General features: G+C 33.2%; 6 protein-coding genes across 12 annotated transcripts; 1 reads left to right on the top strand and 5 right to left on the bottom strand.

Annotated features, from left to right (window-relative positions):
• Positions 1–13653: 13653 nt before the first annotated feature.
• Positions 13654–18702, bottom strand: LOC107936183 (E3 ubiquitin-protein ligase DA2L). 2 transcript variants are annotated; one of them, XM_016868866.2, is made up of 9 exons: positions 18185–18702; positions 17392–17675; positions 17225–17276; positions 17101–17146; positions 16922–17003; positions 16674–16815; positions 16476–16566; positions 15051–15114; positions 13654–14462 (listed from the first exon to the last, which is right to left on the bottom strand). In XM_016868866.2, the coding sequence occupies exons 2-9, from the start codon at positions 17581–17583 to the stop codon at positions 13842–13844; spliced, it is 1290 nt and encodes a 429-aa protein (XP_016724355.1). In that variant the 5' UTR covers positions 17584–17675; positions 18185–18702; the 3' UTR covers positions 13654–13841. The 2 variants fall into 2 exon arrangements, with proteins under 2 accessions (XP_016724355.1, XP_016724354.1); XM_016868865.2 differs by having other exon boundaries at positions 17392–18702.
• Positions 18703–26875: 8173 nt separating this feature from the next.
• LOC107936162 (VQ motif-containing protein 1) lies at positions 26876–27205 on the bottom strand. Its single transcript, XM_016868836.1, has one exon. It carries the CDS (start codon positions 27203–27205, stop codon positions 26876–26878), a length of 330 nt encoding a protein of 109 aa, XP_016724325.1.
• A 5148-nt stretch (positions 27206–32353) lies between these two features.
• LOC107936161 (exopolygalacturonase) lies at positions 32354–40895 on the top strand. The gene is made up of 5 exons (XM_041087842.1): positions 32354–32575; positions 32661–32805; positions 39166–39296; positions 40064–40579; positions 40668–40895. Exons 1-5 carry the CDS (start codon positions 32354–32356, stop codon positions 40893–40895), a joined length of 1242 nt encoding a protein of 413 aa, XP_040943776.1.
• Positions 40896–42802: 1907 nt separating this feature from the next.
• Positions 42803–47237, bottom strand: LOC107936152 (polyadenylate-binding protein-interacting protein 9). 2 transcript variants are annotated; one of them, XM_016868821.2, is made up of 10 exons: positions 46535–47237; positions 45973–46083; positions 45844–45888; positions 45571–45643; positions 45361–45473; positions 45160–45219; positions 45017–45064; positions 44864–44932; positions 43189–43250; positions 42803–43103 (listed from the first exon to the last, which is right to left on the bottom strand). In XM_016868821.2, exons 1-10 carry the CDS (start codon positions 46802–46804, stop codon positions 43046–43048), a joined length of 909 nt encoding a protein of 302 aa, XP_016724310.2. In that variant the 5' UTR covers positions 46805–47237; the 3' UTR covers positions 42803–43045. The 2 variants fall into 2 exon arrangements, with proteins under 2 accessions (XP_016724310.2, XP_040942724.1); XM_041086790.1 differs by having other exon boundaries at positions 46586–47195.
• Positions 47238–48748: 1511 nt separating this feature from the next.
• Positions 48749–52771, bottom strand: LOC121213760 (uncharacterized). Of its 4 annotated transcripts, none has more exons than XR_005909169.1 (5): positions 52077–52771; positions 51645–51977; positions 50272–50308; positions 49022–49119; positions 48749–48920 (listed from the first exon to the last, which is right to left on the bottom strand). XR_005909169.1 is itself a non-coding variant. In XM_041086788.1 (5 exons), the coding sequence occupies exons 1-4, from the start codon at positions 52234–52236 to the stop codon at positions 49055–49057; spliced, it is 429 nt and encodes a 142-aa protein (XP_040942722.1). In that variant the 5' UTR covers positions 52237–52771; the 3' UTR covers positions 48749–48920; positions 49022–49054. The 4 variants fall into 4 exon arrangements, 2 of the variants coding, with proteins under 2 accessions (XP_040942722.1, XP_040942723.1); XR_005909168.1 differs by having other exon boundaries at positions 51834–51977; XM_041086788.1 differs by having other exon boundaries at positions 49022–49142; positions 51834–51977.
• Positions 52772–53494: 723 nt separating this feature from the next.
• On the bottom strand, positions 53495–56569 carry LOC107936153 (renalase). 2 transcript variants are annotated; one of them, XM_016868822.2, is made up of 4 exons: positions 56004–56566; positions 55154–55423; positions 54816–54942; positions 53495–54283 (listed from the first exon to the last, which is right to left on the bottom strand). In XM_016868822.2, exons 1-4 carry the CDS (start codon positions 56346–56348, stop codon positions 54261–54263), a joined length of 765 nt encoding a protein of 254 aa, XP_016724311.1. In that variant the 5' UTR covers positions 56349–56566; the 3' UTR covers positions 53495–54260. The 2 variants fall into 2 exon arrangements, with proteins under 2 accessions (XP_016724311.1, XP_040942721.1); XM_041086787.1 differs by lacking the exon at positions 53495–54283 and having other exon boundaries at positions 54684–54942; positions 56004–56569.
• Between the last annotated feature and the right edge of the window lie 15318 nt (positions 56570–71887).

Below are 71887 nucleotides of genomic sequence, written 5' to 3'. Positions count from 1 at the left end.
TAGAAAACTTCGAAAGCGAGCAAAATTCGATAGTGAAAGTGGCTTAGTGAGAACATCAGCAACTTGATCACACGCGGGAACCTTGCCAACTACAATAGTACCATCAGCGACCTTTTCCCAAACAAAAAATAAATCTAATTCAACGTGCTTAAACTTTGAATGTAGAACAGGATTAGCAGCAACCGCAACTTCACCAGAACTGTCACACCAAATATTGGGAACACTAGTAGATTGAACATGTAATTCTTAAAGTAAAGACAAAAGCCACGTAACCTCACTAGTAACTGCGGCAAGACTCCGGTATTCTGCCTCAGCAGTAGACCGAGCAACAACCTGTTGTTTCTTCGTACACCACGACATAGGAGTATGTCCGAAATAAACACAGTACCCAGTAGTAGATCTTGTAACAACCTGGTTTGACTCTAATCGGAATAGTGGTTTCGGGACCACAAATTTGAATTAGAAAAATATTTTAATATTATTTTGTGTGTTTATTTTGTATGCATTTAATTGTGTGAAATTTTCGTGTTTTAATTTTATCGTTTAAGTGTCCGATTTAATAAAAGGGCTTAATCGCGTAAAATGAAAATTTAGGGGTTAATTATTAAAACACCTAATTGTTGTTGTCTTTATAATTTAGATGTTTTATTATGCAATTAGCCCACTATGTAAGTTAGTGGGTGGCAAAGGACTAATGTAACCTTATTATATATGTTTTATATATATATTAGTAAAGGTTAATATAGTAAAATAATAATAAGGTTAATATATGTTTAATATAACAAATCAAAATGCCATGTTCTTCATCTTTTGGCCGAATTGGAGAGAAAATAAAAGGGGTTTAAAGCTTGTTTCATTCGGCACTTTCGAGCTTTGATTAAGGTAGGGATTTTGTTCGGTTTTTGATGATTTTTATGTTTTTGAGATTGTTGCTTCGATTACTATTTGACCCATGCTTGAATTTTTTATTTTGATGAATATTTTGAGCTATGCCATTGATGAATAATTGTGTTTTGTGATGTTTGATAATGAATAATGAAAGATATGTTTTAGATTAATGTATTTTGTATTGGAATTTTTGGTGAAATTGAGTAAATAGGGCTAAATTGCAAAAATAATACTTTTAGAGACTAAAATGTGAAATAAATAAAATGTGTGGACTTAGATGGACTATAGGAAGATTCGGCCTAGATATGGTATATACAAATTTTGTGTATTTTGTGTTTTATGCAAAAAGGATTAAATTACAAAAGTGTAAAATGTTAGGGGCAAAATGGTAATTTGCCCATTTATGTATTTTTGGACTAAATTGAAAGTTTTGTTGAATAAAAAGGTTAAATTTGATTATGTTTAGATCAAGAAACGAAGAAAATGAATTTGGATCGGGGGAAAACGAAAGTAATTGAATAGTCGATCGTGTTCGCTGATATCCGAGGCAAGTCTATTAGCTATTTAATTTTATTAAATCAACATATGAGTATGTATATCAATGGTATGTGTGTTGAGTTAAATTTAAAAGTAAAAAAAAAATTGGAATTGGAAGTATGAAATTATGTATACATATATATGTTAGATTCGAATGGCTATGAATACGCAAATATGCATATGAATGTCCATGTAATAAATTTAGGTATGAACATATATGTATAAATTATATTCGAATATACATGTATATATATATGTGTAAAATTTGTTGTATTGAATTTAGGTATGAAATTTCAAAGGTACGAGATATATTTGAACATTTGTATAAGTTGAAGTGAAAAAGTATGTGTACTTATGAATAATAATTATATTGAGTATAAGTATGAAATTATATTCAATTATATATATATATGTTAAATTCGAATATGTATGAGTATTTAGGTATATGTTCTTGTTTCGAAAATAAGTATAAAGTAATATATGGTTGTTAGATTCGAATATGCATATATGTACATGTATAAGATCTTGTATTGAAATGGTATATGAAACTATATAGGTATATAGGGAATTCAAATGTTTAAGGTACCTAGTATATTATAAGTTAAATTTTATGATATTAGAAGTGGAATCTATAGTATGAGGTTATATATACATAAATATGTTTCGGTTGAATCATTGAATTATTTAAGCTAGATTTGATGATTGAGATTTATATCTATCCATGTGTTTTAAAGATATAAATTATGAATATTGAGTTGAATTTTATGTGGATTTTATATACAAATAAGAGATACAACTTCTGTGAATTGAGATTCTTTTGTTAAAGCTCAGTATCAATTGGATTTATTGCCAGTGAAATTGTTCAGACTATACGTCTAGCAGGCTAAGTGCCGGTGAATTGAATCGGACTATACGTCCAGCAGGCTAAGTGCCGGTGAACTGAATCAGGCTACAAGCCTAGCAGGCTAAGTGCCGGTGAACTGAATCAGGCTATAGGCCTAGCAGGCTAAGTGCCGATGAACAGAATTGGACTATAAGCCTATCAGGTGACGTGCCAGTGAATCCGTTTAAATTAAGTGATTCTAAGCATTGGGTATAAATATATATATGATTTTAATTATATGAAATGGATAAATATATGAACATTGTTTCAAGATGTTTGATGAGTATATAATCGTTCGAATCTTTGTGATTTGTGAGTATGTATATATATATCGGTTGTCATGAAATCGTTTGATATTTAAGTGTGTTTATGTATGCATTCCGCATAGGTGGATATATATATGTATGCATTCGGCATAGGTGGGTATAAGTGAATATGTGCATTCGGCACTTATAGTTGATAAGTATAAAAATTTTGCTTTTGGTATATGTAATTGAACAATTATATATAAATGGATCCGAGGAAGTGCGAACAATAAGTACTCTAGAAATCAGTATATGCAGTTAATGATTATGTTAGTAACTTGATTATATGCATATGATGTATATACCTTTGTCCGTTTATGTATATTAGTTAAATATACATTCTTTTAGATTTAAACAAAATGACTGAATATAACAATGTTTGGTTAGTAATTATATTTGATATTTGTGATTTCAATAAATGTACTTAAAGAATTATGTGATTCTTTTATATGTATTTTTAGATATGCTATAGACTTACTAAGCTATAAAAGCTTACTTTGATTATTTTTGTCCATTTTTTTATAGATTTTGGAGACGCGTTACGAGCTCGGGGATCATCAGCATAGTCTATCACACTATCGACTTCTTTTGGTATTTTGTTAAATATTTGAACTTGATCTTATGGCATGTATAGGTTTGAGTACGATGTTGGTTTGATTTTGATTGTAAATTATAAATAGCTATGCGAAAATGATTTAATTTTCATGTTTGTGATTAGTTTGGTTTTTTAAAAAAATGCTTGTGTTTGTTCGGTAATGCCTCGTAACCCTAATTCAGCGACGGATACGGGTTAGGGGTGTTACAGATCTGCAGTCATCAAAATCTAATCCCCAGTTTGCATCAGCATACCCAACTAAGGACAAACTAGTGAACCGACGAAACACAATCCCAAGTTCAATCGTTCCACCTAGATATCTCAAAATGCGCTTCAGAACAATCATATGAATAGAAGTGAGACAGTGCATAAACTGACATATTCGATTTACAGCGTATGCAACATCAGGCCGCGTAAGAGTGACATACTGTAACGCTCCGGTAAGGCTCCTGTATTCAGTTGGATCCTCTAAACGCTCACCACCATCTCTAGTCATGATAGAGGAACTAATCATCGGTGTATGAACACTCTTTGCATTTTCCATCGTACACCGTATAAGAATATCACGTATATACTTCTTCTGACAGAGATGAGGACAGCCTGATGAAGAAGGAGTAACTTCTATCCCAAGAAAGTAATGAAGATCACACATGTCCTTAAGCGAGAACTCATTATTCAACAATTGAATAAACCACTCTATAATAGAAGGCATATCAATAGTAACAATGATATCATCAACGTACACAAGAACATACAACGTTGAATCTGGTATGACCCGAACAAATAAGGAAGCATCAGACTTCGATACCACAAACCCCACAGATACTAGAAATCTTTTCAGCTTCTCAAACCAGGCACGGGGAGCCTGATGAAGACCATTCAATGCTTTCTTCAGACGACACACCAGAGGCCTGCCATTTGGACCATACTGAATATAGCCGGGAGGTTGGTGCATGAAAACTTCAGTATCAAGATCTCCATTTAGAATTGCATTATTCACATCCACTTACCGAAGCGACCACCCCCTAGACACAACAATAGATAAAATAACTCTGATAGTAGTCGGTTTGACCACCGGGCTAAACGTTTCCTTAAAATCATAACCCAGAACCTGAGAGTAGCCTTTGGCAACTAATCGAGCCTTATGTCGAGCAATAGTACCATCAGAATTCCTCTTGATTCTGAACAACCATTTGCACCCAATGACCTTACGATTAGGTGGAGCGGGAACTAGGTCCCATGTGGAATTACGCATAAGAGCATCATACTTATCTTGTGCAGCAGTGCGCCACTCAACAGTAGCCAGAGCTTCTTCAATTGTAGAAGGTTCAACAGCTTCAACATTTAAAACCTTCGACTTGTAAACTCCCGCTTTAGCTCGAGCGACCATTGGGTGAGTATTACCCATAGGTGGCCTACTAATCTGACTGTCAAACGACGATGAAACACTATCAAACAATCTTGAGATAGAATGAGGATGGGCATTAGAACCACCTGGTGAAAAGGACTCATATACAGTTGGAAGATCATCCAACCCAGATCCAACAGCAGCCGAAGAAGCATGAGACTGAAATTGCACCAAGTCAACATCTGATGTAGGAGCATTAGGCTGAGACTGGAACCCTTGGAGAGATGGTGACACCATACAAGGCACAAAAGATGAAGAAGAAGAAGCGGGCCACACAATGGGAACAACAGTCGTACTAGTTGGACTGGTCGTCTTCATAGACTTATCGGAACTAGACGCAGCAAACAAAAACCTCTGCTCATCAAATACCACATGTCTTGAAATAATAACCTTACCATCTGGTAAAATACACTGATACCCCTTGTGACGAGGACTGTACCCCAAAAATGTAGACAACTGAGACCGAAAATCCAATTTATGACCTACAAATAGACGTTAAAAAGGATAACAGCAGCAGCCAAACACTCGAAGATGATCATAGGTTGGATCATTTCCATAAAGTGCCTTAAACGGAGAACTGCCCTGAAGAACGACAGTAGGAAGTCGATTTATAAGATGAACCACACAACAGAATGCATACCCCCAGTATTCCATAGGCAAATTTGCGTGAGCCAATAATGTAATACCCACTTCAACAATGTGACGATGTTTACGCTCAGCCACTCCATTTTGTTTAGAAGTATACGGACACGTTAGCTGATGTATAATTCCCTGGGACTCTAAAACAGCCCTAAAACCACGTTATTCTCCTCCCGAAACGCTCTGAAATTTCTTAATAGACTTGCCAAACTATGTCTTAATTAACTGTTGAAACTGAGTAAACAGTCTATTGCTTGAGCTTTTTGATGTAAAAGATAAACCCAGGTAAACCGAGTACACATGTCAATAAACGAAACGTAATATCTCTTATCATCACATGAAACAGAACCGGAACCCCAAAGATCAGAAACAATCAACTCAAAAGGACGATAACTAGTAGTCGAAGGTGAAAAAGGCAACTTATGTGACCTCCCTTTTTGATATGCAGTACATATTCCATCAATACTATTTTTACTTGAAACAATATTACATTTATTTAGAATAGTCTTGACCACAGAAGCTGACGGGTGGCCTAAACGATTATGCCATAAAGCAAATACAGAACAATTTAGAACTGTACGTGAAACTTGTGAATGAGCAACAAATGGAGCAACATTACACGGATTAGAAACCACTGGCACAGAAAACTGATATAACCCATCACGAATGCGGCCCGTCAGCAATATCCCCCGAGTCACGGCATCCTTAAGAACACAATGGGTAAGGTGAAACTCAAAAAACACACCATTATCACGAGCAAACTATGAGACGGATAAGAGGTTTTTTCGTACATTCGACACACATAAAACATTTGACAATCGTAACGACTTAAACTGAGTAGGTAAAATAGCAGTACCAATTGATGAAATTACCGCAGGAGTACCATCACCCATTAAAAGAGATGATGTACCTGAGTATGGCGTGACATCACGTAGAGCTGACACATTACGACAGACATGATGACTTGCACCTGAGTCAGGGTACCAAGACGTGGTGCCACCACGCACTAGAATGAACGAACCATCATCGCCATTACTAGATACAGATGGCTCAGAATAATCAGATGCATGTAAGTCCCCTAGCCGAAGAAGCCCAATACATGGTTCTGACCCAGTATAAACCCGAGCGCGCGGTTTGGTAAATCGTAGACCCCGATCAACACCAATCGGTTCAGGTGAACCGGGATCAACTTGATCAACTTGAACAAAGTTAGAAGATGGTACACCATTTGGTCCAGCATGTTGTTCAACATTCAGCCCATGTGATACACTCCGTCCATTCCCAGTAACAAATTCAAATGGCGCATTGCCATTAAAACTGGTCCCACCATTAGGGCCTATATGACGTAAATTAGGCTTGTACCCATTAGCATATGACCGGCCATATTCATGCTGAGCGTATGACATATGTGGCCCACGTGCCAATTGTTCATTTTGCATGCCACCACCCTAATTTTGACCACCAGCATACCTATTTTGACTTGCATAGTTCCCTTGGCCATAAATTGTTCTTTGACTTTTCTAAGAAGGAGCCACACACTGTTCTTCATCATGTTGCATAAACAACTCCGAATCAAACCTCTCAACACCAGACAGACCACCTTGGTAGGAGATTGGAGGCACCACAGACGAGATATTCGAGTCCCGATTCGAGTCACGATGATAGCGGTAGTAGCACTTCTGAGCTTCATGACCGAAGCGACTACAAATCTGGCATTGAACGCGAGATCTGAAAGCTCTACCACGGCCACGAACAGGTGCACGACCACCACGACTAGCCCCTTCAACAGACTGCGCATCTTCAACAAGGTTTGCATGCAAGTTTACTTCCTACAACACTTGAGCTTGACGATTTTCACAGTCAACTAAAGCATCAACAAGATGTTGTAACAACAGAATTCTAGTCGACAACAGAGCGGAAGAAATAACCGCCTCAAACTCCGACGGCAAACCTGCGAGCGTCACCTCAATCTTCTCTTCCTCAGAAATACGAGAACCAGAGACATCTAACATAGCACACAAATCTTTAATTTTAGCAACATAAGCTTTAATGGACAGATTACCTTTCTTCAAAAAATGAAGCTCATGCCGAATCCGTGACTGCTTGGCACCAGTATCAGCCACAAACAGATTAATCGCCGTGTTCCATATGTCACACACCGTGCACGCATCATCAAACGACGACTGATGAGAAACACTTACAGTAGACAAAAGCCATGAAGTTAGAAGCCGATCCTACTGTGTGAACACCTGAGCCGCCGGATTTGGAGCACAAGATCCATCGGGCATTGAAATAAATCGTGATGGTAGAGCAACAGTACCATCTAAGAATCCTGTAAGTCCATAGCCATCCACGATTAATTTTATCTGTTTACGCCATTAAATATAGGTGCCGTCATCGAGCTTAACCACCTCATGCCGAGGAAGAACAATGGTGACACGATCGCCGGCGAACACACCAGAACTAGACTCACCAGATGCGAAATCAGTAGAAGCCATGATAGACAAGGATCCAGAATCAAATGGTGAATGATACCATGAAAGAATTGAATAAAAGAGATAGAAAATATCTAACCAAACAGAGAATGAAAATAGAGAAATTATAGAATAAACTTCTTTTGTATACTAAATGTTTAATCTGTGAATTCACAATGTACAGTATTTATAGACTTGAGTAACCACTCTAAACTGAGCAACAGCATTACCAGATTCACAACTAACTAACAACTTTCTACACTCTAATAGGGTTTTGGGTCATTTTTGGGCCTCGGGCAAATTTGGGCTTATACACTTATATCTTTAATTTTATTTTTTACATATTCATCTCATTGATTAAAACTACATATAAATCATGTTAATGTAGGCTTGAATAATGAAAAGTTTGCTTGCTATAGGTTCAACCTCCATTTGAATTTTGATAGACTCAAAAAAATATATATATATTAGTCCATTTAGATAACACAGGCTAATTGAATGAAAGTGTAATTATTAAGGTATTAATTTTTTAGATGTGTTTGATTAATAGAATGTAATTACATCGTAATTCCTTATATCATGTTTGGTAGTATAATTTGTAATTACACAATTACATAATTTATAATTTAAAAAAATATTAATTACTATAAAAAGTTATTAGTATGATAACAATAATTTCTAAACAAGTAACAAATATTAAAATCAAATTATCATATGTATTATATTAGTCTGAAAAAGTAGTTGATAGTACGATTACATAAATAAGTATATTATTTTGATAATATATAGTTTGAACACATAAATAAGTTTTGTTCATACATAATCATAACTTTTTTTTATAAATAAATATATTATAATAATTTTATAACATGTAAATTATTTTTTAGAACATACATTTGGACCATAACTTTAGAAATTCTTGAAGATTTAAATAATATTTTTTTGTATAACTTTATAAAATACATAAATTATTTTTATAATATAATTATTTTTCAATAACCATCCCAAACACTAATATATTTTCATGATTATAATAATTCTTATAACTTTTATAAAATTAACTTTTTTTAATTGGATTTAGGTGTAATTAGATGCTTGTACTCTAATTCTCACCCTCCCTTTAAAAATTGAAAAGTGTAATCGTGGTGCTCCAATTATACCAAATTTAGTGAGATTTATCAATTACAATGGTTACTCAAATATGTTACCCTTATATAATTACAAAAAATAACACTCAAATTCAATTATTAGATAAGTTTACGAATATTACTTAAACAATAATATTCCGAGTCTAAATTGACTCAAATTGAAATCATTTTTTAGTCTAAACCTAACCTATAAGCAGGGTATATTATTAATCTCCTTCTCTCGACCATATGGAAACAATAAAGACAGAATTTTTAAGATCCGGCACTTAGACATGGTCTCTCTTTGAAAACCAACGTAATTAATTAGCAAGAGGGCTTATTGGTGGGAAAAAAATTATTTCTGTATAAGTTGAATTCCTAATATAATATCTTAATTAAGTTATTTCTGGTATTTATATTTTCTTTTTGTTTTTTAAATTTGACAATTAAGTTTATTTTGATTCTTAATTTATACTTGGAATATATAAAAGTTTGATAACATGACATTTTGATACTGTGCCAGATCATCACTTGAAAATAAAAAAATATATATGTTAATTTTTCAGTTATATAATCTTAGAGTGTTACGTACAATTTTCTAATAGCCGGAACAGTGGTTGAACCAATCAGACCACTAGCTATTGATTTAATCAATTTGATTAGTTCAACTACTAGACCAATAATAATTAATTAATTAAAAATTCATAACAATTAAAAAATATTAAAGTTGTTCAACTATTGGTTCTTGTCTCAGTTTTCGATTTTTACTGGTTTCGAGCAATTCCCAATTCAATCGGTTCAACCCTTTTGTTTGGACTAGTATACTGGTTGATTCTTGATCCAATTGGTCTGACCAACCAATCCAATCATGTTCTAAGAGCACCGACTACATTATCAAATCTTGATAAAATTCAAATTGATGAACCGAAAACCAAAATAAATGTAGTTATTTACTTCAAAAGCCAAAATTTTATATTATCTCCTATGAGTAATAATAAGAGAGAAGAGAAAAATGTAAAATAGAAGATGATATTTCTTTTCTTAGATATCATATGTACGGAAGTTTTATTTATAAGGCTTCTTAATATCTTCATAAAATGCATAATCAAAGCAGATAAAAATTTTCTAAAAAAGAACTACTTAATTTATTTTCTCTTTTTTCAGAAAAATCCCAATTTTTGGATATGGCTGCCCACAACTCAACATAAATGAGTTGTCAATTTTTGCTGTTGGTCCAGATGTAAAGATAGAATTGTAGGAAAATTAAAAAGAAAATAAGATAAAAATCTTTTAAGATAAACAAAGTGAAAATCATAAATTAAATAAACCAAATGAATAATTACACTTATTCTTAAAAAATTTATTTATTAAAAAATGTAACTTTTATAGTTAAAATTTTACAAGTATGACCAACTTCATAAATAAATAAATATATATATAACATTGTAATAAACAAAAAAAAATTGAAGTGGATCAACTACATATCCTAAATCCAACGTGGGATTGATTATACAGAACAAACTCTTTAAATACTTCATTTAAATTTAAAATAGTAATTGCAGATTGAGTCTTAGCTCAATTAGCATTGATACTGTTGTTAGTGGAAGATGTGAGTTCGAATGCGCTTCAACGCATTATCTTCTTATATAAGGGTTGCAGAGGGATTATGCCTAGTTCTAGGCATTAGATCACAAGACAAAACAAAAATTAAAACACAAAACAAAAATAACTTTAACTTAATATGTCAAAATCTATAAAAATTCTCACATTGATCAACCATATACTATCACTTGTTGAAGAAATAAATACAGTGGCAAAATAAGGAGATCTGTGCGGGCGAAAGGCCGAGGATCGTAGCCTGTCACATATCCCCATTAAGCACAAAACTGGTCTGCTCCCGCGGTACGGACATACAGCACAAATTGAATCTTTATAGAATTATTATTTTTCTATTTGACTTTGATTAGAACATGATTTTTAACCCTTAAATAGATATAGTCGAAACTCTTCTTGTATCATTCGTTTTTTAACATTAATGAATTTCTCATCCTCTACCTGTGATTTTTTCCCAAAAGGGTTTCCACGTAAAATCAGTATGTTTTTCTTATTGCTCTTCGATCAGTCGTTCTATTATCATTATCGACGTTTATTATAATAAATCTTAATTAAATTGGTATTATTATTATTGCAACGAGCTGAAGAATATAAATTGTTATTTTATTTTTCTCTTTCCTTCTTTTATATTCTTTTCTCTTCTTCTTTTCCTTTTCACCCACTCAACAAAAGAGGAAAAAGAAAAGTGAAGGATTCATGAGGGAGAGCACATCAACAATCCGCCCGTGTATCTTACTTTTGTATATATTTATAAATGTACACACACAGCTTTTCACCAAGTAATTGACTTATTTGTGATTTCAACTTTTCTGGTATAATATTAATTACACCTAACAATATAAAATATATGCATATATCAAAATTTATATAATATTAATAAAAAATATATAACCAATTATTATTCTGATTAATCTGTTGGGAAAGTATTTGGGAGAAAATTAACCATGATGAGTGTTTATTTATCTGAGACTTCCTCAAAGTGGCTCATCGACATATATATATAATGCACAATCTATTGATGTGACGTATGAAAGGTAATTAGATGCTATGCATGACGAAACGTTACATATGTGTGCTTGTCACTTGTATGGTCTTACCTTGTTCACCCATATCTTTTGGGGTATTTAAGACACGTGCAACCTTTAAGGAGGTAACATGTCGTCACACATAGCACTTAATTACCCCTAACACATCACATTAGTGGACCATGCTTTATATATATATTGATGAGCTACACTGAGAAGAACACATAGAAACAAACACTTATTATAAAATTGTTATTCTTAATTGTTAAACGTTTGACTTTAATTTAGATAAAAAATAATAATCTTAAATTAAACATCTTAACCAATTATTATTACAGAAAAAAAAGTTAAATCAGGCAGTAAGTATATTAAAAAAAATAAAATTTAAGAAAGGAAGTGATAGTTAAAGAGAGTCAAAATTATGATGAGATAATGGGTGGTCCAAAAAATAACATATTAGAGGTTTGAATATTTTCTTGTCTCATTAAATCTAAAATCCAATAATTATATGATTGTTGTAATATTCAAATTATAGATGGAATGTAGGTCGATGTGGTCCTTAATATATATATATATGAAAAGAAAAATAAGAGGCCAAGACATGACAAAGCATGTGAACTTAAATACAAGTAGATGAGGTTTCCTTATGTGAAGGAAAGAAAATGCATGTGAAATTTAATTGTTTTTTCATATTTTTTCAACTACTCTTTTGGGCAAAGGACCCCAAACCCATTCAATTTTTAATGTTCTGCCCCACAGTTGACCATTTTTATCTCATATTTATATACATCCAACTGTGAAGATGTTGTTTGTTATTTAATTATAAATATTAGACTTGTCGAGGAATCGTATAGTTTAAGCTATATTTCAATAAAGATTTTAAAGATTGAATTTTAAGCTATATTTCAATAAAGATTTTAAAGATTGAATTTGCTTTGATCAAATTATATTCAATAATTAAATATTTTAGTTTAGTTTAATTATAATTATATAAAATTTGTTATATCTTGCTATGATTGTCGGAATGATCAAATATTCGAGTGGTATGAATAAACTCTCTGAACGGACATTTCATAAGAGTTTCTCGACTTGCAACTTGCTTGACAAGTAGACCTAGCTATTAACGGACACATTACATCTCAATCACTATGTCACATTTGAGATAGCCTAGGGCACATCATAATGTTACTATACCTAAATCCATGCATCTAATAAAAAAACTTGACAAGTGATACCTCGAGATAGGAGATAACAAGTATATATGGCCGAGTACCTAAGGATGGGACCAAGGACTTTTTTTTTCATATATATGAAATAAAAAAGATTAATTAGCAAAATAAATGGGATTGTAGATTAATTAGTGAAATAGTTGAAGTCGGCACCTCTAGGTGCTGTCTTCTATATATCTATATTTGGGCTCAAATGAAAAATTATAATGGACCATTTGTGATATTATTCCTTTCTTTTAGTTGAGAGTAAGAGTTTCTATGCTTTGGACTAAAAGTGAAATAATATCACAAATAGTCCCTCACAAATTATCAAATTTCCAATATAAATTCTTTTAGAGAAGAATAAATTAATAAAATAAATGGCATATTTACTTGTTCTCACCAAATTGTTGGCTTGAAGTTGAAACAAACTAAAATTAATTATTATGAAAGTTTGATAAGATATGGGGACTATTTATGATATTTGCCCTTTTTTTCATTTGAGCTCAAAAGATATATATAGAAGATGGCGCCTGAAGGTGCCTACTTTAACCATTTCACTAATTAATCTACAACCCCATCTATTTTGCTAATTAATCTTTTTATTTCATATATATGGGGAAAATAGCCTGAGACCAAGAGACCTACACCATCTCTCGTCCCCGTCTACCTCAAGCCACATCTTCTCCTTCCCTCCTTCCTTCCTATTACTCCGACTGCTCTATTGGCAACTCTCCACCCTATCCTAAACAGAGTGAACCACTCATCTCTACCATCTATCCATTCTTGTATCAACAACTAATATAAAATCATTTAAATATATTTTGTCTTTGAAAAATGGGCCATCAAGCCCATTTTCAATCAAATTGGTAAAACTAGATTCATAATATGATTATGTTTCTAGGATATGAACATGCTAAAAAAAAAAAGGAAATCCAAAACATTATGAATTGGATAAACAAACAATCATTCATTTGCTACTATGATCTGTTTACTTTTTCCTAACATCTATATGTATGGAGTGAATTGTGTGAAGACGAGAAAGGATCATCGATACATTGACCTTTAAACTGGGTTGTTGAGGAGCTAAAAGTACAATTTGTCCCAGTTCGAGACTTGGGTAGCACCATGGCCAGCATCATCTGTTTGAGAAAGATGATCGCTCGTAGCTTGACCGTGGTCCAACGCTGCTTGTCATAGTTCTACCTTCAGCCAGAGATAGAGCCATAGCCAGCATCATCTGCTCCTCATAACTTTCGGGAACAATGGGTTCAGAGACATTATAAAAACCGTCCCTTATTTCATCTTCTTGCGGTGGTATCATAGAGATCCCAGAAGCGTCTCCCAGAACATCAGAGCTTGCATAGCTAGTCCCTGCTTTGGCTACTTCTGGTCCAAGATCTACGCCCCATTCCCCTTCATCTCTTGCTGGTGTCATCCCACCATCAGCTGACATGTCAACCGGACTTTGTGCAGAATGATAGTTCTCAGCAACTTGGTCCAACCTATTACAACAAAACATGCTGCTGCTGGGAAGCATATGGAATGCTGGCAAATTTACATTATAATTGGAAGAAGATTCTCCAGTCATCTGCTGCCACTCAGTTAGGCCAGCTACCGCACAAACATGACCAGCAGAAGCAGATGATGATGAACCAGCCACTGTTGTCATAGCAGGAGAGATATAACGATATCCTGAAACATGTTGGACTAAAGAAGCAGCATCTCTGCAGCTAGAATTTCTCTGTCCACAGTTCTCCTATACCAGTACGGTTCAAAGAATCAACAGTCAGATGGGACCAAATTTATGAAAATGAAATCAAGTCTGTACTATGGGCCGGTAAAATGGACATGCTATACAAAAAACAATGTTAAACATTTTTATGAGTTATTACAAGCTTTTTTCACTTTTTTTTTCCTGTTAACTCAAATTCACATGAATTTCTCACCATTGAATGCATGCTAGTACAATAGACACTTAGGTGCTATCAAAATAGCAAAGTTCTACCATCGTCTTAAACTGAAATCAGTGCCTAACTTAATAATTACAGACAATATATTATGGATGACAGAGATTTGTAACTTATTTAGGACTGCAAAATAAAATTACTGAAGAACAAAGACGGAACAGAAATCCAAAGAAGGCAATATATAAAAGCACATTTTCAATGCAGTCTTTCAACCTCCTCTTCCTGTAACAACTAAAAGCAACTTTCCATGAAAGAATAGCAATACACAAATGCACACTTTGTTTAAACTAACAAGTATGGGTTTTCTTACAGCCGCTAAATGCTTGAATTCTACAATTAGTTTCATAGATATAACTTACCAAGTTTAAAAAATATACCTGAATTGACTGCCAAATTGCTTCCGTGACCATTATGTCCTCAAGATCTATGTCAAACTCATCCCTGAAATTTTAGGATTTGATACAAGATAGTCATAAAAGACTCAATCAGATTCTTCCCGGAACATAAGTTCAACAAAGAACAAACTTTTTTAGGCCCGAGAGAGAGTGTGTGGTACTTGTGCATTGTTAAACAACATAATGTCTTATCGTTTTTGTTCAAAAGCAAATAAGACAAGTTTGCCACAAAGGAATGTACCCAGCATCATATCAGTTCTTAATACCTTTCACTTTTTGCCACAAACCTTTTATAGAAAACAGGATTGCAATAACAAACTATGAAACTACGAAAATATGAATTGTTGGCTTCATTCTTTTTACACCAACAGAAAATTTTGGTGCATTCAAAAAACAAATGAAGAGATTTACTGCTATGTACTGTAATTATTTTTGTAGATAATAGAACTTTCAGTTACCAACTAAGAAGGATTTACTTCTTTGCACCAGGTTCGAGTAACAAAGTTCAGTGCATCCATTGACTACTTTGCACTGTCTAAGATCGATGAGCAGATTTCCTCCACACAAAAGAAATAGGTACAACAGCAAAAATAAATACGTCATATTTTTCTCAGCACATAGAGTTAAGAGATATGGATCATATTGCGCCACTGTACTCTAATATGGACGAGACCCTCACTCAGTAATCTAAGTAAAATTAATTTCTTTTATAGTTTTCACCCATATCCTCTTTGAAATTCTTCTCATGACAATAATATCTTCCATTATCATCAATCACAAGTTCACATGAAGGCAATTCTAGGACTCCTCTTTATCTGTCAAAAGGTCATTTAATCTGTTCCCAACAGGTCTAACCCTCATCCTTTAAACACTCATCCATACTCTCTTCTTTCCTTGTATGCCACGCATATAATGTAATAATTTGATCTCAAAACCACTGGTGAATGGTGCGGATTTTTTTCATTTGACCTAAATTATGTTTTTAAACAAGTGACAGGATTGGTGAAGGACTGGAATCTACTAGAAATCATTGAAAGTTGAAACATAGGTTTCATTTCAACACTAAAGATTTGACCTCCAAATCCACTTTCAGATTAGCTTCTTCAGCTCTTTTTTTACCGTGGCCTTGCAACTCCAGAAAGAAAAACAGTAATAGCTGAGTAAGGATTACAATTTTACTCTTTGAAGAAATCTAGCAAAAACATACATTATACTCTCACCTGAATAAAACTTGAAAGAGAAACACTAAGAACAATCTTTCTACACGAGTTCCATAATTTGATTATAAAGTAAATAAACTAATGCAGACATGAATTAACAACTATACTCTACGCCCCCCCCCCCTTTTCTTTCATAAGCATGAATAGTGAATTCTATGTAAGGAAGCTACAAAAAAACTCTGCCTACCTGTTTGACCTAGGATTTGAAGGTTGTTTACTCATCAAGGCAGGTTGTGAATCTTGAAAAGAAACTACTTCCTCCGCACCAGAGGAACGAGCTGCAAATAAGAAGAAAAATAAAGGGAAAAAAAATCCAAGATAGTACAATGTTTGAAGGAATGAAGAATCAATATAACTGGAAAACAGAATCACAATATAACAATACCTGCAACCGAACTGTTTTGAACTTCTCCTGGTGCAACACCAGTTGAAGTACTCGATTCTCGTCTTTTCTGCATTCTTTCTTCTTCATCCTGAAGTTCCTGCTGCCTTATTCTAAGTTGTGCTTCTATGACACGTTGTTCTTCCTGCTCAATTCAAACAAAAAAAATAGATCTATTTTCTATCTAATGAAAACCATAGGAGGATTTTACACCTTTCTTTGTTTGTTTGGGAGAGAGAAGGTGGTCTTACAATTTGCTCCATCCCTTTTTCTTCTTTTGTTTTCACACCTCGATACTCCACAGCATAGTTTGGGGTTTTGCAGAATGGACACCTCAATAGTCAAAGAACGCAAACATCGGTATACAAGTACATAAACAACTAATCAAATTGACATGTTTTGTAGTCAATGTCATTAATGTGAAGGATACTGCGTAGGACGAGCCGAATTAGGATTCTTCATCTGCAGAAAACATTCTGCTTCAAATAAAATGTGTCAAAATTTCAATCAGCAGTATCACTAAGTATCAATCAGAAAAATCACCGATGGTTTACCTGTACAAATACTTTTCCTGCAACATCTTGATCTGTTGAGACTAGGATAATACTGAATGGAAAAAAAATCATATGCAGTCACTAATAAAGCAAAAGGATGAAAGATTATAAAATTTATGATATGAGAGGAAACATAACTACAGAAAGCCAATGACATAAATGCATACCAAAAAGCAAATTGGGCATTCTTCAAGATCAGAACAACACTCTTCATCCCCAGGATAACACGGAGCGAGCTTTGAATCAAGTATCAGCTTTCTCAGCTTCTTAATATCTACATCTATATCAATATCCAACCCTTGCGGCCGTGTATACCTCTCGTCCACCACTTGCCTCTTCCTTCCCAATTTATTGCCCATCAATAATATATATATAATTCGTGTTCCAAAAATTGTTCTCTTCCCTTCTTCTCCTTTTACTTATTATTATTAGATTTACTCTTAAAATTCTCCTGAACCAAAGCCAACCAAATAACAACACATTTTTGTTTTGATTATTTGGTACGCTCAAAATATCAAACACTTTATGAACAAATAATCAAAATTGATAACAGTTCACTACTTAATATTATGCCACAAAGGATCCTGCAAATGCAGCTAAATAATACTTAAAAATTAAACATAGAAACAAATTAATAATTTCTAAAAAAAATGATTCCAAAATGTGAATTCACTAAGGGAGAGAACCCTAATTATTGGATTACTAAAAGAAATTAACTTAACAAGTTCAGTTCTCACAAAATGAACTAGCCACAGCGTATTCATTTCAGAAACATTGACATACTCCCCAAAATAACAACAATAATAATAATAAGACTAAAACTTCAAAATAAACCCATTTCGGGAAACAGATAATTTCAATAAGGAAAAATTATACAAAGCAAACCAAAAAAATAAATAAATATCGAAGAAAAAAAGAGACAAACTTTACTAAATTAATCGAGAGATGAGCGAAACTGACCTTCAAATCCAGAAAATGGAGTCCGTGAATAGAAATTAGAGACTAAAAAAAAAGGAAAGAAAGAGAGAATAACGAGAGATTCTCCAATGCTAATGAAAAATTAAATCAGGAATTTTTCTCATACAAAAAGAGAAAGATTGTCATTTTCTTTCTCTATATATTCTTAGTGGTCTTTTTCATAATAATTTCTTTTTAACAATAAAAATATTAATTAATTGTTTAAAAAAAAAGGTATTGTTTTTGACGTGAAATTAAATTTAGAAGATAATGCAAAACGATGAAAAATAATTAATTAAAAGAAACAGAGAAGAAGAGTAACATGGGAAGAAAGGGATTATGAGGAAAGGGGGCGGAGTAATACAGAAGAACAAGAATCAATCTTATTCATATATCCTTATACTTCACCAACTATTCTTTTCTTGCGGGAGAGGTCCGCTCCTCAATTTCATTACATCAAACTTAATTTAATCCCTGTCATTCTTGTTGTAGTTATTAGAACAACAAAACTCGAGTATCTTATTTATAGATGTTTGAGTTAGACAAGATCATGAATTGGTGGGGTTCGATTTGGAGTTGACTCATGAATTGATACAGACTAATTAAATCAGGATAAAAATAGATCGATTGGTTGAATCAGTTTTTTATTTTTTATGAAACTTTAATGATTTATTTAATGGAATCCTACAAATTAACCAATTCAACCCTTTATCATATTTTAAAAACCTTCATATTAACCCTCCCTTTTAAGAATTTAAAGGATTATGGATAGTATTATTCGATGCTTAAGTTATCTTCCCAAGCTTAAGGGCTTCCCAAATTTTGGAATGGTTTGGGGCCTTAAGTAAAATATTATGTCTAAAAAATGAGTTTGGGTAAAATTAAGCTTGTTTAAAAAATTGTATTTTTAAATTTTGTATGTAATGATCAAATTAACAAAAATTGTAAATGTTGAGAGCTAAAAAAATTATTTTATATTTTTTATAAGTAATACCACATCAACGATTCTCGTCTTAGATTCTTAAATAAAAAATACAAGGAGTCAATGTCTCATAAGTAAACTGCAAAGGTTAATTATAAATTTTGAAAAAGTATCGAAAAACAATTGATGTTTGAGCCTAGTCCCAATTATGGATAAATAAAATTTAACATTGTATTTATATTTAATTATTATATATTTAATATTACCCCAATGTTGTCTCTCTTTTTCATTTTCCTTCTCATGCCAAAACCCTTAATCGCTCCCCTTTCCTTTTTTCTCTGCCCGCGACACCAACTTTCGAGCTGGCTAGTGGCTACTCCCTCCTTCCTTTCTCCTCCCTTTTTTTTCTCTCAGTCTCTTCCCTTTCCCTATCATTTTTCCCTCCTTCTACCATTGATACTGTCTCTTTCCCCTTGTCTCTCCACCTACACCATTCTGACGCCACTCATTGCCTTCATTGTTCCTGCCTTCCCCCCCCCCTCCCTTTTTTTGGTTGGCTTATGATATTTATGGTCTCCCCCATGATGGGGCTTGTGCTAAGCTTGTTATAACTCATGTACGAGTCTCTGATGACTCGTTTCTCTTTAGGTGTATTATTATCTTTTTCGACCTCTAGACCACCATGTAACCATTATTTTTATTGCATTGAAATCTTCATAAGAAATTATAAAAATAATATTTATCCCAAATCCATTACCTCATTATGATAAAAATGCCCTAAAGCCCATTACTCAAATATCAACACAAACCCATAGCCCATTATCCAGGTACTAAACCCATTACTCAAATACTAACTAAGAGCTTCTTTGGATAAACATTTATTATTATTGTAGTGAGTTTAACTTTCTTTTTATCTCACGTTACAGTATCATAACAGTATTTAATCTTATCGCTTTCGTATTTAAGTTTATTCTAATTTTGCTATTTTAATTTGACAATATTGTGCTCGCTTTCAACATTAGTATGATATTGTGATGTGATTTGCATTAATATAAAGTATAATAATAAACTTTTAAATAGAAAAATTCTGGGTGGACCATGAATTGCATTAGTATGATATTGTGATGTGGTTTGCTATTGACCAGACATCAAAAAAGGTATGCACACCTAAAAGAATCAATCAAATTTTGTAGAATAAGAACCAACAATTCCCAACTCATTAAACAAAGCAAAGAAAGAATCAAACCCAACAAAGGAGTGCCACAGCACCATGGGCTGTTTTTTGCTCCGCCCCACTTCGCCCCAATTAAATGGAAGCATTTAATTATAATTGTATCGGCCATAAACTTCAAAATATATGATATATCTGATTCTGAATCCATCTGATATATCATAATTTTTAATGTTTTTATATAATTTTTTTATCAAAACTAATCACAAAAAGGTAAGATAAAACTGTTGACGCCATTTTTTGGATGGAAAATGGGGTCGACTTGGGTTTTGAAAAATGAAACGGGAGTCGCCACCAATCTTTTTTTATGAGGTGTGATTGGATCACCTCGAAAAATGGTTGTTTTTAATAAACGGTTTGATTTTATTAAAACAATAAGTTTGGTCCACGAAATTCAAAAAAACGGGTTCGGGAGTCGGTTACGCACGAGGAAGGATTAGCACCCTCGATACGCCCAAAATTGGTACCTAGTTGATTACTTAATGTCTTAATGTCGAAATTTGGAAAATTTAAAGAAATGTAAAATACGATCCTTTGTTTTGAAATGACTTGTATAAAATAGGTTGCATATAAAAAAACTCCTACTATAAAAATTTAAAAAAAGATATTCAATCGTTCAAGTCAAATGAGGAAATCGCAACCTAATACGTTAGGGCACAATTTCTCAACATTATGAACATTGAATATTGCCTCGGTTATTTTTAAGAAAATCATCATCTCGAAAAAACAACATGTCACATCCAATGCGTTAGGACACAACATATTGAATTCCCGATAATGAGCTTTTATTCATGTTTTTCGATTAAAAGAACATTCTCGACAATTTAGACTCAACGAAAGAAATCGGAACCCAATACGTTAGGGCTCGATCCTTTCGAAAATCTCAAATGCCGAGTATCGTTCTTATTTTCAAAAATTTTCCCTTTTAAAAAATTTAGGTAAAATTGATGTAATGCTAAACTCGATATACGCGTAAATGTCACATTAGTAAACGAAAATAATGAATATGATGATATGAACAATCAACCATAAAAAAACAAACGGATTACACACAATAACATGTAAATAGACGAATAAGGCTAAAACATTTTTTAAAATAATAATGAACGTACAAACAAAATAGCAACAAATAAAAACAATAATAATGATAACATAAAAAAAACTAATATATGTATGTCAAAAGATATAAATGAATAATTAATAATAATAATAAATCGTTAAAAATGAACATGAAAGATATAAACAATTATATAATGATAACATATAATAAAACAAACATATTTTATATTTAGATAAAAAAATAACAATAACGCAAAGCTGATATAATAATATAATAATGAATAAATATAAAAGGGAAAATACAAGCATAGTAATAAGTAGATTAATTAATAGGAAAATAAAAATAACACAGAAAAGGGCTAATTCAGAATAAAACACAATTTAAAGGACAAAACTAGAATAAAATAAACAAAGAAGGACCAAAATAGAAAGGCGCGAAAAGGCGGAGGGCCAAACGGGTAATAAACCCGATTTTAGGCCACGCGTCCCTTCCTCAGGCGTCCAATCGAATTGAGGACTAAATTTAAAAAGGGGATAAATCCTTGGTCCGAATTAAAAGAGGAGAAAAAAACAAATGGTCCAAATTGAAACAGACAGAAAATGCGGAAGGGCCTGAAGCGCAAATAACCCCTTGATAGAAAACACGCGGATCCCCTGAGTTGGGTTGGGTCGACGCGCGGGCTATGGGGTAAAACGACGTCGTTTTGGGGCCAGATGAAGCCGGCCAAAACGGCGACGTTTCCAGGCGCTATAAAAACCAATTTTTTTTTCAGATTTCTCATTTTCTTCACTTTTCTTAAAAAAGAAACTCAAAAACTCTCTCAAGCCCTTTTGGGCAATCCGATTTCCGGCCTAAGGTCCAGCCGTCGGCCACCGCACCGGTGACCGGTCGCCGGCGATGGCGCCGCCGTTCGCGGTGGCCGAAAAATTCAAAATAGCCCACTTTGTCCCCTTTTTCGAGTAAGGCTCGTATTCGAGGCTAGAAAAGCCGAAATTCTAGAGAAAAGAGGCCGAAAATGGAAGAGACCTTTCGGTTCTTCCTCCTCTCCTCCGCCGAAATCAGGTAAAACTCTCCTCTTTATTTTTATTTTATATATTATTATGTATATTGATTAAATGAAAATGAGAAGAGAAAGAAACAATGTAGAAAACTGAAATAGAACAAAAATAAGAAAAAAGAAGTCGGAAAAATCAAAGTAAATCACCTTAAAAACTTTTTTATTTCTTCCAATTTGTTTTTCCCAAAAGCCCCTTACAATGTTGATATTCAGCTATTTATAGCCCATTACATCCATTTTTTTACAATTTTCCTACTGTTATTGTACTTGCTGTTGCGTGTGCTCTCCCTTGCAGGTGCCAGAGGAGTTGGTGGTGGTGGTTGCGGCAGTAGCAGGGGGCAGGTAATGATGTTGGTGGCTGCGGCGCTAGGCTAGGGTTTCAGTTCTGAAACCCTAGTTTGACTAATCCTCTTGGGTTAGATTTGAGGTTTGGGCTGGATATTGGGCTTGGGGTATTGGGTTAGGCTAATCGGGTTTAATTATTTTTGTTTTGTTTGTTGGGCCCGGGCAAATGGGCTTGTACAAAAACATTTTAAAGAAATTTAGACTATTACACCCCACCATTTATATAAAAAAATTGTAAAATAAAAATAAATAAGAGTTTAATTGCATTGGTAAAATTAAATTTTTAAAAATTATGATGATTTATATTTAAATTACATCATGTGTTGATTTAAATTTATTTTTATAGTCAATTGAGCCTTAGCTTGATTTTCATTGACATTGTTTTCAGTACAGGAGGATATAGGTTTGAGTGTACTAAAGCGTATGATAATAGCCCGCGCGGCAAAGACTCGATATCAAGTTACTGTTTAGCGTATACGTTGGTTAAGTCAAGTAAAACTGAGCAAGTAAAGTATTTGTTTTGACTGAATGACGTACTCTGTGGGATTCGTCGTCTGGCAAACTCTAAGTTTTGGCAAACTCTAGGGTTTGGCGAACTCTTCTGTCAAGTATTCGCCCACCCTAGATGTTTTGGGTGAACTCATTAAGTTCGCAATTTTAATAGATTTATTTCTATATTAGCGCATATTATGATGACTTTGTTAATCATGTTGGGGTTTAGTTGAGACCTAGTTAAAACTGAACTAGAATACTCTAGATGATTAGACTTAAAACTTGTTAAGTGCGTTTAATCACGGGAATCAAGGGTGTTAGTGGGATTATTTGAATTTCCCACTAAACCTTGTCTTCGTTGCATGAGTATATAAGGATATTGTCAGCTATCATGAGTCACCTTTACATCTTCTTCTTTCCAGTGTAGAAAATTCTATAAGTTTCTGAAAAACCTTAGTGTAGAAAGCTTCAGCGAAGAGGGTTCTCAATGTTTAGTGAGCACCTACGGTTGCACCAAATTACTAGTAATTTATAGTAAACCTTTAGGTTTTTATCAAAGAGGTTCATGTGTTTATAGTATTGCATGCATAGACCTTAAAATTGTTCGTGAGGAAGGAAACTTCCTAATTCTAGGTTGTTTGATACTAATCATTGCATGCATGTTAAATTCTGATAGTTTAATGGTTTGATAGGGATATTCATCTTTCTTTTAACTTAATAAGCTAATGAAGGTCCCAGCAATAAGGGTAAATAACCTGCTAAGTAGATCATTGTACTAGATTTTCTGGTGAGTTCCTTCTTACTTCTATGTGCTATATATTCCATTGTTGTATATATTGTGTAAGGTAAGTAATCTCTCTCAAGAACGTATAATTAGTGCCTATGTTGTTGGTAGTTATACAACGCCATCAGAGTGAGTATGTTCTATTTGCATTACAAAGTAAATACCCTTATTACTGCACAAGCCAGTACCATCGATATGTGATTTGTGAATTGAGATGTTGAAGAAGGGGGTTATGTTTGTGATGCCTCCGGTAGGGCAACAATATTGCAAATCGGACTGACAGATTATGAGAAAACATACTTGGTTGATCATAAATGACATGAGGAGTTAAGGGGGCGTATGTATGTGAATATGACTAGCTGATATGCTTCTAAATCTGAATTCTGGGTACAAGGCTAACATAAGGATGGGTTGAGTATTTGTTATGGTTAAGCTGGCGAATAGTGACCGCCCCTGTGTCGTGTTAAGTGGATATATCGAGTCTGTCTATATACTGTGAACGCCAGAGGTCATATTATGATTTAAACCCTTCTGAAAGGTTTGATATCATCTCGTGTATTGGTGTATAATTAAATTGATTGTTTTGTCCTTGTCTTATTGAGGATTACACCAATATCTTAAGTTTTTATAATTTTCAAATACTTTTGCTAAACTCGTATGATTTTAAGTTGTGGCATACCATACTCGGATCCAATTATCAGGTCTGGTAAGGTGTATTACATGCATTATCCTCCTATTTAAGGGTCGGGGAAGGGCTATGGGTAGTTTAAGGCATTGTAACAAAAAGAGCATATATGATAAGAACCTATAAGGAGATTAATGTTCAAAAAATTAGTTTTTATAAATTTTATATAAAAATGTAAGGAATAATATTTAGTATTTAGTGAAGTTTTTAGTTCTATAAATAGTGTTAGAGGTTGACAAGTGTGTTAGTATAGTGTAATATTGAAAAATATATTTTTTTAAAAATACATGACAATTTTTTAAAACTATTTATAGAATAAAAAAATTTTGTACATGGTGGATGTACCAAATTGTAAAAATTAAAAACACTATCAGCTTAATGTTTTATTAATCCATAAAAGAAGACAATTTGTTGGTCTACGACCCAAAAATGAAATCTACACATGAACTCAAATGCCCATATCTAAGCAAAATGCTTTACTCAGTGTCTATATACTAGCATTCCTGAACATTCGAACACCAAAAAGTTTCAGTTTCGATCCTCGTCATGCCGGAAAAACGATCGGTGAACGAGGAAAAAGACGGGAGCACCGGGGGAGGGGGGAGGTTGACGACCGACTGTCCAATGACTATACATCCCGCTGCGGCTTGGTCGGAAGAGGTTCCCGACGCCGATTTCAGAATCCAAACGGTGTGGTAAGGAAAAATCATTGTTAGGGGAGGCTATGAACAAGAACCGGCAACAATCCAAACGACTGGTTATTGTCTATATCAGAGCTATACAAGTATGAAATAAAGGCGAAAGCTATTAGACATTCAGACAAGCAACACGAGTGCTTAAACTAGCCCATGCACACACTTAATCACTGTCATGCTTCATGAATGTGCAAAGTACTATCGGAATTAAATTGTGTAATTTTATTATTTTAATAATATTTATCTTTATAATTTTTTTAAAAATTAAATTAATTTTTTATCATTTTTAATATTAAAATACACTTTTATCATTACTAATTAAAAATTGGGTTGGTCACTTTTGTTTACCTTAGGTTACATTTCAGTCACTTACGTTTGAAATGTTACATTTTAGTTACTTACGTTATCGTGTTGTAACATTTTAGTCATTGAGCCGTTAATTGTCGTTAATGGTGTAATGATAAGCTGACATGGCACGTTAAATCATCATTTCAAACAAAAACTTTAAGTTAAATTATACAATTGGTCCCCATAATTTTTCGTTTTGAGCAATTTAATTTTTTTATGTTCTTTTAATTTTCTTTCTTTTTTTTTCTTTTTTTCCATTCTCTTCTACTTCTCCCTTTGTTTTTCTACCTTCTTTATTTCTTTTAACATGCCAAGAAGTCGAATTGGTAGTGAAAAAGAAGCATGGTATGGGTTTATGGGTTTTGGTTATAGGCAAATGATGACAGTCAACTTCCTACTTTTTTTTCATTGTCAATTCGACTTCCTAATATGTTAAAAGAAATGGGAAATGTATGAAAACAGAGGGAGAAACAAAAGAGAATGAAAAAAAGAGAGGAAAGTTTAAAGAACATAAAAGAAAAAAAATTAAATTACTTAAAACGAAAAAATTATGGGGATCAATTGTATAATTTAGCCTAAAATTTTGTTTGAAATGATGATTTAACGTGCCACATCAGCTTACCGTTACACCATTAACGACGATTAATGGCTCAGTGACTAAAATGTTACAACATAATAACGTAAATGACTAAAACGTAACATTTCAAACATAAGTGACTAAAATATAACCTAAGATAAATAAAAGTGACCATTGATGTAGTTTACCCTTAAAAATTTTACCAAATTCGCGACTCCTTCATGTCATCTACTTGTTTATGTTTAATAATATATGCTCAAAGGAAAGAAAATAGAATAATACTTGGGATATATATAGCATAAAAAATAATGAATGAATAATACAAGGAATAACTAAATTAATCCATAATTAGAATGGCTTGCTGCTGTCCCTGCAATTATTAGTATAAAGGCACACCACTGCAGCAGCAGCAGCAGCAGCAGACATTCTAGCTATAGATCAAAATAATTTAGCCTTCCCTCCCACATGAAAACTATGGGTTATAAAATTCGTGCAACATCAGTCCATATTCCACCATAAATCATCTCCCGGAGGCATCTCTTTTAACAACCTTTCCAACTCCTTGAACGACAAATTTTTCATCAAAATCGAATCCCCCGGTCTAGAAGAAGTACTACTTCCGACCCCTGCAGCTGTCTGAACCCCGGCCTGTTCTTTCTTCTTTACTTGTTCCTCGTAAAACCGGCTTCTCAGCCTCGGCGGGTTGGTCGCAACCTTCGAATCTCTGCCGGTCAGCTCTTGTACAACTGACTTAAAGCTGGTGGCATCCGTCTGCACGTACTTGGTGTTGATGATCACAACTTTCATTGGCTGTCGACCATTCTCCATATCAAATGATAAAAAGGGTTTAAACAGGAAACGATAATATAGGATTGCTTTAAAGGGGTAGTGTTGGATCGCCGTGTGATTTTGGGGGTATATATAGAAGGTGATATTCAGAAGCAACTGAAACTTGTACGGACGTAGTAGTTCGAACTTGAAATACAATGGCTATTAAAAGGATTTCGAAGCTAAAGCACATTAAGAGAGATGAGACCATTTGACCGCTATGTCTCTAAAGCAGTCTAGAAGGACCAAAACTTAAATATAAATTAGACAAAAAGTAATTTTTGATTGGGTCAAACGTATTTATTAATAAGGTCTATTTGTGCTCCTAATCCTTATACTTTTAGTATATTTGAAATTTAATCCCAAGTAACTCAGTCTGTCTAGTCTTTTGTCTAATTGAGTTCTGTTGAATTGGTTATATGGCATTTTAAAAGTAAACAAATTACTCATGTGATAATTTTACACGCATAAAAAATCAAATAAATAAATAAAAATGTTGAATTTGGGATTATAAGTTTCTTCCATACTGTTTTAGTTTTTTTTTTTAAAGTGAGTAATTTTTCATTTAAAATGTCACATAATTCAATTTAGTGAAGGTTATTGGCAGGGGCTCCGGCCCCAAAATGGAAAATTTTTCATTTAGGCTCCTTTAAAATTTATAAATATTTAAGATAACATTGTACTTTACCTCCTAAAAATAATAAAAATTTAATTTAACCCTTTAAAAATTATAAATATATAGATATTAAAATGGTGAAATTATATTTTTATAATAGTAAAAATATATAATTTAATTACAACCCCTAAAAAAATTTCTGAATTCACTCCTGTTGAATAATTTTATTTATTGGATTTCAATTATGAGAGAAATTGAATTATTGGAATTAAAAAAAAAACTAAATTTTGGAATATGTAAAGAGAATGGGACCTAGAGCTATTAATAATGGGTATAAAAATTCAACGGCACATGACAGGAAATTGCACGTTCGAATGCATTGTATATGTACTATACGTATGGATATGAAAAGTCAGTCAAAGGCCACATGCAAACCATTGTGGACCTGTTTTGGCCCGTTGTTATTGTGCGATCGTATAGTGTATTTGGGTTAAAATACTATTTAGTACTTGAAATTGGTTTCAATATTTAATTTAGTACCTTTTTTTCTAATTAGATATCTGTGTTTTTTTTTCCAGTTAAGTACTTGAGTTTGGCTTCAATATTTAATTTGGTATCTAAACTACTTTTTACCCCAATTAAGTACTTATGTTTCTTTTACTAGAGCACAAGTGTCTTTAAGCCACATGATGTCATTTGGTCTTAATACCAATTTAAATATTTAAACTAAACTCAAGTACTTAAGCAGGAGCTAGAGGTGATCATGGGTTGGGCTACCTGGCCTGGCCCGACAGTTCGCCTGAAAAATGTGAGGGTTTGGGTAAAAATATAGGCTCGAATTATGAGTTTGGGCAAAAAAATTAGGCCCGTTTAGACAACGGGCCGGGCCTTGGGTAAAACTTTTTTGGCCCAGGCCCAGCCCAAATTATATATTAAATATATATTATTTTTAATCAAATATATATTTTTTATATATATTTAATATGGGCCGGGCTGGGCCAAGCTTGGACAAATTTATAAGCTCATATTTCGGACCGGGCCAGACTCGGGCCTAAAAAATAAGCCTAAAATTTTGTCTGGGTCTGGCCTGAACCTGGCCCGACCCATGATCACCTCTAGCAGGAGCGTAGCTAGGGGGCTGGCGGGGTCTCCTTTAAAATTTTGCCTGGTCTCCTTTAAAATTGTACTTTAGCCTCCTAAAAATGATAAAAATTTATGATGAAAATTTGATTTAATCATTTAAAAATTATAAAGATATATATTAAAATTGTAAAATTACATTTTTACTATCATAAAAATTTTCTGACTTTATTCCTGAAGAGAAGATACAAAAACTCGTAATTGACTATTGAAGCGAAATTAAAACGTGATGTATTAATCCGATATAATTTAACCTTCAATTCTGTGGTTGATGAAGGAAGAAAAAAATTGGACGTAGTAATGGTTGATCACGTCACGTAAATATGGTTGAAATTAACTGTTGCGAAAAAGATTAATCATTGTTGATTTTTCCTCAATAACGTCGTAATTTTTTTGTCGTGATTAATTTTGAGGTGACAAATTTTAATTTTTGTGATTATGATTGACAATTAACAGAGAAATGACGAGATTTAAAGACAAATGTAAACGTAAAAATAGAGTCTTTCACTGTCAAAATCGAGAAGAAATCCATGCTATTGGTTTAGGGGATGCATGTGAATACATCTTCCTCAAGGTCTTGAAAACCTAATTGTTGTTATCCAAAAATACTAAACAAAATCTTTAAATTTAATATCAAGTAACATGAAAGTGTGTATTATTATTATTATTATTATTATTATTATTATTATTATTATTGTGGTTGATATTCTAGTTATGTGTATAAGAATATATGGTCAAAATCTTGTACTTTTTGTTTTTCTTTCTTGAGAAATCAAAATTTTAGAAAAATAAAAGGGTCAAGAATCTTAAATATATATATTAAGTTAAGTGTGAGATGTTTGCACCCCATTATAAAGATTTCTTTGAACCTATATTTTTGGTATGGTCAATATTGGAAATGGAAATATAATAAATAAATTATGTCAGTCTGACTATAAATCTTGAAAGCTGCTTATGACATCATGGGTTACAAAACTTCGGATATGTAAAGGTCTTTTTTGGCTCTAATTAGCTTTTAAGGTTAAATTGTGTATATATCTGGGTTTTTTAAGTAATTAAATAAGGTTTTTTTTTAAGATTTAGAGAAATAAGCCGATTTTTTAGAAAGTGTGTGAAAGCATGTTCAGCTGAACGAACTTTTGCTGACAGTTAGGAAAAGCGCGCCTAGTTGGACACGTTTTCAGAAAATTCCAAAGAAATCGCATCCAGCTGGGCGCGCTTTCTCGCACATGTCAGCAAAAGCTCATCCAGCTGAATGAGCTTTCCTGATAATTATGCAAAAAGCTTGCCCAGCTGTACGAGCTTTTCTACTAACTATGCAGAAAGCGTGTCTAGCTGGATGCGTTTTTCATACTCTCTCCTCAAAAATCGATCTATTTCTTTAAATCTTAAAAAAAAAACCCTATTTGACCCTTTTAAAAAAAAGGCATATATGACTAATTTAGCCTGTTTTTAACTATAACTTTTATTTTTCCTTTAATTTTTATAAAATTACAAATTTATTCCATGTTGTCTTAAAGAATAAATTGCCAACAAGCCAGTGGCAATCATATGGTTTTAAATTTGGTGGCATTTCCTTGTAAATTTTATTATTTTAATTAAAAATATATAATTTTAACTAAAAAATATCAAGATATTTTGTTTACTAATTATTAATATGCAATTCACCTTTTTTTTATTGTTAAATTAATTTTGCTTATATCAACAGGGGCAAGGGCAGAAAATTTTTTTAAGGGGTCGAAATAAAATTTTAATTTTTAATAGTCTATGTCTTTATAATTTTTAAAGGATTAAATTAAATTTTCAAAATTTTAAAGAGCCAAAGCACATAATTTTACCTTTACTAATTTAAAATTTTAAAATTTTAACTAAAGAGTCAAAAATAATAATTTTCCATTTTATAAGGTACCAGGGCGCCTACTAACCCCCTTGGATTCGCCTTTGTATATCAACAACTCAACTTTCAAACCTAAAACATGAAAGTTTTTTGATAACCAATGAATATGGAATATGGCTTCACTCTCTCTCTCTTTCCATATAAGATTTTACTCAAATTCTTCAGGACACTAATCATTTAAGGCTAAAATACTAATAAATTTTCAAGAATATTCTAATAAAGGAAAAGCTTTACATGGAGTTGTTCACCTATAATAATAATAAAAAGGTTTAATGATAATTTTGGCCAATAATGTTTACATGTTTTGTCAAAATGGCCCTAAATATATTTTTGTGCCTTTTTTCCCATCAATTTTTATTTTTTTTTCAAATTGCTTTTTTTTAACAAAATTGATGAAAATAATAATGAGATGTAATCTATTACTTAGGTAACCCAATAAAATAGTTACATGTGAAAAATAATAAAATAAATAAATCATACATGAAATTAAAAAAATAAATCTTAATTTAAAAAAATAAATGTAATTATCTAAAAAAAAAGTTTCAAAATGAATGCACATATTTAGTATTTTTTTTATAAACCTCTTGGTAAACGAACATATGCATTCATTTTGAAATTATTTTTTAGGTAATTAGGTTAATTTAATTTAAGAGTTATTTTTATATTTATTTAATTTGGACTTTAATTTTTCAAAAGGATCTCTGGTTAGATATTTTCAAAGGTATTTGGTAAGTCATATATATGGTTGGTCCCAATTCTAGAGTGAATCATTTCAATTATTTTATTTAATAAAATTGTTCCTGGGATTAAAAACGATGTAGAGTCATTCAAAGGATAATTGATTTGGATTAAATTTTTAAAACTTGATTCCATGACTCAAGCTCTTAAATGTTTTTTTCTTGGGGAGGTTGAGCTTGTAATTAAAGGAAAACAAAAGATTTCCTTGAATCATTAATATTGTGCCAAGGTTGACCGCTGTTGGGACAACGACAACCCCTAACTTTTTGGCTTTTCGAAGGGGTCATCCATCATTTTTATCACACATATAATAATATATAACAACGATGAAGAAAAGAAAAAACATTTTGGTTGGAGGGGCTAAGATAAATTAAAATATAATTTGTTTGAGGGTTTAACCAAAAGAATCTATGATAAAGGCTAAATTGAATTGGTAAATTTTAAGCGGGCTAAAATTGCAATATAATCATTTTATCCAAGGGGCCAAGGTCCCTCCTTACCTCTTTTGGATTGTTTACATACGTTAACTTTTACATCAATTTTAGGGTGATTTAATAAATAGTACAAGTTTAAGGGCTAAAAGAAACAAAAAATTAAATTGATGACTAAAATAACTTTCTTTTTAAAGTTAGAGGATGAAATAAATGCCTAATAGTATTGAATACACACTAATAGAATTTTTTTTATTTTACAAATAAAATTAAAAATAATGTAACGTGTTTCATTTAGATATATATATAATTATCAATAGGAACCAATGTCAACAACCCCAATGCTAGACAGATGGATCCAGTTATGTACCGATGGTGCAGTTCAAGTAGACTCGAGAACTACTGCAGCTGAGGGCATATTAAGGCATGGGAATGGGGAATGGATTATAGGATACAACAGATTCTTGTGTGAATGCTTTCTTGACGGGTTGGCTCTCATCCAAGATAGGCAATATGCTGGAGTGATGATTCAAATGGACAATATAGAGGTGGTCAAGGCCATATAAGACCCTTCCTCGACGGTTTCGAACTCTACCTTAATTAGACAAATTCATCAACTATTGACGAATGTAGGACTTTAAGTTCTACAACACATTCTTCGAGAGATTAATAAAATTGCTGATTGCATTGCCAATGGTCTTTGATACAAGAAAAGGTTTGAAGGTGTTTATGGAAATCCCGAAGGAGGATCTAATAAGCTCTTCCAATGCTAAAGCAAGTGAAAATGTTGCTCAAGAAATTATTGTATAGTTAGTTTGTTTCAATATGTTGTCTTTTCAGAAAAAAAAAATGAAATGACAAGAAATGTGTGTAGGAAAATTAAATTAAAGTTTTTAAAGTGTTTTATTGGATTCATGCATGTGGCAATAATTCAAAATCAGAAAAGAATCATGCATATATTTTTAATCAACAATGAACGAATCATTTGGAAATAATAATAATAAAACATTGTTATTTAAGGTAATATTTGTACCAATTGACAAAAATCAATCAGTCATTGAGAAATGTTATGAATGCAAAGTTACCTTATCAATCACAATAACAATTATATAAAACAATCTTTGGCTATTATTTTTTATTACAAATATATAAAACTTAATATTGCACCAAGAATTTGCAAAAAAAAAGAAGAGGAAATTATGATGAGAATTAAGGTATAAAAAGTAACCATAAAAAGACGTTTCCAATCCCATTAATTAAGATAAAAATTTACTTCTCATATAAAAATTGGAAAGAAAATCACTGAAATTTTCAGCCAAAATCACTTAAAAAACCCTTAAAAATGAATTGGATCATAAACACAAGCAGCAATTTTGCTGGCAATGGCTCACCAAAATATTTTTCCATGTATTTTCTTTTCAATTTTATTTTGTGTCTCTTCTACCGTAGCTCAAGGTGCAAGAACTTTCAACGTAAAATATTACGGTGCCATTGCCGATGGCCGAACAGACAATCGAAAGGTATTAATACGGTAACAATACTAGTCTATTTCTAAAATGTACATTTTTAAACATTTTTTTTATCATTTGTATCTCTCTCAATTAATTTACATATAACTTTACACATTTTAGGCTTTTCTTCGAGCATGATGGACGCTTGCGATTCTAGATGGAGTTTACATGTTGGGATCAGTTGAATTTGCAGGTCCATGTAGAGGAGTTACAATGTTTTTTATGAAGGGAGATTTAAGGGCTCCAAGAGGAGCCTTTTTGAATGTTGAGACTGTTGAAAAGTCAAATTAAAAGGGGTGTTGAAAAGTCAAAAAAATGGGAGGTGCAAGTGGCACCGAAAGAAAAAAATGGTAGGCAAGTTGTTTAAAGTTGAATGGGATAATTGCAATTTTGGTCCCTAATTTTTTAGGCCATTTGCAATTTAGTCCCTGAACCTCAACTATAAATAGGCCTAACCATTTCTCATTTACACCATCCCAACCAATCTTTCTCTCTTAGTTTTCTTTCTTCTCCCATTTGAGAATTCTTAAGGAATTCTATTTGTTTGTAATATTTTGAAGATAGTAAAGTTATCATCTGGTGTTAGTGCCCGAAGACGTAGGTATAATTTACCGAACCTCGTTAAAACTCTTGTGTTCTTTCTTGTCCTATTTTTCTTTCAATATTTGAGGGTATAATAGTAGTATTTAATTGTGCTATTAAATTACTATAGAAGGGATATTCTGACTAAGGAAAGACTTGGTATTTAAGAGATCCATGTGATCCACCTCTCTTCCCTGGGAATTGAACTTTGTGTGATTTTTTAGTACAATAATTTACACGCTTCCGACCCTATTGGAACAACAAGTGGTATCAAGAGCCGAAGGTTAATTGTAGTATGCTCTGTGGTTGCAGTTTGAACTGATCTTCCACATCAGAAAAGATTTCCTTAGGTATATTGAAAGATTATGGAGAAAACGGTCGGTGTAGGAGCTTCAACATCGTCCATGTGGACAAGACCGACAATTGCAAATGCAAGACTGGCTGTGGAGATCTTTGATGGCACGGGCCATTTTGGTATGTGGCAAAGTGAGGTTCTAGATGCCCTTTTTCAGCAGGGTCTAGACATTGCCATTGATGAAGAGAAACCAGATGATGTACAGGAGAAAGATTGGAAGGCGATCAATCGGTTGGCATGTGGCACAATTCGATCATGCCTTTCTCGAGAACAGAGGTATGCTTTTTCAAAAGAGACTTCTGCAAATAAGTTGTGGGTGGCACTTGAAGAAAATTTTTTGAAGAAAAACAGTCAAAATAAGCTCCACTTGAAGAAAAGACTGTTTCGCTTCACTTACGTCCCAAGTACCACAATGAATGATCACATCACCAAATTTAATCAGTTAGTCACTGATTTGCTAAATATGGATGAGACATTCAAAGATGAAGATTTGGCTTTGATGCTGTTGGGGTCACTTCCTGAGGAGTTTGAGTTCCTAGAAACTACTCTACTTCATGGCAGGAGTGATATATCTCTGAGCGAAGTCTGTGCGGCCTTATACAGTTATGAACAGAGAAAGAAGGACAAACAGAAAAACTCAATCAGAGATACAGAAGCTTTAGTAGTCCGAGGTCGTTCATACACTCGGAAGAAAACTCAGAAGGGGAGATCAAAGTCAAAGTCCAGACTCGGGAAAGATGAATGTGCCTTTTGTCATGAGAAAGGCCACTGGAAGAAAAATTGTCCAAAGCTGAAGAATAAGGGAAAAGCTGCTGTAGATGCTTGTGTTGCAAAGCATGATACTAGTGACTCTGAACTATCACTGGTTGCATCATCATCGTCGTTCCATTCAGATGAGTGGATATTGGATTCGGGTTGTACCTTTCATATGTCCCCTAACCGGGAGTGGTTCTCTGATTTAGTAGAACTAAATGGAGTAGTTGTTTATATGGGCAATGACAATGCCTGTAAAACTGTTGGGATAGGTTCAATCCAATTAAAGAATCAAGATGGATCAACCAGAGTTCTGACTGATGTTCGGTACGTGCCCAGTTTGAAGAATGGATTCCAATGGTTCAGTTGTTACTATGAGAGATGGGATTTTGAAAGTGACATCTGGCGCACTTGTGATATTGAAGGGCATCAAGAAAAATAACTTGTATTACTACCAAGGTAGTACAGTTATTGGAGCAGTCGCTACAGCTTCCGGTAACAAAGAATTGGACTCAATGCAGTTGTGGCATATGAAGTTGGGACATGCCAGCGAAAAATCCTTGCAAATTCTGGCAAAGCAAGGATTGTTGAAAGGTACAAAGGCTTGCAAATTAAAATTTTACGAGCATTGTGTTCTGGGAAAGCAAAAGAGAGTGAAATTCGGTACTGCTATCCATAATACAAAAGGTATTTTGGAATATGTTCACTCAGATGTGTGGGGGCCTTCCAAGACACCTTCATTGGGAGGAAAACACTACTTTGTTACTTTTGTTGATGACTTTTCCAGAAGAGTTTGGGTGTATACCATGAGAACTAAGGATGAAAGTGCTTAGAGTTTTTCTTAAATGGAAAACTATGATCGAAAACCAGACTGGCAAGAAAATCAAGCGGCTTAGGACGGATAATGGAGGGGAATATAAAAGTGATCCGTTCTTCGATGTGTGCCAAGAGTATGGTATTGTTCGACACTTCACAGTTAGGGATACACCACAGTAGAATGGATTGGCAGAGCGTATGAATCGAACATTGCTGGAGAAAGTTCGATGTATGTTGTCCAATGCTGGGTTGGGCAAACAATTTTGGGCTGAGGCTGTGACATACGCTGGCCATCTTGTTAATTGTTTGCCATCATCTGCATTAGAAAGAAAAACTCCTATGGAGGTATGGTCTGGAAAACCGGCTACAGATTATGATTCCTTACATGTGTTTGGATCCACTACATATTACCATGTGAATGAGTCAAAGTTAGATCCGAGGGCAAAGAAAGCTCTCTTTATGGGAATCACTTCTGGAGTGAAGGGATTTCGACTTTGGTGCTTAAGCACAAAGAAAATGATCTGTAGCAGAGATGTTACCTTTGATGAATCTGCCACATTGAAAAAGGTAGCAGATAAAGATATTCAGACGAGCAATACTCCACAGCAGGTGGAGTGTACTTTAAAACAGGTGGAGTTTGAGCAGATGGGGATTTGCCCAGTTAATAAGTCTAATTCTCCAGCCACAATGGAGGAATTAGAGGTTGAAGAGGTTGAAGAGGTTCTGACCCAAGAACCACTAAGTACACCAGAACCAGTTGCAGTTGCAAGGCCACGGAGAGAAATTCGTAAACCTGCTCGATTTACTGATATGGTGGCCTACGCCCTTCCCGTTGTTGATGATATTCCTATCACTTATCAAGAAGCAATGCAAAGCTTAGAAAGTGATAAATGGAAAAGCGCCATGGATGAAGAAATGCAGTCTCTCCTGAAGAACAATACTTGGGAGTTGGCGCAATTACCGAAAGGTAAAAGGGAAATCGGATGCAAGTGGGTATTCGCAAAGAAAGATGGATCTCCTAGCAAGAAGGATATTCGCTACAAGGCAAGATTGGTAGCTAAAGGCTACGCTCAGAAGGAGGGAATTGACTACAATGATGTATTTTCCCCTGTTGTGAAGCATTCCTCCATTAGAATTTTGTTGGCCTTGGTAGCACAGTTGAATTTGGAACTAGCTCAACTTGATGTTAAGACGGCTTTCTTGCATGGTGAGTTAGAAGAGGAGATCTATATGACTCATCCCGAAGGATACACAGATACTGGTGGTAGAAATTGGGTTTGTAAGCTGAACAAATCGCTATATGGATTGAAGCAATCCCCGAGGCAGTGGTACAAGCGATTTGATAGCTTTATGAGAAGGCAGAAGTACACAAGAAGCAAATATGACAATTGTGTGTATTTGCAGAAGCTGCATGACGGATCTTTCATTTATCTACTCTTGTATGTTGATGATATGTTAATCGCTTCGAAGAGCCAAAAAGAGATAGATAAGCTGAAGGCTCAGTTGAATCAAGAGTTCGAGATGAAAGATCTAGGTGAGGCCAAGAAGATTCTCGGCATGGAGATAAGTAGAGATAGACAGAGAGGCAAGCTTTGTTTGAATCAGAAGCAATATCTGAAAAAGGTATTACAATGTTTTGGTGTAAATGAAAACACAAAACATGTAAGTACCCCACTTGTTTCTCATTTGAAACTTAGTGCTCAATTATCTCCGAAAACTGAAGAAGAAAGAGAATATATGGCAAAAGTCCCATATGCTAATGCAGTTGGGAGTTTGATGTATGCGATGGTGTGTACGCGGCCTGACATTTCACAAGTTGTTGGAGTTGTGAGCAGGTATATGCATGATCCTGGAAAAGGACATTGGCAAGCTGTGAAATGGATTCTACGGTATCTTCGAAAAACCGTAGATGTTGGTTTAATTTTTGAACAGGATGAAGCACTTGGTCAGTTTGTAGTTGGATATGTTGATTCTGACTTTGCTGGTGATTTAGATAAACGTCGTTCAACTACGGGGTATCTGTTTACTCTTGCGAAAGCCCCAGTGAGTTGGAAGTCTACCTTACAGTCTACAGTAGTTGTGTCTACTACAGAGGCAGAATATATGGCAGTTACAGAAGCTGTTAAGGAGGCTATTTGGCTTAATGGATTGTTGAAAGACTTAGGAGTTGTTCAAAGTCACATAAGTTTATATTGTGACAGTCAGAGCGCTATTCATTTAGCGAAAAATCAAGTCTATCATTCAAGAACCAAGCATATCGACGTAAGATATCACTTTGTGCGGGAAGTCTTTGAAAAAGGAAAAATTCTACTTCAGAAGATTCCGACAGTAGATAATCCCGCAGATATGATGACCAAGGTGGTAACAACAATCAAGTTTAATCATTGTTTGAACTTGATTAACATCCTGAGAATTTGACCACCTTCAGGTGTATGGCGCTCGAGAGCGCATTTGGAGGCACTACAAAAGATAACTTTATCGAATTTGGGGAGTTGAAGGAAGTGTGTGAAGATGTGATTATCCTAATCAAATCTTCAATGTGGAGATTGTTGAAAAGTCAAATTAAAAGGGGTGTTGAAAAGTCAAAAAAATGGGAGGTGCAAGTGGCACCGAAAGAAAAAAATGGTAGGCAAGTTGTTTAAAGTTGAATGGGATAATTGTAATTTTGGTCCCTAATTTTTTAGGCCATTTGCAATTTAGTCCCTGAACCTCAACTATAAATAGGCCTAACCATTTCTCATTTACACCATCCCAACCAATCTTTCTCTCTTAGTTTTCTTTCTTCTCCCATTTGAGAATTCTTAAGGAATTCTATTTGTTTGTAATATTTTGAAGATAGTAAAGTTATCATCTGGTGTTAGTGCCCGAGGACGTAGGTATAATTTACCGAACCTCGTTAAAACTCTTGTGTTCTTTCTTGTCCTATTTTTCTTTCAATATTTGAGGGTATAATAGTAGTATTTAATTGTGCTATTAAATTACTATAGAAGGGATATTCTGACTAAGGAAAGACTTGGTATTTAAGAGATCCATGTGATCCACCTCTCTTCCCTGGGAATTGAACTTTGTGTGATTTTTTAGTACAATAATTTACACGCTTCCGACCCTATTGGAACAACAGAGACATGGTTAGGGTTTCGATATGTTGATAATTTGATAATGAAAGGTGGTGGAACATTGGATGGTCAAGGACAATCTGCTTGGCCTTTCAATCAATGTCACAAGAACAATAATTGCCAGGCTCTCCCAATTGTAAGTATAATTTTTAATTTTTTTTTATTTGTGGGGTTTCTTTCTTGCTGATTTTCTTATTTTCACTGACTTCAATTGTTTTGGTTTTGATTCAAAAGTTTTGAAAAATTCCCCCATAATATTTTTGAAATTGTATGGCTTTATCAAAGTAATCATACATTTGGTATACCACAATATAATTTCAACCATAATGAAAACTTTTAATCTCTTTTAGAATTAAATTCCTTAAATATTTCTGTTATACTTGGATGGTATTAGAGGTGTCCGTAGCTTAGGCCTTAACAAAATTTTAGGCTTGTTTAATAGGTCCAGGCCTGACCCGACTTGAAAAATAGACCTAAAATAAGGAATGTTTTGATACTTACTCCAAGTTATTGATACCCTCGGGGAGGGTATCAATACTTAGGTAATTATTCTTTAATTTTCAAAACATTGAACCTTAAAACGGTATCGATATCAGGCATAATATCGATACTGTTGTGAAAGGCATCAATACTTTGTTAAGGGTATCGATACATTCGAGTCAAATTCGGGCCTGAGCTAAAAACCTTGTTTGAGGTTCGGTCTGTTTTCTAAATAGACCTTTCTTATCCTAAACCCATTTTTTTGCTTATATTTTTGGGTAACCCTTCCATTTTTATATTTGGGTGAACTGAGTGACTCGACCCATGGATAGATTTAAGTAGTATTGGCAATGAAAATGAATCCCTTAAATTGTTTTTGGGTTTTTTTTTTAAATCTAACAATCTTATATATTTCAATTTCAGTCTGTCAAATTTGATTTTGTGACAAATTCTAGGATTAAATCCATAAGATCAATCCACAGCAAGAATGCTCATTTCTCATTTTTCGGATGCACCAATATAAATATTTCAAATGTTGAATTATTAGCACCAGATTACAGCCCCAACACAGATGGAATCAAGATGGGGAGTTCATCCAACATTCGAATTTCCTACTCGAAAATAAGCACCGGAGATGACTGCATAGCCATCCTCTCCGATTCTTCCAACATCGATATCTCCAACGTTTACGGTGGCCCCGGACATGGTATTAGTATCGGAAGCCTAGGCAAGTACACAAATGAGAAGAACGTTAATGGCGTCTCCGTTAGGAAGTGTACATTGAATGGAACAGACAATGGTATTCGAATTAAATCATGGGAATCTCCCATTTCAATCACTGCTTCAAATTTCTTATTTCAAGACATTTTCATGTACAATGTTCGAAACCCGATCATTATTGACCAGACATATTGCCCTCATCCTCCATGCAATCGACAGGTAAATAAATATATATATACAATATATTGATCCAAATTTCATTAATATTGAATGAATTAACCTTGTTTTTTTTTAAAAAATCTTTCAGACAGCCTCTCATGTTCAAATTCGAGATGTTACGTATAGGAACATATTTGGAACTTCGAGTTCTGAGATTGCAGTTTCTATGCAATGTAGCAAAAAATTCCCATGCAAAAACATAGTGATGACAGACATCAAATTTGGTCATCATGGAATTAAAAAGTCTTTGAAATCTTATTGTTCATATGTTAATGGTCGATCCTTTGGACGACAATATCCTCCTCCTTGCTTTTAGTTTGATTCTTTACGATCTTTGATGCAAATTTTAATTTCTGGTCCTACTCTTTGCTGCAAAATTTTAGTAAATATGGCATCTACCTTGTTCCAACTTTTTTTATAATAAAAAAAAGTTTATTTGTGACTATCATTTGGGTTTTTTAGTTGAATTTTTTAACCATTAAATAGATTGTTATGAATTTATTAATATAATAAAATTTTATATATATTTCAACAAAAATTAAAGCAAATTATACTGATCCACGTCAATTTATAAAGTGGAAACCGCCTGAGTATGGTTGGATGAAGGTGAATGCAGATGGTACTAGGTGTTAGAATTCTGAGATTGTTGTTGCAGGTGGAGTCGAATGTGACCATGAATATTGGGTGTTGCTCAGGGACAATGACGGAGCTGTGGGGTATTTTGGATGGGCTCCAAATTGCATGAAGGAAGTGATCCTTAAGACAGATAGTAAAGAAACTATTCAAAAAATTCAAGTAACTGGAAAGAAGTAGGATTGCTTGGTAATGGTCTGCGCAATTAAGGACCTACTTCAGCAAGATTGGACGATACAATTAATACATGTGTTCAGAGAAGGCAATAAGATAACTAATGGTTTTGCAAAGATGACTTTCTCAAGATTATTAGGTAAAAGAATATTCAAATACCTACCGAATGAAATCCTTTAAGTACTACATGATGAATTTCATAATGTAATATAATTTATCATAGGCTTACTTTGGTTTAATCTTTGTTTGTACCAAAAAAAAGTTAAAAAAGAAGTTAAATTATATATGCAATAATTTTAAAATTATCATATTGGAAACAATCTAATTAATATGGTAAACCATTAATTTCATTTAATCAACTTACAATTTTGGTACAATCTTCTCTAATATTTTCTGTATATTCTAATTTGAGTATTACAAGTTTTTTTTTTTGGTAAAATAAAATAGATGAAATAATTTAACTACACGATAATTTTCTGAGCAGAGCTGACACTTGCTTAGATTATAAGAGAAAATGTTAACATCTCTCTATCGGAATCTTTATTAAAGACATTATTTTAACCACCATTGAAGTCTCCAACTATTTTATATTAATCTTAAAGCATAAAGAGATTTCAAAAGATATAACAAAATAAATGAGATATTATTACTATTTTTCATTTTCATTAACGCCTACCTTAAGCTAATCGCTTCATAATTTATGATATTTTCAAAGTGATCTTTAACTCGAATTCTCCTAAATCTCAAACATTTGTATTTTTGGAATTCATATGGCATACCTGATGAGTATATAGGATTACTAAATATACATTTTTTTTTAAATTTAGCATATTCATGTCAGTCACCACCCAACTCAATACGTTCGGCTTAATTTTGGTCAAGTTTGGATAAGAATTTTGCATTTCAATTCGATTCGGTTTTCAATTTAAATAATAATAAAATTATATAAAATATCAATTCAAAATATTCTCTAATATTTTATTAATTTTTAATAGTAAAACGAGCTTTTTAGACAAATGGGCTTGAGCTTAAAAAAAATTTTGAAACTAAATCTCAACCTGTAGCCATGAATACCTCTAGTCACCACCCTACCCACCATTGCAATCTGGGTACAAAATCTTTGGTTCCACAACCAGTTAGAGCATACTTAAAACAAATATCACCCAAATCCGAAAGATGATTCAGACAAAAAAAACCCCTAAAATATACTTAGGCAAAATTTAAAGTTTGATTTGAATTAAGCCTTGAACAAAAAATTTTGACCATGGCCTAACCGAACCCGATTATATATTTAAATATAATCATTTTTTAAAAGAGAATGGGCGAAAATATCTTATTTAGGTCCAACTAGAATTTATCTCGACCCAACCCAACCAATGAATAGAAAAACTAGCAGCAAACTAGCTCGAGATGACATTGTCAAAACAAAACGATGGAATAAGATTAAGTGAAAAAATCTCAAGGTCAAACTTCAAACCGAAGCATAATCACAATATATTCTGTCAAAAACAAAAATGCAACAGTCGCGAATGGAAAAAGATGGAAATGAAAAAACGGAGGGAAAGTTTTTTTTTACTATCCCTAAACACAACAAAGTTTCTCTCTATTGGGAAATCATCCAGTTCCATCCATGGATCTCAAAAAAACTTGGTTAATCGATTAAACCAATGTTGGACGGGCAACTCGCGGCCTCACGGGTGTCTTCGAAGGACTTACCCTAAAAATCAAGAGTATAAACATTGTAACATTAGCTTTATTAGTGACAAGAATGGAATTTAGAGTAACAAGTCTGGAGACATTACCTGAGAGGCTGGGTTCCTAGCACCATTCCACTACAATTCAGTGCGACTATGGCACTTTCCGCCTATTCGTAAGAGCGGAAAATTAATCAGTCTCGGATAAATCGCAAATCATAATGCCAAGAAATTATTAATTGGGAAACAAATATTAGAACCGGGTTCCAAGCACCATATATGTAAATATGGTGCCACAAATATACCATTCCATGCTGATTATTCTATCACACAGATGAATGATGGTTACATATCCATTGCAAAACCAAGGTGTGATATACAGATGAATGATAGTTTAGTCATGCAACATTTTGCTATAAAATCTATAAAGATGCTGCAATATTTTAATTAATTGCAATAGAAGTCATTCAACTCTTACGACAAGCAAAAAGGAAGAAAACGCTTATTGGAATATTATATATGTCAATCAAAGGTGTAGAGTTGTCCACAACTGCTTAGTAACTTCTATTAAGAATCTAACGACTAACATTCCAAAAACGACAAACGACATAAAACTGAAGGAAAATCAGGATAGAAACTTCTCTATTTAGATGATCCGGGGCAAAGCCAAAGAGTTCCAAGAAAAGAATTAATTGAATAAACCTAAAATTACATACATCAGAAGTGAGATGGAGAATACATGCGTAAAACCTAAATTATATATAAAGAATGCTCGGTACGTAACTACATCTTCACCACTCTAATTAGTCAATAATGGTGCAATGCGTGACATGAGTTGCTCAAAATCTACAAAAATCCTCTCTAGGAAAACAGAAGTTACTGGATTTAAACCCAAAGACAAATAAAATCATTGAAATGTCTATAGTCATATGATTCTATTCAATAAAGCAAAACAGAAACTATAAAAAATATAACTATTCCTGCTACTCTATCCAAGAATAATTTTCAATTGACTTGTTAGGAAAGACATGTCGACATGTAACAAAACTTCAAGCAAAGGCTACAGAATAACATGCTCAAACTCAGGATAATGTAGCACACTCTTTTTTGTTATTTGGTAAATAATAGATAACAGTTCCCGGAGATCAGCAACTAATTTCAGAGAATTTGATGGCTGAGGTCAAGATTATTGCTTCTTAAAGACACGGCCCAAAAACTAACACCACATTGGCAAAGTCATAGGCTAAAAATGTGAAATTTTTTGAAAAGGCCATGAAAGATCATATAGTCAATAGCCTCAACATAATTAACTGGCATAATTTCAGGTAATTTGGTAATGCTATTATTAAATGGCTGTAACAAATCTGGATATAGATAAAAGACTTGTTCCAAGAAGAACTCATGTTTATATAGAATTGATTTAATCTACTAATCATTTCTATTTTAATGTAAATATCTTGAAGATATGAAGGGAAGTTTTCACTCAAAGAGGCACACAAATAGCAGTAATATTTTGCACGAGTTCGCATAATATGGCGGCAGATGTTTTTATGTTTTAATAAGGGCGAGAAAGAGGAGTGAAGTTGAAAAAGGAAACTATGAAGCAAAGCAAAAATATATTCAAAGTTAAGAAAGAAGGCTGATTACATATTACTTCTTTTCAAGCATATAAGGAGAAACTAGCATGGCTACATTTGCGCAAATAGTTTGCAATGAGATGCAGATGACATATTAGAAATAAATTTAACAACATAGGATAGCCTTCAAAGTAACATGAACTTACCATGGCAAATTCAACAAAAGCAATTCGGGTTGAATGAACATTATCCCCCAAAAGCCTCAATCGAGTGACCTGAGAATTAAAAGAAAATTGGTGTCAACCTCCAGTAAAAAATAAAAAGAAAAGAGGCACGCATGGTGTCGATTCAATACTAACCTCACCACAGGCTGATTCGAAGAAATTCTTCACTTCAGCTTGAGAAACCTTCAATCAAAGTAAGAATGCTCCACGGGATTAGTTAAATATGTTACACAAATAATGTAAATGCTTGTGATAAAAGTCCAGAACACGGGGGTTACCTTCTTGTCAATATTTGTACAATAAACCGTCCTGGTACACATTTCCCTTTCATCTTCTGACTGCAATTGTAGTTAATCAACAGTGAGTCTAGAAAGCAAACTATAGATAATCTCCAATAGCTAACAGTGATATGTTATTGGATAAATGAAGCTGTACGCAAAACTGAGATGACTAAGAGCCAGAAAGTTATTCATCCATACCCTAGGTAGAAATGTGGGGTTCACGGGAAGGATGGCTGTTTTCGAAGGCAAGACCCTAACTGGATAAAACCCTAGCATTATCCCATTAAGGTTCAAAGCAGCTCGTGCACCTTCTGTGAAAACAAATTATATATAAAACATAACATGTAAATAAATGTACATTGATTTTTAAAACAAAAGGTTCATATTCAGTTGATAAAAGCTACTGACCTTCATCTGCGAATTCCACAAATGCAAACCGAAGAACTGAATGTGGATCACCACAAACTCGGCAATCAACAACCTTCAACAATAATTTCCAAACCACTTCAGAAACTTGGCATTTTATTTAGGCTATAAATGAAGAACCATGCCTAAATAAGATATAAAAAAATGGGAAACACGGAATCTTGCAAATATCACAGAGAGATCTCTATAGATCAAATCATCGAGATGATAAAGCAACATTATAACAAAAACTTTAAAGCCGGCATTTTAACTTACTTGTCCACAATTACTAAATAAGCCAGCAAGTTGCTCTTCAGTAACCTGAAAGAAATGAATTTCACAAGTGACTTCGCCAAATCATAATGAGACCGAAAAAAAAAAAAGAGAATCACCTTTAAAACTTACATTCTGATCAATATCAGAAACATATACTGTTTGCCTAATACTATCATCTCGTTGAGCTCGAAAAGCTTTACCATTAAGCCTTCTCCTACCTTGGTTGGAGTTATTTCTCCTCTGAAAAACACAACTATAACCATTTACCAAATGTAACCAAGGGAAACTAAAGAACAAATGCAATACAAGTACATGTCAATATTGAGTTTAACTTAATCCCCAGATATGACAAGCAGAGGAAGAAAAACTAACTCTAATTGTATAAATGTCAATCAAATTAAAAAATTAAACAATAATAAATGTTAACAAAACAAAACAGCATCAATCCAAAGGGGGAAAAATTAATCAAAAACCAGTTCAAAATGAAGAATTGGATAAGCAAAGACAGGAATCAGACAACAAGTTTAAACCAATTTGGATTAGCTATGCAATCAAAATCATATCAAACCCAAAACCCAGACAGAAAAAGATGAACATTACCAAAAAACAACAAATAAAAATGAGCGAACACCCATAATTCAGAACATAGAATTAAGCAAAAAATGCAATTCAATTGAAGGAAAAAGAATACCCTTCTGTTGGAGAAATTCTCATTTCCAACTGATTTGTTACCAACAGGCACCTGATTAAATTTGCCATCATTTTTGGTCTGATTTTGTTGATAAGAAGATGGGAAAAATTCTTTGGCCAAAGGATTCAACTTTGTGAACATATCAACCAGGTTTTGGACATTGAATTTCTTTGATTCTGATTTGGGTGTTTCCACCACCAAACCGTTCTTGTCATTAGCAGCTGCGGCTACTAGCGCTGCCTCACCTGACTTGTCAGCAACTGCAGCCATAGAATGAAAACCCCAACCCCACAAGGAAAAATAAAAAAGAAAACAATCAGAGGAAAATGGCAATTTGATTTTGTAAAGTTATTCCCTTTATATCTTCCTCCTTTCTTACTACAGAGCAAAAAGAAGTTGAGAGCTTTAGAGAATAACAATTAAGATGGTTGATGCCTAATAATAGATACCCATTGGACTAGAAATGTAAATAAAGGGAGAAAATGCATATTTTTTTTTCTTTTTTTGTGATCTAATTAAATTGATAAATATTTCAAATTAAAAAAAAATCGAGAGAGAAGGAAAAAAATTAGGGTTTTTGGTGGAAATGGTAGAAATGATATCCATGATCAAACAAAAACGGAAAACATAGAGGAAAGAACAGACCATTCTTTTTTTAATATTTTTGTTTAAAATATAATATTTTTCAGTTAGTTTGTATATTATCCTTATTCTTAGAACCAGATTGTTTTTTTATAAATATAATTAATTAATTTTAAAATAGATTTTAAAATTTGAAACTATGTAAAAAGTTAAAACAAATTTTTAATTTTTAATGTAATTAATTATCAACTTATTAACAAATTTTATGTCGGATTTTTTGTGTGATCATATTCAACTCCTACTTTTCTGGGTAGTTAAGATTACATATTTTTCATTTTTAAAAGTTTAATATTTTAAAATATTTTAACTTTGAAAATTTTTTCAAACAAAAATCTTTTATAATTTTTTTATTTATGTTAATTAATTAGCTTAGTTTTTACATTTGAATTAAATATTTAATATTTTTTCTCTCATGTATTTTTTTTAATTTAATTATTTGTAATTTTGTGATTATTTTTACTTAAACAAACCAAAAATGTAATTGTCAGTTCACATTTTAACTTTACCAACGTATGGTATTAAAGTCGAATAAGAACAACTCAAAAAATACTAGAGATTTTAACTTTGCCAATGTGCGATATTAAGCTCGAGGATTAACAACAATGAGAACAATAAAAATCTATTATTCAAGCATGCAATGTTATACAAATGAGTATTTTTGTTAATTAATTACCTTACTTGTAACTACCATGCATAATTGTTACATACTGAGACTTTAACTCTGTCAATATATTAGTGCAGCTTTAGACATATGACCTTAGACTCAAGTCTTATGTTAACATATGTTTAAGCTTTTTATCCTACTCGAAACCAAGATTGCTAGTAATAACAGACCCGTGCTAGAAGTGTTATTGCTCAAGTATGCATGTTGTACAAATAAGAGGGAGGTACCCCTTCGATCCTACAATTAGGGATTATTTACAACAGGCAACCTAGGCCATATCTATAGAATGATTACTACACCAAAACAGGCTTTTAGTGGCGTTTTTTTTTCTTTAGCGGCGCTTTTTAACGCCGCAAATACTGAAAGCGCCACAAAAATGCCGCTATTGATACCGTCGCTAACTTTTGCGGTGTTTTTAGAAACAAACGCCGCTATAGAACAAGACCTTTAGCGGCGCTTTTCACACAAACGCCGCTATAGAACAAGACCTTTAGCGGCGCTTTTCACACAAACGCCACTATAGAACAAGACCTTTAGCGGCGCTTCTCCCACAAATACCGCTATAGAACAAGACCTTTAGCGGCGCTTCTCCCACAAACGCCGCTATAGAACAAGACCTTTAGCGGCGCTTTTCACACAAACGCTACTAAAAACATATCTTTAAAAAAATAATTTTTTTAAATAATATTTATTTTTATGATAAATATTATATATGTTTTAAGAATAAATAAAAAATATTATTTAAATTAAATTTTCTACAAAATTTTAACTTTAAAATTAATGAATTTAAATTTAGAATTTAAAATATTAAATTAATAACACAATTAAAATACAAAAGTTAGAACTCTTAAGTAAAAATAAAAATTTAGAATCAAAACTAAAATAAATAATACATATGCAAGGTAATAAAACATAAAATGCATTTTCTTAATCAAGTAAATCTTGGTAATAAAAGATATAATACATTTACTTAATCAAGGAAATCTTGTACATCATTGAAGTCACACCATCAAATTTGTACCCATCAAACTTATATTCCTCCTGCCACCATCTTGCATTTGAAAGAAGATACCTCAGTACCTAAAGCAACAATTAAGAAATAATATTTACAACTGGAAGGGACGAAGCCAAAATCTTTAAACAAGCTATTCATTAAGAAATGTTTAGGTAGAAGTACATACTTCTCAGCTTCCATAATTAAAAAGATGAGAATCTCACACCGAGTGGTGACCCCTTAACCCCGTGTAGAAGTAATGACCATCAGACATGTTCAGCCCATCTAACACATTATTGGAAGCATGGTTGTATTCATAAAACATCATTCAGATACACAGGTAGATAAGAAAATAAAATTAGCAACTTAACTTAACTATAGAATAAAAATGAACGAGGATATAGCAAACAAATGTTTTCACAACAAGCTGGTCGTGAACAATCATACTAGAAATTTTATAGTATTCTAGTCATTTATATATTCTCAATCAATAACGACTTTGCTTCTCTCTTTTAGATTTATATTTTAGCAACCTTTTAAGAAGCAAAAATCAACTAGAGAAACGAAGGAGTAAAAGTGACAACCAATAAGAGCCTAAATTCTCATGGCCATATTTGCATCAAGTTATACTGGAAAAATGAGTATAAAGCCAAAGCAGGAAAAGAATAAGAGTTCAAGTTCTCATTTCCTGTACAAACAATCCAGGACATTTTGTTTGCACAAAACCCTAAACCATTTTGTTTGCATAGATTTATACTTCCTGATGCTTAGCATGTTTGATCTAATTCTAATCAGCTTATCATAAACAACTTTATAGAAATCAAAACAAGTGCAGTCTGATGTAAATATTTGGTGCTTCATTGATATTAACTTATTCAACTTTCACCAAACTGTGTTGGAAAGTTTAGAATATGGATTTTAATTGCACAATTGAAACTTGAAATTGTTAGTTACCTTTGGTGCTCATCTTATGAGTTAAATCCTATACTGACATAAACGTATAATTACAAATAGGCTGCTTTCAAAAGTATTTACAACTGAAGAGATTTTCTCCAAGAAAAAAAAAGGTTTAATCCAGTTTCAAATAATACAAAATTTTCATGAACATAATAATTCCGCAAAGAAAGGAGGAAGAGAAAAATAGTGAACGTGAAAGATGGATAGCCCGGAAAATACATGCCGAGGGTATAACCGTCTTTCAAGCACCCACACCATATTGAGATGGTAAAGGATGATAGCAAAAGAAACGATGCAATTTAAAAAGAAAAAAGAATCCGAAAAGATTAATCTGTCTTAATTAAAGGACAAAAATATACATGAAAATACTTTCCAGCAAGTTCATCAGTTGAACCAAACAAAACCTTCGCGTATTAATCAACTAAGCCAATAATAATAAGAAAATAGAAAATTTAACATGTAACTCTAATTTCAACATACCTTAAAATCTGAAACCCGAGATTCTTCCTTCTCTTGGCTGGAAAAAAATAATACAAATCAATATTAGATTATCTTCAATTAGGGAAAAAAGAAGTAGAGAAGAGAATTTGAAAGGAAATATTAGTCAAAAAAGACTGCATTAGTTGATAATACTAAGAGAATTGTAACAAAGAAAATAAAGATCAAAGGTGCTCGTGGGACAATTTTTCTTTGAATGACAGAATGCATGATCATTAAGTTTTAGCATGTTAGTCATATTCTATACAAGCATGTTAGTCTTATATTATATGCACATGCCATTATATTATTTATATTATTATAAATGTAATTAATTTAGGACTTGGCCCATTTCGATAATTTTAAAAATAATGGAGCTTTTATTGGTAATTTCCCCGTTAACAATTGAACTTACATTTTTATGGATTAAATTTCAAAATATGAAAAAATTTGAAATATATTTTAGTGTAAAAAAAATCTTTAAGTCATGATTTATCTCTTAGACTATATTGATTTTTTATTTTGATATTTAAATTTTTTTTTATCATTCTTTGATATTAAAGTATCATTTTCATTCTAAAATACTTAAAATAGGAAAAAAAATCAATAAAAATGTGACATGTTTTGCATTTTTATTAAATGCCAATAATTTGAAAGTAAAATGAGATGTAAGGGAAGGGATAAATAGTTTGTTTAGCCTTAAAAAAGTTGAAATGAGTAGAGATGATTTGAGAGCAAAAGTGGGATAAATTACTAAGATTATTGTTGTTGGAAAAAGTAAAAATAAAAATAGAAGCAAAGAACAAAGCTAAAAGCTTTGGGGGAGGAATGAATAATACAAATTAAAATTGCTCACACAGAGGGACAAAAAGGAAAACCCATCCACCGCGTGTACGAACACCTATCTACCCATCCCTTACCTTCCAATCTACCTTTTTCTTTTTTACTTTGATAAATGATTATATGACACATCATCAATTTATAATTAATGCATGATCATTAAGACAACCTCTGTTAACCACATACAGAACAGAAAGCAATGGTGTGAGCAATGAGCATATACGTGGAAATCAAAGTTTCTTCGCTGTCTTAGAGACACATAACAAGTTTCCCCCGTTTTCAAGACATCAACCAAGCAAAAGACAACTTGGGAAAGTATGGTAGCTATTGCAACACATTCTTGAATAAGAAAATGTTGTTGAACATAGCAAAAGATCTCAAGTTCCTCGAAAAACAGTTCCGACAAATCCCAAGATACTACAGATGTTATTTCAGATAACCAATGTTAAAGACATGGAACTCAAAGTCAAGATCATTCTCTTATTTGTCCAAGAAAACACATTCAAGCTAACAAAAACATCAGTTCCTATACTTACTGTTCTTTGAGTTTGTCTTACTCATATTTCCTTAGGTTTTTCTTGCGTTCTTCAATAGAAACCCTCTAGCGATCTAGTTCAATTATCTCATTGCTAACAGCTGTGTTCTTATATAATAAGATTTAACAAATCAATCAAACACCATAACACCAAAACATTAAATATATATATCAAAAGTCATATACTTATCTAAGCTCCTCTTCAAGTCCACGTTCTTTTTCAAGCTCTTCTTGGTATTCCTTCTGCAAATACTCTCCATTTCAGCACCATCAGCAACCTCCAATTTTGCCTGTTCTGTTTTCTTCTTGCAAGCTTCTATCTTTTCCTCATATTCTGCATTTTTTTTCAAAAAAGAATAAAAGATCTTGCTTTACTTTCTTAGTTCTCCTTTTAATTTATGGGGGAAAAAAATAAGTAGAAAAGGAAAGACACCTCGAAGCAATCGATGAACCTCGTTGGAATCAGCGTCGCAATGCGAGCGGAGATCGTTAAAGTGCTGAAAACACCGCGTCAAGTTGTTAATGTCCCTTTTGTCCTTCAATACCTCCACCAGGTCGTCACTGTAAGATATCAGCTTCTCCACATCGATCATTCTTGTGGATTCCCCCTTTTTTTTTCTAGGGTTTTGTCCCTTCTTCAAGATTAAGCACACAAAAAAAGAAAAATTAATGAAGAAGAGTGGATAAAAGCAGAGTTTTGCAAGCGTTTCACAAAAAGGAAAAGAAAAAAAGGAAAGTCCTTTGAAATTAGAAATCGAATCTAAGGAACAGTAAAAGAGCCAAACAGCTGAAGAAGAAGAGAGATTTAGAGAGAGTAGTTGAGAGAGAAAATTCGAAAAAGGTCTACGCTTAGGACAATCCAATCTAACATCAATGGCAGTTATGATAGCTTAACACTCGATGGAAATGATAGATCATTTAAGCTATGATATGCTTGCTTTCAAGTAAGAACAACAGCATCACTTCTGAGATATATGCAAAAAGAGGGAGAGAGGGGAAGATGATGATGAAGACGGTGGTGGCAGAGATAAACACTTAGAGTGCGTTTGGTTCGCTGTATTGGATTAGAGATGTATTGGATTAGAAGTGTATTGGATTAGAGGTGTATTGGATTAGAGGTGTAATAGCAAATCAACTGTTTGGTTGAATGTAATGGAATAGATGCGTAATAGTAATCTTGTGTTTGGTTGAATGGAATAGAGGTGTAATAGCATAGTGGAAAAAACTAAAATGACTAGAATACCCTTAGCATAAATTTATTTTGGTAAATGATTATTGTTATTGTTATTTAAATTTTAATAAGATTATTATTATCAATAATAAATATTTTAATCAATTTAAACATAATTATTATTAAACATATTTTAATTAAAATATATAATTTAATAAAATTCTTAATAAAAACATAATTTGATTTTGGAAATAAACAAAATACTCAATTTAATTTTATTATATTTTTTAAAATTTACTCACATTATAACATTAAGAACAACAAATGAGAGCGTATCCAGTAATTTTGGCAACAATCTCTTTAATTTTCGTAATGCTAAAATATTACCTTATTTTTTTTAAATTAAATCGATGAAAAGAAATTCATAGGTGCATTTTCATATAAATAATTGAATTATTCAAAATTACATGCATTTAGAGATAAATATTTTACCCAGCACTACGCTTGTTCGACTCGTAAAAGACAAAAATTAGGATTCAAAATTAAATTATAATTTTTATGATAATAAAAATTACTTAGGACATCATGTTCTCAAAAACTCAAACCTTTATCAACATAGAATTGAATCGAATATCATTTTCATCTTCCCAAGTTTCTATACATAAACTATGAACACGGAATTAAACAATACAAAAATGGTATTCTTCTTCCATTGACATTTGATATCAGCTTCAGAAAAGGCAAAAGACAAGAATAAAGAGATAAAACAAAAGATTAAATCAATCCTATATCCTTGACTGACATAATTTACCTTAAAAACTCTATACTTTAACAAATCCCACCTATATGATTTTTCTGTTTTCCTATACATAACTTAAAGCTTACTTGGAACCAAGTCATTGTATTGTATTTCATGTAATTTTTTGAAGCAGATCCTCATCTCCTCCATCTGCATTGAAGGAATAGATGTCGACCGGGGCCACCGTGCAACCCATGGCATTCTGCTTGGTTCTTTTATTACAAAAGGAGCCTCGGTGTTTGTCTAGATAGATTACAATCACGGTGATTGGAGCTTGGCGAACCTTGATATTCGATTTATAGCTGACGGATTGCATCAGAGCCATTGGTAAGGAATGTCAGCCGCCAAGAGCAAGAACATGTAGTTCAGTTCACTTGGTTCATATGGTCGTCCAGAAGGTCTAGATTCGAATCTCACTATTTGCAAAATCCTCCTAGGGCAAGAGAAAATCATACTGTGGGACTGTTGCAGGAATCTTTGAAGGTTGAAGATTGAGATTTTAAGTGGCAAGTTGAAATGCTGACATTTCATTGTGTTGTTTTAAGGATGACTCAACCCCTGCAAGTGCAAATTGTCCAATATCATGTCCTTCAATTGCCTCAAATTCCTTCTCTAAGCCAACAGCAAACTCTTCAGGACATGCTCCATCACTTTGTAAATAGTCTGCAATCTACATCATTAAATCCACAACATTTCTTCATTAATCTCTATGTCAAAAGCAAAGGATTCATGAAGGAAACCAAACAGCAAGGAAAATAAATAAATATATATAGACATACAAATAGATGTTACATTTATATATATGCACTTTTAAGCAAGATCTCGAGTACTGTCCTATAACCTAAATGGTTGGCTTATTTAGCTTTTAAGCCATCCTTTGTATGCATACACTTTTGTATTCCTACAAAAACAGCTTGTTTCTAACCTCCAAGCATACCTTGATTTGCCCCCAAACAAATACCGAAATATGTCATAACGTGAAATTGTTACCTATTATCTAGAACTTTATCTGCATGGTCAGCCCTATCTAGATCTTGACTGCAACAACAATAGTAAAATGACATTCACAGCTCATTCAGTGCATGCATAAAATTAAATCCTAACCCTATTACCATAAAATCATAAAATAACACTCCTAAGCAAATTTGAATTGAAAAAAAGGGACAGAAGAAAAAAACATAAGTATTGAGGCACAAAATTACCATTATGAGCAATAACAATTGCATCAAATTCCCCACGAGGTTTTCCATTCTCGCTCAAGTGCCACATCCCGTTAAATGGCTCGAGCTTACTTATCCAACAAGGTCTCACTACATTGACCATAGAAGTCTGCACCAAGCATCTAACTTACTCAGATATAACCACTGTTAAAATGTCAACCCAATTAAGCACTTGAGACAATAGGGTCCAATAATGAAAGGCACCACTCTAGACAATTAGTAATTTATTTGTTTCACAAAGTATAACCTTTCCATTCGACTAATAATAAAGCTTTAAAAAGATCAGAATAAGCAGCAAGAACGAAAATGAAGGTGATCACCTCAGAAAGCAAAGAGTCGGCTAAAGGGCGCATCCCATTGACACCTATAAACCTTGGTGGTGATGAAGGAAGAGGAACAAACCGGCCACCTAATTCAAGCTGACCAACTAAACCTTGCCATTCTCGAACCAAGCCTTTCTCCAACCAATAATCAACTAGCTTGGAAAACCGAGAATCACTGACAGTAAAAAACTGAGCAGCATGGTCAAATATAAGTTGTTGAGGATCAATGACTCTAGTTCCCATTCTTCCTCCCAAACCATGCATTCCCTTTTACGGCAAAAGACAACAAGAAACCACATCACTTGCAATTATCCAAACTACATTATGCAATGTTAATGCAAATGGTTGAACTTCTAAACTTGTCCTCCCATAACTAAACTATTGAGCATTAAAAAGAAGAACGATACCGGAAAATCACATGAAAGGGTTGAATTATATTAGCTTAGGCATGCCAAATTCACAATTTAATTTCATTGAAGACTGGAGTTTCTCTTAACAGAAGAAGAATATTTGAGTGCAATGAATACACAAACAAAAAGAGGCCTTCTCTTCTTCTGTCATATGACAAGAAATTTAGAGACAACTATTCATCACAGAGATTAATTGCGCAACTCCAAAGTTAAATTTATGCATGAGTTCTAAAACATACTAACAAAATGAATTTCTTTCTATAAATTAAATGCATTGTTTTTATTCAAAAAAAAATCCAATTGACATATACTCATGTAGGGAAAAGAAAAACATTATTACAAGAAAAGAAACATTTTTTAATTCATTGATCAAAACACCTTAAAGAACAACAATAACCCAAATTAAAGCAGCACGAAAGGTAACCAAAGGAACCAACCGTGTCAAAAACAGTGGACTTAACACCTCTTTTCTCCAAGCTCAAAGCACAAAGAAGACCAGCCATTCCTCCACCAATAATCCCCACGTGAGGGTCAGCTGAAACACCAGCAGTGAACTTGACCTGCTCCTGAGTGAAGGTTATCTTGAGAATTGACCTCCTAGAAGTCCCATATGGTGTTCTTTTCCTGTTCCTTGAAGTGGGTCTTTGTGGGTTTTTGGAGGGTTTTTTGGGTTCTTGTGAACTGCAAATTATAGTTAGAGGTTTTGGGGGTTTAAAGGATTTCTGGGTTTTGAAAGGAAACAGAAATGAAGAAGAAAAACTGGGCAGAGCCGAAGGTGCCATTGTTTCTTTTTCTTTTTGGAGGGAGCGACAACTAGCAACAATCTGGGCAAAGAAATAAGGAAGGAAATCGGATGAAGGAACAGAAGAGAAACAAGGGGATGGGGGAGGGCAAATCAGGGAGCTGATGCTCAATCAGTAGCTAATCTGGGCAAAGAGGGGGAATAGAAATCGGTGGTTTTCACCGATTAAGAAGGTAATGGATTAGATGCGTATTACCAATACATCAAACCAAACGACGTCTTAGAGAGGTATTAGGTGGGGCCCACCGATTAGGGGTGTATTGGCTAAGCCAATACACCCAACCAAACAAGCTGTTAGGTGTTTTGAGGGTACCAATTTTAGGGGGGAAAGTTTAGGGGTTCAGGGGGGATTTTGGAATAAAACGCGCCATTTTTAAAAGTAAAATTACTTTTTGTAAAATGCGGCTATTGCTTATCTTTGGCCGCGTTTATACAAAAATGCCGCAAAAAAATATTTTATTTTAAATAAAATGACGTTGTTTTTTTATGCTAAAAATTTTTTATTTTATTTTTTATAAAATAAAAAAACCAAGTATTCACAAAATAAATACTATATATTTTAATAAGAAAACAAATGATAAAATGGTTGTAATTAATTATTAAGTTAGAATTATCTAAATTAAATAATTACCTATATATCCATATCATTTTTATCTCATTTTTATTTTGTATTTTTTTTCTTATAATTTGGTCCTATCCAAATTAAATAATTACGTATGTATCCATATCAAATATATCAAATGGTTTAGATTAAATATTTTTAAATATAAAAGCATTAATTAATTGTATAAAATTGTATCATTTAACAAATCTCAAATAAACCTTAAACCCTAAATTAGCCATTCAATATACATAAAGTCTATCTATTATATATCTCTTAAATAATATAAACTATACTCATAATTTTAATATATTAAATTTATTATTTTCTCTTTTACAAATATATAAGAACATATTTAATATATAAATTAAAAAAACTAATTAATCTAAACCCTAAACCCTAACCTGGCCCTTGAATCCCTAAATCCTAAATCTCTAACTCTTAACCCTTAACCCTTAACTCCTGACCCTTAAACATTAAATCTCAACCCTTAAACCATAATCCCTAATCCCTAATCCCTAAATCCATATATAATTACTTGATCACGACGGGGGTAAGGCAAAACACGCAAAAAACTGAACTGGATAAAAAAACTGAATCGAGCACTAAAAATACTAAACCGGGATGGGATAATATGGGGATATCCTTGGATATAGCTTATATCGATTTTGAAGAACCAAATATTCACATGATTTTGAATAACCAAATTAATATTATCTCTTTTACAATTATATAAGAAATTAATTAATATATAAATTAGAAAACACTAGTTAATCTAAACCCTAAACCACAAACTTAAACCATAAAACCATAAAACCATAAACTCTTAACACATAACCTCTAAACCTTAAGCCTTTAAATCATAAACCATAAACCATAACCCCTAAACCCATAATTTATAAACCTTAAAATGGTAACACCTAAACCTTAAACTCTAAATCATATACCCTACACCAAAAACCCTATACTTTAACGATATACTCTAAAGATTATATAAGAAATTATTTAATATATAAATTAAAAAAATCAGTATTGTATCCAAAAAACTTTAAAATTATTTTAAATAATAGTATTTTAATTTTTCCATTTTTAACAAATATTTTAAATTATTTTAAATCCCTGAGCATTAGCGGCGCTTCTTAGAAAATGTCGCTAAAGCCCTGAGCATTCGCGGCGCTTTAACAAAAACGCCGCTAAAACCCTGAGCATTAGCGGCGCTTTCTCAAAAACGCCGCTAAAGCCCTGAGCATTAGCGGCGCTTTCTCAAAAACGCCGCTAAAGCCCTGAGCATTAGCGGCGCTTTCTCAAAAACGCCGCTAAAGCCCTGAGCATTAGCGGCGCTTTACCAAAAACGCCGTTAAAGCCCTGAGCATTAGCAGCGCTTTTACAAAAATGTCGCTAAAGCCCTGAGCATAAGCGGCGCTTTCCCAAAAATGCCGCTAAATCCCTGAGCATTAGTGGCGATTTCCCAAAAACGCCGCTAAAGTCCTGAGCATTAGCGTCGCTTTCTCAAAAACGCCGCTAAAACCCCCAAAGCTCAGAAAACGGCGTCGTTGGGCTTAGGTTTTTGCGGCGCTTTTTTGGAAAACGCTGCTAATGCTTGTTTTTAGCGGCGTTTTCCAAAAAGCGCTGCTAATACTCGATCTTTAGCGGCGTTTTCCAAAGAGCGCCGCTAATGCTCGATCTTTAGTGGCATTTTTTATCCAAACGCCGCTAAAAGCCTGTTTTGGTGTAGTGGATGTACAATTGTATACATGTCTATCATAACCTGGATTATTTTAGAGCTTTCGAAATGTTTTACTCGATTCCAATCCTTTCCTCAGGCTTCTGAATTTTTCTAAGACTTTTAGGCTCTTCCAACTCATTTTAGAATCACCAACCACATTTTGAGAACATTTGGACTCTTCTCTCTCGAGTAGGCCATGTTTTGGATTTGTTATGCCTGAGGGGGGCTCCCTAAGCACCTAATAGCTTCCATTTGCACTTGAGGAGGCCTCTATCTGCATTTGGAGGGGCTTTATTCTACACTGCTATCTGCCTTGCTTACGGGCTAACCGTGACCCAATTGCCATGTGTGGGTCTTTAGTCCCATCACTATACGAAATTGCCATGTGTGGGCTTAATTCAATGACTAGATTTTGTTTAACTTATTTCGATTATTCGTTCATCTATACGTTGCAATCATTTGACTCTGCTTTATTGTTGCCCGAGTATGTATTTACACCTTTGGTTATGCTTATAATTGTACTATAATTATACCCTACTTGTATTTACATTGTAGTTGTACCAGTAAATAATGGCTACAAAAAGCATTTCACCAAATACATACCTTTTCACATCAAAATGGTGCATTTAAAATTTTATTTTCGAAAAAAAATGGGTGTAATTGTTTTCTTTAATGTTATAAATTTAATAAATTAAAAAAAATAGGTTGTAATTATTGTGATGTATTTAGTGCTTGGTCTAATGTGGAGAAGAAATTATTTATTGCAATTTTGGTGTATTTGACAATTTGGTTACCTTAAAGTAATGGTGATGTTTGTCTTGAAATTCCAATGCTCCAATAAAGGTCTATTTTAATTTTTCTTTTTTTACAAAAACAATATTATCCCACTTTTTATTGTTGACAGTAAAGTGTAACTAAAAGGTGACGCATTTATCTTATTTATTTAAATTATCCCAATATTTAAAGATATATATATACATCACTAAATATATAATAAACCATTATTGATTAAAAAATGCTTAATATAATAATTTAAAATTAAAAAAATAATTCATTAATAATATTATCAAATTTGTACTATTTTACTGATATTATTATCCGTATACGATACTGGATCATTCATAGTATTACTATACCTTCCCTATTTATTGCGGGTTGGTTATTCGTTAGCACAGATTTAGTTTATGATATGTGTAATACCCAATTTTAGCCCGGGCTCGCATATGGAAACATAATTTTTGAGGATATGCAATCTTAGATATGATATGCAATCCTAGATATGATATGCAATCTTAGATATGATATATAATCTTAGATATGATATACAATCTTAGAATATATGATTTTGTAATCTTAGAGATTTAATTTGTAGATACCCTTTAATCTCAGTCGTTGATGTAATTGATCTGTACCGTTGGATTTGGGGAGGCTCAACTATAAATAGAGGCCTCTCCCTTCATTGTTGAAAAAAAAAGGAGGAAGAGGAATAAAAAAGAGAACGATTGGCAGTTTTTTTTAAAGGTGGCTTACTATTTTTTTTCTTCCGATTATTTTTTTTACTTATTTACGATTTTAAAAAGGGGGAGAAGGTGATACCACTGCGAATTTTATTTATTTATTTTATTTAGCCCCTCCGCCTTTTAATGTTTTTGTAATTAAGTTTTTTTTTATTTTTATTTTTCTTAATTTACCCTTTTATTTATTTTTATTTCAATTGGGTCTAAGTTGAACGGCGTCGTTTTAGAGGAGAAGGGAAAATTTCCCTTCCAGCCCCTCTATGTAATTCGCGCGTTCAAATTAATCCTTTTACTTTTATTTATTTGCGGATTTACCCCTGTTTTTTTACTTCCGACCCAATTTAGTCCTTTCTCATATTTTTCTTAAAATTAGTATTTCTAATTTTTTATGAAATTATTATTATATGTATATATATATGTTTCTTTTGCATGTATTTACACCTTAAAAAAAACTAATATTTTTCGTATATTTTAGACACATGTTTTATTAATTTTGATATTATCTTAATTATTTTAAACTTATATATTTTCATGGATGTATGTATTTTTTTTATTTATTTCAGGTATTTGTCTATTAATTTATGTTTACATATATTTTTTATTATATTGTCCATTTATTTGATATTTTGCAGGCCATTATTTTACTTATTTGTTCATATATTTGCATTATTTCTATGCTATCGTAGTATTTATTATTGCATTATATATTTAATGTAGCATAACATTACATTTTTTACTCGATTTTTAAAATCAAACTTTTTCAAAATGGATATTCTTTTAATTAAAATAAAAACTCATTATTGAGAATTCAACACGTTGTGTCCTAACGTATTGGATGTGACGCATTGATTTCTCGAAATGAAGATTTTTTTTAAAAATCATGAAGGAAATATTCCGAGTTTGAGATCCTAAAGGAATTGTGCCCTAACGTATTGGGTGTGATTTCTTAAATCTTGGATAAGTGGATGTTCTTTTAAAGTAAAGGAAATATTCCGAGTTTGGGATTCTAAAGGGATCGTGCCCTAACGTATTGGGTGTGATTTCTTAAATCTTGGATGAGTGGATGTTCTTTTAAAGTTTTATTGTATAAGTATTCTGATCTAATTCATTTTGGGGGAAATTAGAATGTTGTGCCCTAACGTATTGGGTGTGGCATTTTTGCTTCTCTAAATTGAAAAGGGTCTTAATATGCAACGTTTTAAGTTTTTAAAGATTATATTTTTAAAATTTTCGACCTTAAGACATTAATTAATTAACTAGGTACCAATTTTTGGGCGTAATGAGGGTGCTAATCCTTCCTCATGCGTAACCGACTCCCGGACCCGTTCTTCTAAAATTCGTAGACCAAAGTCGTTTTTAGGTGACCCAATCACACCTTAATAAAAGATTGGTGGCGACTCCCAACTTTCATTTTCTTTTTTTTTAAGTCGACAACCTAAAATTTTTTGTTTTCAAAAAAAATGGTTTCGACAGCTTGGCGACTCCATTAGGGAATTTTTTAAGAGAGTCGAGCCACAAAGTTGATTAATTTTTATCTTATGGTCGAGAAAATATTTAAAAAAAACTTATGACATCCTTTTGCATTCATTATCTTCTTGTTTTAATATTGTTTGCATTATACATTTCATGAGTTGAACAATGTTACCCTTTTAAGTGGGAGTGAGAATGTAACACCCCTTACCCAATACCGTTGCCGGAGTCGAGCATGAGGCGTTACTTGACTTAACTTAAAAGTTCGGGGCATAAAAATTTACTTTCAAATTTAATTTCATCATTCATAATAAAGTTGTCCACCTGTACAGCAGTCACTAAAATAATTATAATTCAAGCTACGAAACTCGAAATTTATATCTGTAAATTTTCCCTAAAACTAGACTCATATATCTATTCACCATAAATTTTTCAGAATTTTTGCTTTAGCCAATTAGTACAGTTTATTAGTTGAAGTCTCCCCTGTTTCACTAATCAACTATCCTGACCACTCATCACTAAAATTTAATTATCTCTTATTAAAGGCTTCATATGGTGATTAAACTTATTTCTACTGAAAATAGACTCATTAAGGAATCTATACATATAAATTATAACTCATAATTCCTTCTGTACAATTTTTAATGAATTTCTAAAGTCAGAACAGGGGACTTCAAAAACATTCTTGCCCTGTTTCACTAAAATTCAAATATCTAAAAGTATATAATTCTTTTGCTTACTCAACTTCTTTTATATGAAAGTAGACTCTTTCAGATTTAATTTCATATCTCACTCAACTTCTAATTCTATTTCCACTATTTTTGGTGATTTTTAAAAGTTACATTAATGCTGCTGTCCAAGAACTGCTCCATTGCAATTTTTTTAAAAAAATTCAATATAACCCCTTTATAATTGTCTAACCTTCCCTGCAAATTTCAAATCACAACCAATTCCAGTATTTCATCTACTTCATTTAAATACTAATTAAGTTCAACCAATCAACCATTTCAAACTAAAAACATGTATATATTTCGATATCTAACGCAACCATAACATTCAAATTTACTTTTACTTCAATTCCCTATACATGCCATATAAATCCAAAAAGTTGCTTAACATAAACTACCGGAGTATATCTGGATAGTGTGATTCTTGATGTAGATCCGATCCTCCGAATGTATAAATACGTTAATCTACAAAAACAATAAACACACACATGTAAGCTTATAGAAAAGCTTAGTAAGTTCATAGGCATAAAACATAAATCTTACCAAACACTTGTACACTTATACAATATACACCATTACTAAATTTACCTGTCAACCACAATCTTTGGTGAGTTCCTTGGTATAAACTCACTACTACTTATTCTTTTACCATAATTCCTTTGGGCCCATTTGTCACTTACCATCCTTGATCAAAATTAAGGAACGGTTACGGAAAATTGAGTACTTCACTTTCACTTTGACATATGACCTCTTATCACTTGTCCTTGATCAGATAAATGTAGCTAGGCTACCACTTATCACTTTGCTACTTGATCAGATAAGTGTAGCTGAAGCTACCACTTATCACTTTATCACTTGATCAGATAAGTGTAACCACTTATCACTTTGTTTCTTGATCAGATAAGTGTAACCACTTATCACTTTGTTTCTTGATCAGATAAGTGTAGTCACTTATCACTTTGTTTCTTGATCAGAAGTACTCAAATCCGGTGTTCCACTTAATTTGATCATTTATTCGATTTTCACATTTTTATTTTATTCTCATTTCAACAATAAATACATTTCATCATACATTGTATAATTCATGAAATTAACATTTAATCATTAAATTTCAGCCATATGAACTTACCTGGATCGATTTGCAGAATTTGTAAAAGTTCAGGGACTAATCGGCTACTTTTTCTTTTCCTCGACTTGTTTCGGGTTCTCGATCTAAAATGCAAATTCATTCATTCATCAGCATTTAATTCAATTCTAATTCATTTCACAATTTATGCCCTTTAATTTTCGAAATTACACTTTTACCCCAAACTTTACAATTTTTACAATTTGATCCCTACTCAATTAACCCCTCAATTGATCTAATTTTTCTCAATTAACACCTTTCCAACTATTTTAGACTACTACATAGCCTTTCATACGCAAAACCGCAACACCAAACCTTAATTCCCAACTTTTTCACAATTAGGTTCCTAAAATTAATTTCTATCAAAATTACTTAATAAAATCATCATATAACAAAATTAAAGCTTCAATTCCATGTTTATTCATCATAAAAATCCAACACTCATCAATGGTAACTTTCAAAATCAGCCATGGAATCAAAAACTAATGAAATAATTAGTTGGACCTAATTGTAAAAGTATCAAAATCACAAAAATTAGAAGAAATAATCAAGAATTAAACTTACGTGATTCAAAAATATGAAAAACCAGCTTATTCCAGACCTCCTATGGCGTTTTTGCTGATAAATTGTGAAGAGATCTCTAGATTTTTTTCACTTTTGTCTTTGTTTTAAATGTTTAATTTGTTAAGTTTCCAATTTTGCCCCTGTTTCTCCTTACATTCTGCTGATTTTTTTTTTACCCAACCGTCCAGCCCATATAATTTGGGCCTAATTGCCTTTTAAATCCCTCCACTTTAGTCACTTAAGCTATTTAATCACAATTTAACAAATTTTACACTATTCCCAATTTAGTCCTTTTTAGTTAATTAACTATCCAAACGTTAAAATTTTCTAACGAAACTTTAATACCAACTCAATGACACTCTATAAATATTTATAAAAATATTTATGGCTCGGTTGAAAATCTTCGAGGTCTCGATACCTCGTTTTTTTTATTTTAATTATTTTAATATTTATTCCTAGTACACTATTCACTATTTCAAAAATTTTCCTAACTTCACATTTAACTTATACTTACTAAATTTATAATATTTTCTAATCGTTTGTCAGATTTAGTGATCTCGAATCACCATTCCGACACCACTAAAAATTCAGGCTATTACAACTCTCCCCCCTTTTAGGAAATTTCGTCCCCGAAATTTCGTACCTGGAAATAAATTCGGATACTGAAATTTCATCAATTCCTCCATTTCCCAGGTTGCCTCCTCAGATCCATGTCGATTCCATAGCACCTTAACTAGTGGTACACGTTTATTCCTCAACTCTTTAACCTCCCGAGCTAAAATTTTCACCGGTTCCTCTGAATAAGTCATGTCAGGTTGGAGCTCTATTTCCGTATGAGGAATTACATGTGATGGATCTGATCTGTACCGTCTCAACATAGACACATGAAACACATTGTGAATATTTTCAAGTTCCGGGGGCAAAGCCAATCTATAAGCTACCGGACCGATTCTTTCAATGATTTCATACGGCCCGATAAATCGTGGGCTGAGTTTTCCCTTTCTGCCGAACCGCAAAACTTTCTTCCACGGTGACACTTTCAAAAATACACGATCACCCACACTAAACTCTATATCCCTTCTCTTCAAATCTGCATATGATTTTTGCCGATCAGAGGCAGCTTTTAAACAATCTCGAATAATACGAACTTTTTCTTCAGTTTCCCGAATCAAGTCCACTCCCACCAGTTTCGATTCACTTAATTCAGACCAATATAATGGAGTTCTACACTTTCTTCCATACAGAGCTTCAAACGGTGCCATTTTAATACTAGTTTGATAACTATTATTATAAGCAAATTCGGCTAAAGGTAAATACCTTTCCCAGCTGCCGCCGAACTCAAGTATACAACACCTTAACATATCTTCTAAAATCTGAATCACTCGCTCTGACTGCCCATCTGTCTGGGGATGAAAAGCTGTGCTGAAATTTAATTTGGTGCCCAGAGCCTCCTGTAATTTACTCCAAAATCTCGAGGTAAATCTCGGATCTCGATCCGAAATAATAGATATTGGTACCCCATGTAACCTCACTATCTCAGACACATATAACTCCGCTAACTTTTCAAGCTGATAATCTGCTCTGACTGGAATAAAATGTGCCGACTTAGTTAACCGGTCAACAATCACCCATATCGAATCTTTCTTCTTCGGAGTTACTGGTAATCCAGATACAAAATCCATCGTGACATGTTCCCATTTCCACTCTGGAATCATAATGGGCTGTAACAACCCTGTCGGTACTTGATGCTCAGCTTTCACCTGTTGACAAATCAAACATCTTGCTACATATTCACAGATTTCTCGTTTCATTCCAGGCCACCAATACATTTTCTTCAAATCACAATACATTTTTGTACTCCCCGGGTGAATAGAACACATACTACTGTGAGCCTCTAATAAAATATCATTTTTCAAGTCTAAATTATTTGGAACACATATTCTATTACGATAATATAACATACCATTTTCATCAATGGAGTATTCTGAGCTTAACTCATTTTGAACCATCTGTCGTTTTAGCATCAATTTTGGGTCTTCATCTTGTAATTCCCGAATCCGTTGAAAGAACACAGGTTTAGCTTTTAATTCCGCTAGTACAGAACCATCCTGATTAATAGATAAATGAGCACTCAATGCCCGTAATGCAAATAATGATGATTTCCGACTAAGTGCATCTGCTACGACATTTGCTTTCCCTGGGTGATAGTCAATAACAAGATCATAATCTTTCAGCAACTCTAACCATCGTCTCTGTCTCAAATTTAACTTTTTCTGAGTCATTAAATACTTCAAGCTTTTATGATCAGTATACACATAACATTTCTCACCATATAAGTAGTGTCTCCATATCTTCAAAGCAAACACGATCGCTGCCAATTCCAAATCATGTGTAGGATAATTCTTCTCGTGCGGTTTCAGTTGTCGGGAAGCATATGCCACCACTTTTCCTGACTGCATAAGTACACAACCCAAACCACTCAGAGACGCATCACTATATACTACAAACGGTACGCCCGATTCTGGTTGAGTCAACACTGGAGCCTCTGTCAACATCTTTTTCAACTGATCGAAACTCTGCTGACATTCGTCTGACCATATAAATTCAACATTCTTTTGTAGTAATCGAGTCAACGGTAAGGTAATCATTGAGAAATCTTTGACAAATCGGCGATAATAACCTGCCAATCCTAGAAAGCTTCGTACTTCAGTAACATTCTTTGGAACTTTCCAATTTACCACTGCCGCTATCTTACTTGGATCCACTCTTATTCCATCACCTGATACAATATGACCCAAAAACGCAACTTCCTGAAGCCAAAATTCACATTTGCTGAATTTCGCATATAACTGTTTCTCCCGCAAAGTCTGTAATACAATCCTTAGATGTTGTGCATGTTCGGACTCTGTCTTTGAATAAATCAATATATCGTCAATGAACACAACCACAAATCTATCCAAATATGACTGAAAAATTCTATTCATCAAATCCATAAAAGCAGCAGGAGCATTGGTTAAACCAAATGGCATCACCAAAAATTCATAATGACCATATCGAGTTCAGAAGGCAGTTTTTGGCACATCACACTCTTTAACTTTCAACTGATAATACCTAGATCGAAGGTCTATCTTGGAAAATACTGCAGCACCTTTCAACTGATCAAACAGATCATCAATACGAGGCAAAGGATATTTATTCTTTACCGTTACCTTATTCAACTGCCTGTAATCTATACACAGTCTTAAAGAACCGTCCTTCTTTTTCACAAACAAGACAGGTGCTCCCCAAGGCGACATACTCGGTCTAATGAACCCTTTATCTAATAACTCCTGCAACTGCGCCTTCAACTCTTTTAACTCAGCTGGAGCCATTCTGTACGGTGTCACTGAGATAGGAGTTGTTCCGGGGATCACATCAATTACAAATTCAACTTCTCTATCAGGTGGTAGACCGGGTAACTCTTCAGGGAACACATCAGGAAATCCATTCACCACTGGCACTTGTTCGAGCTTTAAATCAGAACCCCGAGTATCAAGGATATAGGCCAAGAATGCTTCATTGCCTTTGCGTAATAATCTCTGAGCAGAGAGAGCTGAAATAATTCTGACTGTATCGCCCATGTTTTCTGACCCAACTGAGATTACATCTCCTGTTTGACATTTCAAACTGATTTGCTTATCACAACAATTCACCACCGCATCATGTCTCATTAACCAGTCCATCCCCAGAATAATGTCAAATTCCCGAAAGGGTAACAACATCAAATCAGCGGGGAATTCATAGCCTTTCACTTTCAGTGGACAATTACGACATATCAAATTAACCATCACACTATGACCTAATGGATTTGTAACTTGTATATCAAATTCAGTGGACTCAACAAATAAATTCTTTTCAGATGCTAACATAGTGCAAATATATGAATGAGTAGATCCAGGGTCTATCAATGCATAAACAATAACATCATAAAGATAGAAAGTACCAGCAATTACATCAGGAGCCGTAGCTTCTTCCCTTGCTCGAATGGCATAGGTACGTGCTGGTGCTCTATTCTCTGATCGACCAACTGATTCCCTCGTACCCGAACGGGTAGTCCCTGTAGCACTGCTCTGGCCCGAACGTCTACTTCTTTGAGGAATGGTTCTCTGTATCTCTTTCTGTTCCACTTCATCTTTTTGCAGCCGGGGACAATCTCGAATAAGATGATCAGTAGCCCCACATTTATAACAAGCCCCCATCTTAGTCCTGCATTCTCCGAAATGATATCTTCCACAATATTAACACTTAGGTCGTGAAGCATTCTGAACACTGCTCACACTTGCTACAGGTCTATCGAATACCCTGAAATCAGATTGTCTTGGTCTATCTCTGCCCGATCTCCCCGACACTGATGTAGTTCGATTAATTTCTTCTCTAGATTTCTTCACTGGAAAATCTGAAAATGACTTAGAAGCACCTCTTTTGAATGGCTCTTTACTTTTTTGATCCCGCTGCATTTTTCTGTTGTATACTTCTTCAAGCTTTTGAGCACGGTCTGACAGAACAACGAACTCTCGTATTTCATTACCCCCAATCATCATTCTAATTTCATCATTTAACCCTTCTTCAAACCGGATACACATTTCTTCTTCAGTAGGTACAATGTCTCGGGCATATTTGCTGAGGTAGACAAATTCTCTTTCATATTCAACTACTGATTTATTTCCCTGTCGTAGGTCGAGGAATTCCCTTTTCTTTTTATCCAAATACCGTCTGCCCACATATTTCTTCTTAAATTCATTTTGGAAAAATTCCCAAGAAATTTTCTCTGCCGGAACCACAGCCTCGATCGTCTCCCACCAACTATAAGCTTCTTCTTTCAACAGAGACACAGCACATCTCAAATAGTCATCTGGTGAGCAAGCCATTTCTTTAAAAATTCTTATCAACTCTGTAACCAATATTCAGCTTTGACGGGATCATCATCAGTCCTTCCCCGAAATTCTTCGGCTCCAAGTTTTCTAAGCCTTTCCAATGGAGAACGCTTACTAGATTCAGTCGTTGTGGGAGGTGGAGGAGCAACCGGGGGTACCATCGATGGAGCAGTAGGGGGAGGAGGTGGTTCAACCTGATTTCTTTCTTGCCTCATTTCAGTATACCACTGATTCATAATCCCATAAATCATATTCTTTAATTCATGCTCTCGCATTTGGGAAATCGGAACATCACTGCTTGCTCTTTGTTCAGAATTCTGTGCTCTACTGTTAACTTCTTCTTGATCAGTACGTTCAGGTATATTTGACATCTTTATAATCGGAGAGTATCTATAAAAATAACAAAGATTAGATCGGATCATACACATCACACTATCACAGATTTATATGGCATGTATTTCTAAACACTTTACACTTCACACATATTCCGAGGACCGGCTAAACCAGGCTCTGATATCAATAAAATGTAACACCCCTTACCCAATACCGTTGCCGGAGTCGAGCATGAGGCGTTACTTGACTTAACTTAAAAGTTCGGGGCATAAAAATTTACTTTCAAATTTAATTTCATCATTCATAATAAAGTTGTCCACCTGTACAGCAGTCACTAAAATAATTATAATTCAAGCTACGAAACTCGAAATTTATATCTGTAAATTTTCCCTAAAACTAGACTCATATATCTATTCACCATAAATTTTTCAGAATTTTTGCTTTAGCCAATTAGTACAGTTTATTAGTTGAAGTCTCCCCTGTTTCACTAATCAACTATCCTGACCACTCATCACTAAAATTTAATTATCTCTTATTAAAGGCTTCATATGGTGATTAAACTTATTTCTACTGAAAATAGACTCATTAAGGAATCTATACATATAAATTATAACTCATAATTCCTTCTGTACAATTTTTAATGAATTTCTAAAGTCAGAACAGGGGACTTCAAAACATTCTTGCCCTGTTTCACTAAATTCAAATATCTAAAAGTATATATTCTTTTGCTTACTCAACTTCTTTTATATGAAAGTAGACTCTTTCAGATTTAATTTCATATCTCACTCAACTTCTAATTCTATTTCCACTATTTTTGGTGATTTTTAAAGTTACATTAATGCTGCTGTCCAAGAACTGCTCCATTGCAATTTTTTAAAAAAATTCAATATAACCCCTTTATAATTGTCTAACCTTCCCTGCAAATTTCAAATCACAACCAATTCCAGTATTTCATCTACTTCATTTAAATACTAATTAAGTTCAACCAATCAACCATTTCAAACTAAAAACATGTATATATTTCGATATCTAACGCAACCATAACATTCAAATTTACTTTTACTTCAATTCCCTATACATGCCATATAAATCCAAAAAGTTGCTTAACATAAACTACCGGAGTATATCTGGATAGTGTGATTCTTGATGTAGATCCGATCCTCCGAATGTATAAATACGTTAATCTACAAAAACAATAAACACACACATGTAAGCTTATAGAAAAGCTTAGTAAGTTCATAGGCATAAAACATAAATCTTACCAAACACTTGTACACTTATACAATATACACCATTACTAAATTTACCTGTCAACCACAATCTTTGGTGAGTTCCTTGGTATAAACTCACTACTACTTATTCTTTTACCATAATTCCTTTGGGCCCATTTGTCACTTACCATCCTTGATCAAAATTAAGGAACGGTTACGGAAAATTGAGTACTTCACTTTCACTTTGACATATGACCTCTTATCACTTGTCCTTGATCAGATAATGTAGCTAGGCTACCACTTATCACTTTGCTACTTGATCAGATAAGTGTAGCTGAAGCTACCACTTATCACTTTATCACTTGATCAGATAAGTGTAACCACTTATCACTTTGTTTCTTGATCAGATAAGTGTAACCACTTATCACTTTGTTTCTTGATCAGATAAGTGTAGTCACTTATCACTTTGTTTCTTGATCAGAAGTACTCAAATCCGGTGTTCCACTTAATTTGATCATTTATTCGATTTTCACATTTTTATTTATTCTCATTTCAACAATAAATACATTTCATCATACATTGTATAATTCATGAAATTAACATTTAATCATTAAATTTCAGCCATATGAACTTACCTGGATCGATTTGCAGAATTTGTAAAAGTTCAGGGACTAATCGGCTACTTTTTCTTTTCCTCGACTTGTTTCGGGTTCTCGATCTAAAATGCAAATTCATTCATTCATCAGCATTTAATTCAATTCTAATTCATTTCACAATTTATGCCCTTTAATTTTCGAAATTACACTTTACCCCAAACTTTACAATTTTTACAATTTGATCCCTACTCAATTAACCCCTCAATTGATCTAATTTTTCTCAATTAACACCTTTCCAACTATTTTAGACTACTACATAGCCTTTCATACGCAAAACCGCAACACCAAACCTTAATTCCCAACTTTTTCACAATTAGGTTCCTAAATTAATTTCTATCAAATTACTTAATAAATCATCATATAACAAAATTAAAGCTTCAATTCCATGTTTATTCATCATAAAATCCACATCATCAATGGTAACTTTCAAATCAGCCATGGAATCAAAAACTAATGAATAATTAGTTGGACCTAATTGTAAAGTATCAAATCACAAAATTAAGAAATAATCAAGAATTAAACTTACGTGATTCAAAAATATGAAAAACCAGCTTATTCCAGACCTCCTATGGCGTTTTTGCTGATAAATTGTGAAGAGATCTCTAGATTTTTTCACTTTTGTCTTTGTTTTAAATGTTTAATTTGTTAAGTTTCCAATTTTGCCCCTGTTTCTC

The sequence above is a fragment of the Gossypium hirsutum genome, chromosome D01 (genome assembly GCF_007990345.1).
Source record: "Gossypium hirsutum isolate 1008001.06 chromosome D01, Gossypium_hirsutum_v2.1, whole genome shotgun sequence".
Lineage (NCBI taxonomy): Eukaryota > Viridiplantae > Streptophyta > Magnoliopsida > Malvales > Malvaceae > Gossypium > Gossypium hirsutum.
Note: the sequence above shows the minus strand (reverse complement) of the source record. Positions and strands in the feature narration are given on the sequence as shown.

Excerpts from the sequence above, each read along its gene's own strand:
- LOC107936183 (XM_016868865.2), bottom strand. The coding sequence starts at position 17,583 with ATGGGCAATAAATTGGGAAGGAAGAGGCAAGTGGTGGACGAGAGGTAT. Across the intron at positions 17,147-17,224 it reads CAGGAAAAGTATTTGTACAG|AATGTTTTCTGCAGATGAAG; the intron begins GTAAACCATCGG and ends TATTTGAAGCAG. Across the intron at positions 16,816-16,921 it reads AAAAAGGGATGGAGCAAATT|GAAGAACAACGTGTCATAGA; the intron begins GTAAGACCACCT and ends TGAATTGAGCAG.
- LOC107936162 (XM_016868836.1), bottom strand. The coding sequence starts at position 27,205 with ATGGAGAATGGTCGACAGCCAATGAAAGTTGTGATCATCAACACCAAG.
- LOC107936161 (XM_041087842.1), top strand. The coding sequence starts at position 32,354 with ATGTCAACAACCCCAATGCTAGACAGATGGATCCAGTTATGTACCGAT. Across the intron at positions 32,806-39,165 it reads CTCTTCCAATGCTAAAGCAA|AGACATGGTTAGGGTTTCGA; the intron begins GTGAAAATGTTG and ends TTGGAACAACAG. Across the intron at positions 39,297-40,063 it reads ATTGCCAGGCTCTCCCAATT|TCTGTCAAATTTGATTTTGT; the intron begins GTAAGTATAATT and ends TTTCAATTTCAG.
- LOC107936152 (XM_016868821.2), bottom strand. The coding sequence starts at position 46,804 with ATGGCTGCAGTTGCTGACAAGTCAGGTGAGGCAGCGCTAGTAGCCGCA. Across the intron at positions 45,889-45,972 it reads TTTCTGATATTGATCAGAAT|GTTACTGAAGAGCAACTTGC; the intron begins GTAAGTTTTAAA and ends CATTTCTTTCAG. Across the intron at positions 44,933-45,016 it reads TCGAATCAGCCTGTGGTGAG|GTCACTCGATTGAGGCTTTT; the intron begins GTTAGTATTGAA and ends TTTAATTCTCAG.
- LOC121213760 (XM_041086788.1), bottom strand. The coding sequence starts at position 52,236 with ATGATCGATGTGGAGAAGCTGATATCTTACAGTGACGACCTGGTGGAG. Across the intron at positions 51,978-52,076 it reads GGTTCATCGATTGCTTCGAG|AATATGAGGAAAAGATAGAA; the intron begins GTGTCTTTCCTT and ends AAAAAAATGCAG. Across the intron at positions 50,309-51,833 it reads GGACTTGAAGAGGAGCTTAG|CCAAGAGAAGGAAGAATCTC; the intron begins ATAAGTATATGA and ends ATTTTTTTCCAG.
- LOC107936153 (XM_041086787.1), bottom strand. The coding sequence starts at position 56,348 with ATGGCACCTTCGGCTCTGCCCAGTTTTTCTTCTTCATTTCTGTTTCCT. Across the intron at positions 55,424-56,003 it reads AGTCCACTGTTTTTGACACG|GGAATGCATGGTTTGGGAGG; the intron begins GTTGGTTCCTTT and ends TTGCCGTAAAAG. Across the intron at positions 54,943-55,153 it reads CCGACTCTTTGCTTTCTGAG|ACTTCTATGGTCAATGTAGT; the intron begins GTGATCACCTTC and ends TGCTTGGTGCAG.